General features: G+C 35.5%; 2 protein-coding genes and 1 pseudogene across 4 annotated transcripts in view; 2 read left to right on the top strand and 1 right to left on the bottom strand.

Moving 5' to 3' along the window:
* Positions 1 to 3,522: 3,522 nt before the first annotated feature.
* On the bottom strand, positions 3,523 to 14,208 carry LOC125652099 (RNA-binding protein lark-like). 3 transcript variants are annotated; one of them, XR_008802791.1, is made up of 11 exons: positions 14,119 to 14,195; positions 11,075 to 11,215; positions 9,043 to 9,126; positions 8,856 to 8,935; positions 8,283 to 8,306; positions 7,766 to 8,029; positions 7,603 to 7,641; positions 6,564 to 6,664; positions 5,539 to 5,637; positions 4,002 to 4,072; positions 3,523 to 3,675 (listed from the first exon to the last, which is right to left on the bottom strand). XR_008802791.1 is itself a non-coding variant. In XM_048881073.2 (8 exons), the coding sequence occupies exons 2-8, from the start codon at positions 11,207 to 11,209 to the stop codon at positions 7,374 to 7,376; spliced, it is 699 nt and encodes a 232-aa protein (XP_048737030.1). In that variant the 5' UTR covers positions 11,210 to 11,215; positions 14,119 to 14,208; the 3' UTR covers positions 7,042 to 7,373. The 3 variants fall into 3 exon arrangements, 1 of the variants encoding a protein (XP_048737030.1); XR_007361475.2 differs by lacking the exon at positions 5,539 to 5,637; XM_048881073.2 differs by lacking the exons at positions 3,523 to 3,675; positions 4,002 to 4,072; positions 5,539 to 5,637; positions 6,564 to 6,664 and adding an exon at positions 7,042 to 7,446 and having other exon boundaries at positions 14,119 to 14,208.
* Positions 14,209 to 18,353: 4,145 nt separating this feature from the next.
* LOC125651268 (uncharacterized) lies at positions 18,354 to 39,087 on the top strand (annotated as a pseudogene).
* Positions 39,088 to 71,297: 32,210 nt separating this feature from the next.
* LOC130054919 (steroid 17-alpha-hydroxylase/17,20 lyase-like) overlaps positions 71,298 to 72,089 on the top strand; it is an 11,940-nt gene continuing 11,148 nt past the window's right edge. The window contains exons 1-2 of the mRNA XM_056166021.1: positions 71,298 to 71,645; positions 71,779 to 71,988. Coding sequence (XP_056021996.1) covers positions 71,298 to 71,645; positions 71,779 to 71,988 — 558 coding nt within the window. The remainder of the gene's footprint in view (positions 71,646 to 71,778; positions 71,989 to 72,089) is intronic.

Below are 72,089 nucleotides of genomic sequence, written 5' to 3'. Positions count from 1 at the left end.
GCACTTTGAAATTGATGACAATATCTGTGTAGTCTTGGTTCCACGATCACAGACTGAGAATAGAATTCAGTCAGAAATGAGATTTTGCATATACCCTGGGCCCTTTACTGATATTTTAAAATGTGATGTCAATACAGTATCAATATTATATGGATTAGATCTATTTCACTTAATTCAGTGTATATATAGTATTCGTTTATGGTCATGGAGCCCGTTTTCCAACCATCTGTTGAAATTCCCATCGCAACTGTACCACACCTTTTGCTTACCTGTTATATATACCTGCATTATAATTAGGAATTAAATGTATCACGAGATTGATTACGTCGGTATTTGTTTGCATGCTTCATCTACCGGGGAAGCCAGGACTTTAGATTTGAATTGTTCGTCCGTCTGCAAAATCAGTTTCCGCAATTTTTCGTTGATATTTGGTACATTGCTTTACCATGACAAGTTACAGGTCAAGTTCAAATTTTGTTCCGGTCCATAGATTATTTATCAAGTCATGTCCATTGGACTTTACCGCACTTTTCTCCGTCATGCTTGCAGATATTCATTTTACATTTGGTACATTGCTTAATCACAAGTTACAGATCAAGTTTGAATTTTGTTCCGATCAATTGATTTAATACGCCAGTCAAAGACGGGACGGTGTCGTCCGTCTGTCTGGATCTTGTAGGCAAAATAAACCGCAAGATCTAAGATCTTACATTTTAATTATCGCAATTCACCTTTGAATTAGAACGCTTTGGCCGATATAGTATTGCGTTGTGTGTGACGACACAATTGAATCCGTTTGTAATACAATTGCGAAATGCAACAGAAACTCTCATTGGTCCATATGTATAAGTCCGCCCAAATTCCCTTATACGGGAGTAGTCAGCATTTGAAAACATGACGGCCAGATGCTAGATGGAAAAAAAAACTTCAAAGGAAGAAAGAGAAAAAGTTGTATTCTTGTGTTGTCTCATAAATTTAATATAAAAAAATTCCTAACATATTTTCCTACTATACTTGTGTCCAAACATACCTTCAAATATTTATTAAAGCCCCATACGACCCAAAAACTCGATCACAGCTTTTGATGATTTCGTTCGTAGACGTAGCCATGTTAGGTAGCCAGTCAATTCGAATCCCGGTTCATTTCAATATTGGCACAATAGCGTCTAGATGTGTACTAATTCCCCACAAATATTTTAGCTAAATTGTTTAAATAATATACCACCCCAGTCCTATTAAATGATAATTATTCAAAAATCTAAACTCACGGCAGTGCGGCTTTCATTAGTCATGAGCGGCCGCGCTGGCCGATCTCCATCTAATGGGCTTATGTAGCATTTTCGTTCATCTAGAGCTTACTTTACCTAATTACAAAAACTGGTACAAAAATGTTTTAATTTCTATTAATTATTCGTGTTGATAATAAATGAAGAGCGAATACATAACTTACAACCGATTTTATGAATAGATACCAATAGCAAGAGTTCGAATTGACCGGCTACCTAACATGGCTACGTCAACAAACGAAATCATTTGAAGCTGCGAGTTTTCGGGTGGTGTGTGGCTTTAATGAATATTTGAAGGTATGTTTGGACGCAAGTATATAGTAGGAAAATATGTATTGAGTTTATGAGACAGCAACACAAGAATATACCGATTTCAGGCCTCAACCGTCCGCAGCTTTTTGTTACCCGTAAATCGAAGGTTTTTATAAGAGGTGGATCTTTTCAGAGAGCTATGTACAGTTCTCCAGCTACGCTGAATCCGCTCGAGAAAGTGGGAGGGCTGTAATCGGCCAATGAGAACTCTTGTTGTATTACATCAGACATGTCATTCAAATTGTTCAATCGTCTCATTCAATTGTGTCGTCACACAACGCAATATTATATCGGGTAAAGCGTTCTAATTCAAAGGTGAATTGCGATAATGCAGAAGACTCAGTTTGTGGCCAGCATAAAACACGCATTACATTTATAATCAGGTATGATAAATGTGAATATAAAAGTTAATCATGTTTAAAATATCACGAAATTTATTCCCAAAATCTGATTTTGGAAAATTTTGTTGTTAAAAAAATCTTACATTTTCAGGAAGAGATATCACCGACCACAACTACATTTCTTCTGTGAATGATATACATGTATATTGTGAATAAAACTGGTCGATGTGTACAGGAAATAAACTTTCTAAAAGCTTATGAAATAAATATCATCTGGTTAATCAAACTGAATAGGCAAAAGATCATTTCCCTAATGTTTGAGAAAGAGTAGGCTCAATGGGGGCCATCAGGGAAACTCAAAACACTCACAACCAAACAATTCAATTAGTTCACAGCCGTAAAATGGCTGAAATATTGCCAAAACTTCACTGCCCTCAAAAGTGCATACACCGATGAAAGGCTTTATATAATAGGTGTATTAACATTAAAAAATCGAAAGATATGACTAATTTGGACTCCCTAAAGTCATAACCCTGGGTTGTGAAATTCACCATTTTGTACATCCTTTTCTTCTATTCCCAAGTATGCATTTAGATTTTATATAGTATCAGCAAACTTACACATTTATACGATATACTAAGTTTGGCCTCACTCAAAACCCTTACTCTGGGGAAAATCAAATTTACAATTTTGGCAAGACTACTTGTTCTATCCATTTAGTATCAATAGCACTAAAGATGTTTTTTAAGTGTTTTACACAAAAACACTATATAACAAGTTTGGTCCCACCCTGGGGTCAGAACCCCTACCCTGGGGATCATGAAATTTACAATTTTGGTAGAAGCCTTCCTGCTCTACATCACTATGCATTTAGTTTTTCTTACATGTGTGTGGTTCTTGAGAAGGAGATTTTTGAAAATTGGTCATTTTTTTGCCCTGCCCCTAAAATTCTGAAATTTACAATTTTATGTTTCCCTTGTTCCAAAAATGTTTCATACCAAATTTGAAAAGAATTGGAATGATAGTTATCAAGAAGTTAGAAATGTCTATTTTTCACACATTTAATAACTGACCATTTTGGCCCCACCCCAATACCAAAACCCCTACCCCTGGGATCACCAATTTAACAATTTTGGTAAAGGACTACCTGTTCTTTCTAAATATCTATTTACTTTCAATTTAGTATCAATAGCACTAAGGAAGATGTAATTTAAGTGTTTTACACATAAACACTATATAACAAGTTTGGCCCCACCCTGGGGTCAGAACCCCTACCCCGGGGATCAAGAAATTTACAAATTTGGTAGAGGCCTTCCTGCTCTACATCACTATGCATTTAGTTTTTCTTACAAGCGTGTGGTTCTTGAGAAGAAGATTTATGAAAATTGGTCAATTTTTGCTCCGCCCCTAGGGGTGCTGGAGTCCTGAAATTTAAAATTTATGTCCCTCTTGCCCCAATGATGCTTCATACCAAATTTGAAATGAATTGGACTGGTAGTTATTAAGAAGTTAAAAATGGACGAAAATCAATTGCAATAGGTCACCCGAGTAAACTCGGCAGCCTAAAAAAAGAAAAGAAGGCATTTTGAAAAGCGTGAATCTATTGAACATGTGGTTCTAATAAACCAAATAATGTTCCTATATCATGTAAAAGCAAGAGATGTACATGTAAATGATTCAAATTTTAATGTTTACATCTTCTGTAACATCACCACTCTTCTTCTTTGTTCTCTCGTCTAGAAATAGAAACACATGTACAATGCACACGATTCTTACACTAAAACAATTTCAAACTTTTCCCCAACATTCAATTGTCACTGCTCTTACCCTTCCCTATACTGAATTCTGTAGGTCCCTGATCGTATGTATTGGGACATCTCAAAGGATTTGACGTCCCAATATTTATGACCGGAGAGCTGCAGAACTGCATGCAGCCATGAATTACATGTATGTTGAGCACTTTTATTTCTGTACAACTGTAGCATTAAAACATATGATATAGAAGCATTCATTTAAAAGAAATTTCTATTAGTAAACCTAACACGGTATGTAAGGGTACTACCTGCTACAAATCTTCCTTCCAAAAAGATGGGATTCTGGCTATTCTGTATCAATTGTGGATACCACATAAACCTTCAAAAAGAAATGGCATCATTTGTACAGGAAAACATGCAAAAAGAAAAGAAACAAACCAAATACCCATTCACTTGAACCTATTATATTGCAATATAACCTTTACATTTGAGTGTAGCTCTCTTAATTTATAATCAAGCAATTAGGGTAATGTATCAGGCATAATGAATTAACCAACCTGAGCAAGTCTAAAATTTTATAGTTTAATGTACTATTGTACAAGATGTGTTTCTGAAACACAAATGCCCCCGATAATGGTCAATTCAAAGATGGCCAAGGTCACAAGGAAAAATATCTTGGTACCAGTAGAAAGATCTTGTCACAAGAAATGCTCATGTACAATATGAAAGCTCTAATATTTAACATTTAGAAGTTATGACCAATGTAAAAATAAAATAAAAAGTAGGTCAAATGTCAAGGTCAAAAGGTTTAGTATCAACGGAAAGGTCTTGTCACAAGGAATACTTATGTGAAATATCAAATCTCTATCACTTACTATTCAAAAGTTATAAGCAATGTTAAAATTTTTAAAAAGCAGGTCAAACTCCAAGGTCACTGGGTCAAAAATGTTGGCACCCACGGAAAGGTCTTGTCAAAAGGAATACTCATGTGAAATATCAAAGCTCTATCACTTACTGTTCAAAAGTTATTAGCAAGGTTAAAGTTTCAGACAGAATTACAGAATGACAGACAGGTCAAAAACAATATGCCTCCCGATCTTCGATCTCAGGGGCATAAAAAATAAGTACATTAATTTTTGGTTTCATTACTCGGCTCTATGAAAACATATGCAAAACAATGAATGAAAATGAGTAAATCGCATGATTTGTCTATTTCATCCATTAAAAGGAAGAGGTATTTTAAACCATAGGGCAACAGGCCTACTTGAAAGTAGGGCTGCAATGGATACCAGAAATAACTGAAAACCACAGGTTGTGTTGTTCGGGTCGGGTTCAGTTCCATTTTTCCACATTTTGATTCAGGTCTGGTTTTTAGAATAGAATCATTATTAGAAATCCGTTTAAACGAAATGTCATCAAAGTCAAAATCCTCAAAGGCGGCTGTAATTTGATCAATGTTAAATGATGGCATTGTGGACAAAACTGTTAACAGGATTCAAGATAAGTCAGACACATTTAAAATAGGCCACAGGATCAACATCGTCAGTGACAAAACAATGAAAGCATGGAATGGAAACGGGTAGAAGTGACAATGCTGTTTCTAGTACCATGGATGTCGAGCCTAAACCACAGTCCACGTCCCTGTGTAATTATTGTAACATTATACAATTAAGGTTTTTGATTTTAACTGTATATTAGATTTTTGAAATAGTTATATAGACCAGAACCAAAATACCTGAACCAGAAGTAAATTTTTTAGAACCGAATCGACTTGAAATTTTTTTTGCAACCGCGACAGCCCTACTTGAAAGCATGATCAATTTCACAAATACAAAATTTTCTTGCCTTGCAAAATGGTGCGACCAATACCCGGCAGAGTTTATGAATTTAGGGCTCCCTTATCAAAATTTTACTATGCTCTGTTTGTATCTTCCATGTCTAGTACTGGAAAAATAAAAAGATTTCCATTTTGACTATATGATCCACATAGCCTCTAAATCATGTAAGAGCCACTGCCCCATGCCCAAATCACTATGTATACTGGGGTTAAAATAAAATAATTAATGCGTTATTGTATGCCATAGCCAGAACCCTGCTCTAGCATTTACGTAAAAACTTCCTTGCTCATAATAAGAAATTTATTCAGTTTGTTTTACATGCAAGTCCAGGATTTAAGAAGATACATTGGAAAAGATACCTTGCATTCTATACTTTACTTTCTTCCCCAAGGGCCATGGAATTCACAATTTGGTTGGGAGTACTCGCTTTAACAGGTAAACCAATTTTTAAAAAAAAACGTGTTTGTATAGCAGCAAAGTAGTTCTGGTACCCAAAGAAAGGTCTTGTAATAAGGAATATATATATGAAATCCCCATCATAAGCCATTCAAAAATTATGACCTAGGTTAAAGTTTTTCAAACCATAAGATGTCAACAATTTTGCTACCTAAAGAAAGGTCTTGTCACAAGGGATACACATGTGAAATAAGAAAGCCCTGTCACTGTCCATTCAAAAGTTATGGCCAAGGTTAAAGTTCTCAAAAGTAGATCAAACATGATTCTGGTACCAAAAGAAGTCTTGTCACAAGGAATACACATGTGAAACATTAAAGCCCTATCACCATACCTTCAAAAGTTGTGGCAAATTTTTGCAAACAGACAGACAGTTTAACCAAAAACCATGTGTTTTACTAAAAATGACAACCTAGTGACCAAGAATTTCACAACTTTTTAGATGCAACATACTAAAACATGAAGTAACTTGATGCAGTAGAATCCAATTTAAACATTGAAATGTTAATGCACAATATCAACCAAAATAGGTCGCATTTGGTCATCCAAGTGACAAAAGGTACCCCAAAAATACAATACCTTGCATTTTCTTTACAGGTAACCCATTGTCTTGCCAGTGGACTGCACAAGTTATGGCCTTTTGCAGGATGAAAAACCCACCAATTCATCCAAGCTCAATACTGTTCAAAACAACAGGAACATTATTTTACAAACGTCTAATCAACTGTGTGAAGTTCTAGTGCTTAATCGTACATGAATGTCAACTTTCCAAATATAGCAGGATCTCCATTTTCAATTATCTAACAATGAATTTTTGTTTACAACAATTAACAAGTATAAAAAAAACACTGATGAAAATCATAAGCACGAGGCTGCACCAATTACAGTGTAAGCAAACGAAACAGTAGCGCACTGTCTAGCGCGATTCGTCTCGTAATAATTCTTACCAAAACTGATGATTGCAATATTATTTCATCCACGTAATTCTAGGGCAATCACTCCGAGAATAACAGCTGAAATTGCTTCATTCAAATTCGATAGAAAAACATTTCTGTAATTTCTTTTCAAAATCCTTTTATTGAATTTGCATACTTATGGACAATGAGAATATTTACAAATGACACGTACAAATACACGATGTAAAAAAAAAAAAAAAACGTCTGAAACATAATTGGATTTAATCACGATCAATTAAACAAATACTCGTCCTTGATGAGTCGTACTGTCGTAATAAGAAAGAAAAGTCCAGTTCTCCAAACTCTCTCAGTGTTGATAGTATCTATTAAAAGCTTCTTTACATATTTAAATATAAAATTCACAAGTCCGTTTGATAAAATCAAAGCGTTTTTCTGCGTTCCATCTTTGGCCTCCGACGCGGGTCTGCGATGTTCAATATGGTGCCGGGACGCGGCTGCGAGGTGGCGACAAGCGATTTGTTCCCGGGGGTGGTGGCATGGGGTAGCTGTTCACAATAAACAACAATGTTGTGAAGAATTTAACATTAAAAATTAACAAACTTATTTTTACCAAAATATGAACAAAATCTTACAAGTGGATTTTTTAATTCATACATTTCATCTGTACAATTTATGGTTAAAAACTGGTTAATAATTCTCACCTGCTTCTTCTTGGATAGTATGAATCATAATATGGATCTCTGTTAAAAAAAAAAAAAAAAAACCCAAAGGATGTACAGGTGTTATTAGCTTTATGTAAATACAATTTTTATACATCATTAAAAACATGTTTGCTAAATTCGGTTACATTCCACTCCTACTTACTCTCTTGGTCTTATTGGAGGGGGAGGGGGTGATCGACGTCCATAATACTCTGGGGGTGGTCTACTATATGGGTCCCTCTCTCTGTAGTATGGGTCTCTTGGTGGTGGAGGGGGGAGTGGCCTTCTGTCGTAGGGTTCTGGGTAAGGCCTGTATCTGTCATGTGGTGGTGGAGGAGGCAAGTACCTCTCCCTGTAGTAAGGATCATAGGGATCTCTGTAGGGGTCCCTGTATGGGGGCTCAGGTCCTCGGGGCTTTCCACGGGATCTACAATAGATACTGATCGCATAACACGTTTTCATCTTTGCAAAGTAGATAGTGCATATATCATGTTTGGAATTTAGCATTGAACTGGTTTGTGTAATACAAGTTTATACAACCAAAAGTAATGCAAAAAGATGTATACTTTAAAACAATTATTAACTTCACAAGAATATTATTTATCAAACAGACAAACATTCCATATCATTTGCATTTAGATTTTTAAAATCTGAATATGCTGAAGAGTAGATTTACTCACGGTCCCTTTGGGCAATCCTTTGACCTGCAAATATATTAAACACATTTAAATGCCAGATATAAAACATTACTAAAAAACAGCAACATGCATGCACAAAACACCTAAACTATGCAGCGAGTTATACATCAAAATAATAACAACCAAATTATCTACTAGTACTCAGATACATGAATATTGTAGGAGTGCAATATTGTAATCTAATAATAAAGTTCCGAACTAAGGTGCAATACCTCCTTTCTACTCAGGAACAAAATTAAGAAGAAACACTTGCTAAGTGTGACCAAAAGATGTAGTGTTACATGTGTTTTGTATCCGGTGATCCATAATTGGTGTTTTCAGTTCCAACTTTTTAAATCTTATAAATCATAACACTGAATTCAATACAAGAGCTGATTCAAAACAATAGAGTTATCAGTGACTTATCAAATCATTGCACAAGAATATGACCAATGTAAGAGTGAATTAATAGCATATACATGACCCCCCCCCCCCCCCAAAAAAAACCTGGACAAAATTACTACCCAAATGGCAGTACCCAAACAGATTCAGGAACTGTCAGTACTGTAGACTTACCAATGTCCTTCCTTTCCACATCTGTAACACTCCCCTTTCCCTCCCATTCCAGGCTTTTGTCTTACTTTGCTGTGAGACATCTAAAATAAACAATGTAAAAATTATTCCAGGAAATGAGAGCATTTCCCAGGATATATCCAACTGTGTGTGTCCTGAACCTTCATTTTTAATGTACAATCAAATTTACCTCCACTTTTAATTTAATCCCCTCAAATTCCACACCATCTAGATTTGCTTGAGCCATTTTTGCTTCATCTGGATTTTCAAAGTGCTAAAAAGTAATTTAAGCAACATCAAAGATTCATATATATATTAAAAGTGCACCTGTAATACATTTGCAAACCAATAACTATGCTATAACATTTTACTCCATGTGAAAACAAGAATATCACTAAAACTGATGGATGTTACCCAAACTGCATCTAACCAATGAACTACTTCACATGACCAATAACGGTTGAAATGAAATTTTTTGGTAATAACTATATATAGTGACCTTTACAAAGTGACCTTACATGACCTTTGCCTATTACTTATTTGTGTGATATATGATTCAATTTTATGGAATCAGTTGCCCGAGTCTGTCAGAAGCTGTGGTTCTATTACATCTTTTAAATCAGCATATTTGCAGCATTATTTCTCAAATAAGTGATATATAGATATGATGTATATGTTTATTTTTTCCCCCAGTGATATTGTGTGTGTATTTTATGTATATATTTTATATTATGTTATCTATTTTTCTATTCTCTCATTTATCTGTCTGTGAATATGTTTTATACAGGACCACAATGTAAACTAGTCATTTGTACTAATTGTGCTATCCTGTCTAAATAAAAGAATCTATTATTATTATCATTATAATACCTGTTCAAAAACTTATAATAACTACTTCTAGAGGAACTTTTTCCTCATGAAAGGGATACTGTGACCTTGACCTTTCCAAAAATAACCTTGGTCCAAATGACAGCAGAAACAGGGCTCGAAATACTCGCAAAATGCAAGTACGTTTGAAAAATAGCGAGTAAAAATAGTGGACACTCGAAAATCTTAGCAAGTGGTGATTTACAACCTATGATCGTATCGTATCCGTTTTAAATGGCTATTCACTTTTCTTAAACTTGCACTCTGAATCATACGAACGCTTACATGAACGAACGATTTCAACAACCGTTTCTATCCAGATTTTTCTTGTATGATATTTTAAGAAACTCGGAGTCTAACAAATGCTTTAGAGGTCGGATATCGCATTATGTTGAAAAATATAGACATGTGCCACAAGTCCTGTCCACCTATAGGGGTGATTAAATTGAATTCCAAGTATGAGGTTTTTGTTATTCATTTATCTAAAAAAAAAATCGGAGTCTATGTTTTACCAAGTCTTCCGGTAGTTATTTTTATCAGAATCATGAGAATGTCCTCTCTAAATTAATTTATTGTTATATTGAGGTCAGGTTGTGGTGATGACACCAGTGCACACTGCTCACCGCTTAGACGATTATCAAAAAAGTTTATGGGGCTTGTGATCATGCTGCTTATAAAACCATGAGTCTGGGATTTGCTTTGAAAAATCAATAGTGACAACCGTGATGTGGCATGAAATTGGAAGACTGGATCTAGACCTGCGGTAAACAGGTTGTAGATTAGAGATGCGATGGTCAAGAGACCTATACATTGCATCATATGACTTACGTAACTTAGTGTCTTGTCAAAACGATGCCCACTAGGCTCAGTAATGATGGGGAAAATCATTGATTTAAAAAAATGATATGAAAAAAAAAACACTGTCTCATCGTTTTTATTTCAGCTTGTAGGTTTTCATTTTAGCCTGTGGATTTTTTACCCACAGGATAAAATTAGCCTGTGGTAGAAAAAGTTCATTTCGACCCCTGAGAGATGGGAATATTTATATTAAAAAACTGAAATAAAGAACATTTATACGTTCTGAGTGACCTTGGTCCACAAGTCCTTGTCTAAAGGAATATATATATTATATAAATTTTTGATGAAAGGTTTAGGAAATATGAGCTCAGATGGATAAAAGATGGACAGACACAACAGCAACTATTATGTTCCCCATAAATTTTTCGGGGAGCGAGCATAAAGTTAACTTTTTGTGCATATTCCAGAGATGAAAATTCACACTCATTTTAAAATCTAATGAGTATCAACTGACAGAACATTCAGTTCTGATCTATTCCAGATTCAATATGACTTACAATAAAACAGTAATTCCTGACAATGTCACATTCTACAACTGATCCATATGCCTCAAACATCTTCTGTAGGTCAGCCTTTCTGCATGTTTCAGGTAGATTCCCAATGTACAGCTTTGTAGATATTGGTGGTGGCATTCTGATCTAAAAATATACAACGTACTGGAATGATTGAAACTATGTTTAACAAGTTCAAGTCTCCCTCATGAGAGATTTTTCTTGTTCATTCAATAACATCAACCGGACAGCACTAAGCAAGAGTTTAGAATTGTGTTTTAAAGCCAGACAAATACTACTAGAAACCAACTTGTCCAATTTCCAAATACATACTTGCACAATATATGCCTAGTGATAGACAATCAGACCTAAAACCTGAATTGATTAATGGGAATAATCAGACACATGCAATCAAGGCCACATATAAAAATATGTTTGTTTCCCCTCTCCCGACCCTAAATTTCAGAGGAAGGTCGGTAGGTAGGTAAAAAGTTTTTTTTTTTAGCTAGCAGAATTTTATTTATTATGAAATTCCCATAACCATTAACAATGCCCGATACCAAACGTCGTGAAGCACATCATCCATGTTTCTTCATCAAACTCGTATAGTCAGTTCTCGCGTAAATTCTGCTTTGATTGCCACGTTTTGCAATTATGAAAGGTGTCGATATTTCGGACAGTACTTCATGTATTTTGGAAATGCTCATTATCTAACCACTAAACTTAGGCATTGGACTACATGTATACATATTGATTGATTCGACGAACATTGGGTTTCATCAGAATTTTCTCTGCTATTTATACCACATACTAACACTTAAATAAAGTTAGGGAGAATGTTGCAACTATGGACAATGGTGTTAGTTTTGGACACATGGTGTTATAAAATTGGTAAACTCGGTTGCTGTCTTTTATTTATGGTTCACTGACATTTTATGCTTTTGTTTTTTGCACATTATCTTAATTTATATATGATAGTGATTTTCATTATATTTTTAAATGATATCGGTAGATCTAGTTTACCAGAAAACGTTTCAACGGGACTTGATTTTGCCGATCAAACAAAATGGATGCTGACATCAACCAATCAGAGCTGAGTTACACATGTGCATATAATTAGGTGTTTTCCAGTTTGTAAATATAGCATTAGTTCAGAAATAAGTTAAATTGAGAATGCTTCTGATTGACTGTCAAAAAGATCGCATCCGTCCGAAATATCAACACTTTCCCCTACTGAAGAACACAACTTGCACACTGGATCAGGATGCCCCGAATTCTCTTGTTTCCTCGCTCCTCGTATAGACAACATTTCTCCATCTCGATCTTGCAGATCACTAGTCCGAATTGCGAGCCGAATTCAATGTTAAACTCACTTGTAACTAATCAATAAAACAATCATGATTCTTGTACTTATTAATATCGATTAAAAGAAAATATCAATCCAAAATTCGATATTAAACAGAAGCCAACAATTGTAGTCAACCGAATTTTCACTGGCATTTGAGCAAACGAGTCTCGTGACTCAAAACAAAGCTCGACAGTTTGATAAAATGTTTTCAAGAGACTGTTTATGTGATGAAAGAACCCATAAAATCAATATTAGTAAGTACAAGAAGAATCGTTTTATTGATTAGTTATGTGCTTAAAATTAAATTCGGCTTGTAAGTATTTGAAATCAGCCAGAGAATGTCGCCTCCAGCTGGAGGCGGCGAAATTTCTAGATTTCGGACCAGAACACCTCCTGTATTCGTATTATTATTTTTTAATTTTGGATTGAAACAAAAGAAGATATAGAAAATTTTTGTCATTATAAAATACTGATCTGCACCAGAAACGACCTTGAATTTTTCTTAAAAAAAAAAAAACTTCACCAGAATGGCGTAATAAAAACTTATGGGTCGGTGTGAATTTTCAGACTCGGTCGGGCGAGGGGAAACAAACAATATTTTTATTTTGGCCCAATTTGTTTTAAATGATCCCAATTCATAAAAGCTCTTGAATTTATTCAATTAAAAAAGCAGATTCAACAGTTTAGTCCATTTGATAATTACATTTAAAACCATGCACGTAAAGAGGTTATAGTTAAAAGTTGATCATTTACATATTACCAGTCCTTCGGACCAATAATTATTCGGACCAGTAATTGTACAAAAAAATCACAAGACTTCAGATGATTCCTGATGTCCGTTTTTCTTCATATTTGCCAATACATTGGTAGAAAATTCTCAATTTGTTCGATTTTGACGCTATTTTCCCCGATTTAATGGGTACCGGTACCAGTGGGTATAAGGAAAAAAAACCGCTACTACACAGGGTCAACAAAGTGAACAGCTATTTCCTCTTGTACAATTTGAAATTACATGTTGGAAGGCTATTTTTTGAATTTATTTTCTTACACAGTTTATATTTAACCTATACACCAAGACATAATATCTAGTCATAGAGTATCTTGTATGATATTCTGTGCATATTCCCAAAGTCAAGACAAAAAGCCATCAGAGTTATCGTTCCTATGAACGCACACGGCCTGATACAACATAGCGAGTTGCACAATAACGCTACAATAGAATTATATTTCAATTTTTGTTTTTTTTACATACTGTGTGTATCTAAGCCATAGTTCTTAAAATTAAAATTGTGACACTACGCTTAGCCTTAAAGTTAATGTAATGTAATGCCTCTACTAGTACTAGCCTAAACTGCTAAAATAGTCAGCCATTTTTAAATTTTTTTTTTTTTTTGGTTCATCCTAGACAACATAGACAGGAGGAGAGATTCATGCTTCATTTTTTACTTCACTAGTAGACAGTAGCATCATCTTGGTCAAACTAGACACAGTTCAATGATTCTTCATAGTTCGAATTTTTAGTCCAATATTAAAAACGGGGCACGGTAACTGGTCGATGAGCTCTCGGCTGATCATATTAGATAATAGTGACATCTACATACATATTCAATATGCACTTATACTTCGTATGCATAAATATCAATCAAATACATCTAAATAAATACGCTTAGGATGTAATAATATTATATAAGATCAGAAGTACCTTTATTCTGAAACCCGCTTCTTGCAAACAAAATCACGTGTCCACGGGTATGAAATCGAGGCAATTCACGGTAAGCGGTAAATGTAGTACGGCCGAAACCCGAAAGTCTCTCTTAATGCTTCATGTGATAACACAAAATTTGCAGAGGTTACTGTTTGTAACCTAGGTACATAAAATATAAACTTTTTATGAGAATTCTTCTACAAACGTACCAAACCAGAGTTTTCAACTGCTAAAAAGCGGTAAATCTAGGAGACCAGAGATCTGTCCACTTATATACCTCAATCTAGTACGTTTTATAAATATCGGAACCCAAACACGGTCGAAGACACTGACCGATTTCCACAGCCCCTTTGTAAATACTGGGTTTTAAGTAATCCAATTCAGGCAAAAATATTAATTAAAAGTACATTTCATGTTTTAGGATTATTTCCACAACAAAGAATAATAAAAACTGCTGTTTTAATCGGAACAAGTAGGTCCCTTAGTTTGGTAAACATGTAAAACGATAGATGAGGATGTCTGTTGGTAATTATAGTAATAATTAAAATCAATAATTGATTCCGTTGCTCTGGCCACGCAAAGGTTCACTATGTGGATCCGACACTTTTAGATATCGGGTGTTGTTGGATTTTAGTGTTCTATTCTTGTTAACAATGAAGATTATTAAAACAATACTAGGTCTCATTTTTGGTGGGGGGTTTTTAAAAGCAAAATTGTGATTCACTATTTCAATGACAGAAAAAATAAGGTTTATAAACTTTTGTTATTAATATTTGTATTAGAAAACCTATCCAGAGGTTTTAAATGAAGTAAAATTACATTATTGTCTTAAATTCCCGTACAAAATTGAGTTCTATACAATGCTATATATTCAATAGAACTGGAATCTTTATTTTGATATAATTTTAAACTCAATTTCAAGCTGATTGTAAAATCGTGTAAAGCATTGTATATGAACATGTGTGCAATTATTTTCATAACGAAGATTTATGTTATTGTAACCAAGCAGATTGTTTATTCACCAGGCCACTCTAGATTGTATGAATTATTAGGAACATATATCATAACATTGTTCAAAATACTGATGATCGACGGTAAATTATGATGTATATTATTTTGTTATCTCTCTAAAACTCTAGATAACGTATGACGTGATGGTGTTCTTTATAAATTACTAACTTATGGTGTATCTAGTAATGTTCTAGCGTATACTCGTAAGTACATGGTTATTTACGTGATAGACCACGAAATATTTATGCATATAAATTTGTTATCGTCAAACCTTAATATATATGCAGGTGTACCCCAAGGCTCGGTTTTAGGAGCTGTTTTGTTTATGATATATGTTAATGCTGCTGTAGATAATGTGTAGATTGTTTGCTGATGACCGTTCTCTACAGCATGTCTCACATAATGTATTATATCGAATAAGGAATAAATTCTTCATGTATTAGAGAAATGATCGAAGAAATGGCTCTTCCAATTCAATCCACCCAAAACAAGGATTGTATCTTTCTGTTAAAAGAAATCTATTTTTCCTAAATTATTTTTTCAAGGTGATTATGTATCAGTTTATCATCAATTGGGCCTTGTATTGCCACAAAACCTCCGTTGGCCTCAATATGTATTGTAAGCGGTGTAAGTTTTACGTGAAACTAGGCGTTCTGGAAAAGCTTAAAATCTACGATTGGTAGGGTTGGTTGTTTGGTCGTTCGTTCGTTTTATGTCCCTTCGAATTTTTTTTCACTCACATTGAGACGTCACCAACTGTAGGTCAAGTACCACTTTAGACACATGCATAGAGAGCAGCTAGGGCCGTAGCAGTGAGGGTCTTTCACCTGCCGCGACGATCTGTGATTGTCACGTCTAAATGCAGAGCGTTTGGCGAAGGAGCAATCACTACTTTTGTTTACGTCTTAGATTTAAAGCGGCCATGGCACGAAAGGGGGTCGAACTCACGAACTCCCGGTTAGACACCACAGAATTTTCCACATCTAATTCTTATTAAACATTAGATGCTAGCAGGAACCTAACATCTCAATTTCATGACAAACAGGATGATTTCAGTTTCTTCATCGTCAATTTCCCATATTTATGTAGCAATATTCTAATATCACCTGTATATGGTGTTTATGTCTCTCACATGATTCGATACGCGAGAGCTTGTTCTGCGTATGATCGATGACAGTTTCAAAATCGAGACAGGTTACTGACAAACAAGTTGATGTTACAGGGGTTTCAACAGTTCCGTTTAAAGTCAGCAGTTTGCAAATTCTATGGTCGTTTTAACGATCTGGTTTGCCAATACAACCTGTCATTTGGTCAAATGCTGCCTGGCGTGTTTCATACCAATTGTTAGATCGTTCTTTACACATTGATTTTGACTACGGATAACTCTGTTTACCTAATCAAGATAGATAGGACTCACGGCGGATGTGACCGGTCAGCAGGGGATGCTTAATCCTCCTAGACACCCGATCCTACCAATGATGTATCCAGGGGTCCGTGCTTGTCCAACTCTCTATTTTGTATTCCTTATAGGAGTTATGAGATTGCTCACTGTCTGTTATATTCATCTTATATTTCATCTCGGTTTGTATATCCATTTTCCAGTACAGCTATATGCGGTTTATGTCAGGGAGCAAGAGGGGTACGTATTGTGAGAGAACGTCCTCCTACGAATCGAACATACCCTTTTTAGTCTGGATCCACAGCAGAGCTATGAGCTCGACTATCAGGATCGCTGATCTGTGTGTATCAATCTCAATGGGATCTGAATCACCGCCAAAATTGATTTTACGATTTCATTATCAAGATATTTGTATTGTAATATCAAAAAGCAATTTTCTTTATGCATGCATGTATCTTAGATTTTGAAAAATACATTCAAAGATGTTTTACAATTTATAAAAACCAGAAAGGATATTCTTTTTAAGATTTACCAAAGAACTATTTTCTCCCTCAGTTTGACAGGTTTGCCCGATGACCGACCTAATCACATTTGTCCTCCTTCTCCTCGCTGCACCTCATAAAATGGTTCTCTTGATATTGCACTATTCATCCAAATGTCAAATTGAATGTTTTTGTGCATTTGTAAGCATATGTAAATTTGATTTATAAGTAAATGAATAATATCATTGGGTATTTACATGTAAACAAATCTTCAACGAATATATTTTGTACGCGGAAGGTTTCGACATTCCAAAATCGATGTAATATAGATATTACAAGTTGTAATCTCGGAGTCAGAGCAGTAAAAGTTTAAAAAGCCAAATCTAGAGAAGTTCGAAAGCGACCACGGGAACTATTTTAGAAAAATTCTACTAGAAAATTAGTCTTATATGATTGCCATCTTTGTGGGTTCTACTTCTAGAGTATTTTGCAGGCCTTCATTCTCATTGCTCACAAGTTTTATTATACGAATGTATCTTGTTTAACGTCTCTCTCGAGAATTGTTCACTCATATGGAGACTCAAATAGGTATACGTTTTTAATAATTGCTTGTGGAATATCATTAGCATTTTATCAACATGGATCCCGGCTACCTATACATTCAGTACTTTGATTACCTTATTTTCCCGATTATACTTCAACAGGCAAACATAACATAACGTCTAGGCTATCTCGCTCTTACGTGTTTGTCAAGTTATCGAAGGTTATTGTACATTTAAACCAATCGATTAAAATGCTTACTATATCATTTGTTGTTTGTCAAAGGCATCTTTACTTGTAAGCACGTAGCACCGTTTTACAAAGTGTGTGGGGGTTGGGGGAAGAACTGTTAATTGTCTGAAAAATTCTTTGCAAGCAATAAAATATATACTACCAAAATAAAAGAACGCAAAATGTGAATACTTCTACTCACGCCTCAAATTCCTGAAAAAAAATCGTTAAGATGGTGGGGGAGGTGGGGGAAGAGGCAAGAATGATCCTTCACTAATTCACTAATCGGGTTCAGTTCATCGGGTTAAGTAAGTCGAACATTGTATTAGAATAAAACAGAATGTAAAAAGAAATCAGAAAAAAAAGAAAGTAAGTAAAGGTATAAGTACGTTGTCAAAAAAAAAAAAAAAATTACACGCCTCCAGATAAAAAATTACACGCCTCCAGATAAAAAATACACGCCTCCAGATAAAAAATTACACGCCTCCAGATATCTTGCTACGCGACTGGCATAATATTTTATTGCACTCTTATCTAAGCAACTGCTTTAAGTTTTGTCACACTGACCTCGTCACCTCCTGACTGCATAAAGGCAGACACCACGTGTTAACGGAAGACTACATGCTATTAGGAAATGTACACCATTTATATGATTACCATTTCTATCATCACCATCTTGACACTTGTGGTTTGGAAGAGATGGCGAAACCAGAAACATTTTCCGAGTCCTAAGGGTAAACCCATTGTCGGCGTGCTATTTGATTTGGATTTGACAACTTTCCACTTAAAGTTTTATGAATGGAGTCAACAACATGGAGATATATACGAGTTTACAGTCATGGGACAAAGGTTTATTGTTCTGAATTCTGCGGATGCTGCTCGTGAAATCTTTCTTAAGGAGCCTAACGCGACTATCACAGCTGCCCGACCGAATACGTTTATAGGAGAGTATGTACATTTTAATTATAGTGATGTCTTCTATGCATCACCCGATCCAAAGTGGACCAAAAGGAGAAAGTTAGTTTATCAGCTTCTTCATGCGTATGGCGAGGGTCTAGTGAACATAGAGCATCAGATCACACGAAACCTGAATACACTAAATAAGGAAATTCGGACTTTGGAGGACCAATGCATTAATCCCAGAATTATTGTAGAAGAGTTTATCTTGAACACTATTGAAGTTCTGGTGAGATATTATTACATTCAAAAAGTCCTATGAGATCGAAGTTTGGGGTATGCCATCCATCTGTCTTTAACATTGTCATTAGTACTTGCTAAAGTGAAAGGTTGAGGTTATGTTACTAATAAGGGTTAAAATCACTCATTAAAAGTTAAACTTCGCCAAAGATAAACGTGGTTGCTCTCAAGAGGATAGTGTTTCCAAAATACTTCTTGTTTAATCTGTATCGTTAAGGTGAACTCTTATAATGGAACTGGTCTACTCTGTCATCATGAAAATAGTTAAAATTTCTGCATTCTCTAATTTCAGCAGTTTTCATTCAAAATTTACAAATAATTTAAGAGAGATTAAAAACATCCTAAGGGTACCGTGGGTGTAATGCGTTTTATTCAGCATTATTCAAACTTTGAAGGATGTTTATGTACACATTTTAGATGAACAAACGTTTTTTATCTTTATAGAATTTGAAATTCTTAAAGATTTTATCTCTGTTGTAGTTTGTTGTTTTTGATACGGTATGATGTAACGAGTATGAACTGAATCGTCAGCGTCTTTACACAACTTTATTGATTTGAGAATGAATACGTCACTTTTAAAGGGACTGGTTCACGTTTTTTTTGAAGAAATATGTTAAAAATTAAAAATATACCGGTAACTCATTTAATGTTGACAACCAAAATTTGGACCGTCTGAATGCAAGGATAAGAACAATATCTTAGCTTTTATTCTGTGTTATGTAAACAAAGATTCGAGTCTTTTTATGTAAACAAACAAACCAGTGAAACGTTAATTTTGTCATTTAAAGCATCTTCATTTTGTACAATCATACATTCGAGCTTTTAAATGACACATTTTACCTAAAGTATACTTGATATGTGATATATACATTTTTGTATAATAAACTTGGATAGATATCCATTTATTTTGAAAACTTCATAAACAAAAAACACCTCAATTTTTGCAAATAATAAACTTTCCATAATGAGCTTCTGTCATAATGAATAACCTTATTTTTTGTGAAACCTTCTAAACAGATTAGACTGTTAGTAGATTTTGATCATTTAAAGTGAAAAACAAAATTTGGGGGAAAATCGTGAATCAGTCCCTTTAATTAAGATATGTTGAAACTTTAATGAATACTTTCCCCAATTTTCTGTGTATCGAACTTCCTCATGTTTGGTCTTTTTGTTACGGCGTGGGCTGGAGTGTAAATGAATGTGTACACCTAATCTTAAACGTGAAGTAATGATGCCACATATAGTGTGACGAGTGTCATTGTTGATTGAGATGTAAAATTATCTCATTTATCGTCAAAACCCAAATGCTCTCAAATTCGACATTTTGTTTAATTCACAAATTGTTTATGTAAATTCCTTGAGGTAATGACAGTCACTCCTCCAGGTTGATAAGATGTATACTATTCTGTATTCTAGATGTACTCTACTTTTATGAGAAAAGGTGAAGATAATGAAGTGATCAATCTCATAACTCCTATAAGCAATACAAAATAGAGAGTTGAGCAAACATGGACTCTTGGACACACCAGAGGTGGGATCAGGTGCATTGGAACAGTAAACATTCCCTGTAGACCGATCACAGCCACCGTGAGCCCTATATCTCGATTAGGTAAACGGAGTAATCCATAATCAGAATCAGTATGCCAACAACGGCCTAACATTGTTTTGAAACACGTCAGATAGCATTTGACCCAATGAAAGGATTGAAATAAATTGATTGACATCAAGTATGAACCACTAGTATTTTTTTAAGACAAGATTGAAAGAAAAAGCCTCATCAGCTATTCCAGGCATAGATCTTAAGTCAATGAATCTAATTTTGTGAAATGCGTACACTCAAGATTTATCAAACCTATTGCACAGTGATCGTTGACGGATTAGAATATATGCTCTTCCCATTTTAGAAATAAATCACGCGATATTTAAAATATGTAGTCGGTGGTCTGCCTAGCTGCAGAACTGCAGCTCTTTGAGAAAATATTGTGACGGAACATCACAATATCATTTCGGAGAACTAGTTCTGCAGCTATGTTCTGCCATGATGACACAGATCTATACCCTAATTTAGGTCATATCATCTTTTACAGAGGTTCCTCTTGTGTTTTGTATTCTACAAGGAAGTAACATCTTCAAGGTATTAATCAAAATTTAATTTCCATAACCAGTTGATAGGAAAAAGTACAGGCAGAGGTGGTGAACTGCACCATATCATCAAGAAGTTTGACCACCTTACCAATGACATCTCAAATGTAGGAAATGACATGCTGTATACTTTGTTTCCAATCCTGAGATATTTGCCTCTTTCCAATTCAATAAAAATTAAAGAATGGTTTGAATTAAAACAAGGATTGTTGAAGACTCTTGAGAAATTAGCGGTAGGTTTTAACAAATTACGTTTTGATCGATTTGTCTTACAAGGAATTGGATTGAGAGGGTGCTGTATGATAGAATTATGTAAGAACATTGATAGAATTAAATCTACAAAATTCCCTCATTGCTGTAATCAAAACTGATAATTAATATTCGTAATTTATACTCATGAAAATGATCTTTTTCTCCCACTTTCTCAATCGTCTGCAACATATAAAAACGAGATTTCCTTTTTCAAAATCAGAATTCTGAACTGTTACAGGGAAGGGATGCTGAGAATGAAGGGATTTTTCATTCCCTAAAACGAATTACACAAGAAAGAAACATAGATGGTCAGCAATGGTTTAACGAGATCAATTTCGGCTGTCTTGTCGTAAACGTCATCGCAGCAGGTGAGTAAATTGCAGTGAATTTGAACTGATTACTGTACTCAGTAGTCAAGTAGAAAAACTACGTACGGATTGTGTTAACAATTCAATGCATTTGTAAATAAAGATAAGTTAACGATCACTTAAATTCTTGAATTCTGCTCCTTTTACAACGTTTGTTGGCCTGGTAACATGTTTAGCAGTTATCCTAAGCATCTACATTGTATATTAGTGTTTGCCTTAAGTTTTAGGATTATATTATGAACAAGTGAAGGTAACGAAGAGTGATCGATGCCACAAACACCATGATGCTGGTGATATATATATTGACGGTATTTTATCGATTATCAATACCATTTTCATTCGTATGTCGATTCGATATATCCCAGTGAACTCGAATTAAGATATATCACCGAGTCTTCCACATCTGCTTCATATTTGTATCTTTTATTGAAGATAGGTGTTAACAGCAAACTAATTAACATCACAACTTAATGACAAACAAGATGACATCTGCTCCTCCATCGTCAACTTCCCTTATACTCTGTATCAATATTTCATTATCACCTGCATATAGAGTTTATGTCTTTCAACCGATTAGATATGCGATAATTTGTTCTGCCTATGATAATTTTTTTTAAAACGAGGCAGACTACTGACAAATACGTTGATGTTACAGGGGATTTAACACTCATGTTTTAAAAAGACATTTTATAAATTCTATGGTAATCAGAATGATCCTGTTTGCAAATAAAGCCTGTCATTAAGTTGAATGCTGTCTGATGTGGTTCATATCAATTGTTAGGCCATTATTTACACTGATTTTGACTAATTTGGACTACAGATTACTCCATTTAATTGGTCAAGATAGAGGGCTCACGGCGGGTGTAATCGATTAACATGGAATTCTCAATTCGCCTAGACACCTGATATCACCTTTGGTGTGTCTGTGTTTGCCCTACTCGTAATTTGTATTCTTTATGGGACTGATGGGATTGATCACTGTTCGTAGTCTTCACTTTTCCTGTAATTACATTTAGAACATTTTTCGTTTGCCCTGAGGAAAGAACGGGTTGTCCCAAATGTTTGACGATATATTCTGGTTTAGAGCATTCACAGTGATTTTGTGTTGATGGTAATTCTATTGCGGTATAAAAACAGCAAGAAATCTTGCAAGCATATCTTTTTCTAATAGCTTATCTAACCACAAGAGGAACACTTTTATCCCTTATCCAAATTCTGGCAAAAGGACCGGAACTTCAGAAGTCACTACAAAATGAAATAGACAACGTGATTGGTACAACCCGAGAGCCAGCGTTGGAAGACAAACAAGTGTCCTCTGGTAGAGGCTGTAACGTTAGAGACCCTTCGATATATATCCCATGTACCAGTATTCTTCCATTGTACTGCAAAGACAACAGAAATTTCAGGTGTTCCGGTCGACAAAAACACCCCGGTATCAATATCTTTTTCTCTCTTTCTGTGTGTGTTAATGTGTGTGATACTGGCAACGAACTCTGTTGAGATAGCCTATAATGATACACATGTATAAAATAATTAATCTAATGTTGTCATGAAAATATACGGCATTTATGCCCACCTACCCCCAGTAATGGACAATCAATTTCCGTATTTGATGATCAGATGTATGTTACTGGTAAATATATCTCCTGACAGATCCTTGTTAACTTCTGGACGATGCATCACAGCGCAAAAGAGTGGCAGGAACCGTTCTCGTTCATACCCGAACGATTTTTAGATAAAGACGGCAGTCTATTGTCCTCAACTGATCCTGTCAGGAAAAGGTTAATGAAATTTAGAATATTATTTTAGAAAAGAGACGAATAATACTAATTCATCTACCTTTATTTGTTATAATAAATTACTTTCGATAAAAAAATGAAAATTCAAGATTTCAATCCATTACCGTACTTTATAATTACCAACTTTGCCGTCCCTTATGATGGAGTTAAATGTATATTGTTTTCAAATATTAGGTTGCTTGTATTTGGAATTGGGAAGCGCAGCTGTGTAGGAGAAATATTTGCAAAATCCCGGATTTTTCTGTTCTTGGCTACGGTTCTCCGGAATTTCACCATTATGGAACCTGACGACGGTGGGCTCCCAGACCTTTTGCCAAGAGAGATGGAGAGTGTGGGGGTTATTTTACAACCCAAACCGTATGAAGTTCGATTTGTATTGAGAAGAAAGTAAAAGGAAAATATATCTACGTTTTCCTATCTTCAATGCACTACTTAACAATCGGTAGCCTTTCATTAGATACTAATGTTAGTGTAATTCGGTATTATTCATGTCTCGGTTTCCGGAGAGTACCATGTGTGTAATCCGTTTTATTCGGCATTATTCTTTAAAGGATGATTATAAACACATATTTAAAGATGTACAATGGTTTTTATGTCTACAAAATTAAAAATTCTTAAAGATCTTCTTCATGTTGCACTTTGTTGTTTTTGATACGGTATGATGTAGCAAGTACAGTCCACTCCAATTATATCGAAGTCGGTTAAATTGAATTATCTGTTATATTGAAGTTAAAATATATCCCCCAGTAGCAATATTTGTGCAGTTCAGCATTGGATGCATTGAACTTTGGATATAATGAACAATTCAGGTCGGTCCCCTGAATTTCAATATATCCGGAATAGACTGTATCTAGAATGTATGAACTGGATCGTCAAAATTTCAACCTTTTCCAATCTCATTGAAATTTGGTAAGTGGGTGTAGTTGAAAATGGAATATATAATGGTAAGCTAAAATATCAAAGTGGCTCAAATTTTCAAATTAGCTGCGGAAAACGCGTCAGTTTTTCTATGTTTTGATTTCAACAAAACTTGGTATGTAGTGCTAGTTGAGAATAGCAAATAAAATGGTCAACTTGAAATTTTGGAAAAGACCCCAAAACCCGTGAATGAAAATATAGTGCCCAATTCCCCCCCCCCCCCCCCCCAAGCTGTTTCTGAAATTGTTTTAAAGGAATTCCCAGGATGTTACACATGTCCTATTGGATACAATGAAAATTATTTGAAATTCATTTAGGTAAATGTATAGAATTTTAAAGCTTTAATAGGGTGCAATTTTCTCGTGTTGATACGAGTTAGAATAAGCCCTCAGTACCCCTTGCTTGCCATAAGGGGCGATTAACACGCAATTTCCGAGTTGCCCAATAGTTCTTTCCCTTTGTGGAACGCGTACGCACGGTGAGACGCAAAACGTACTATCGTCCACACGCGGTGGGTACCAATGCTTATCGCTGCCTTCATGTATTGCCTAAAGGCCGATTATCAGACAATATGCAACCTGCACTCAAACTGCAGGGGCACACAATATTAGTAAGTTTATTAGTATTTGATAATAAAATAGCTCAAACAAAAATTGATAATAACCATTTTTCTTTGATTAAAATATCACTCGTGCAGAGGAGGAAATAAAAAATAATTTCATATTTAATTTGATGGCCTAATTTAAACAAATATTGCACTTGATATGGTCAGTTTAATGTATACCAATGGCTGATATAAATAAAATTTACACTTTCATTACTTTTATCCGTATTTACATAGCTAGTCTATAGTATGTAAGGTGAAGATAACGAACAGTGATCAATCTCATAACTCCTACAAGCAATACAAAATAGATAGTTGGGCAAACACGGACCCCAGTATATGTATACATCTTGTACCCACCCAAGCGTTCAACAGAACACTGAACTTACCTCTATTACAGAAGAGCTGATATATCGGAAGTTGCGTATTGGGGCGGCCATTCGGATTAGACCTCAAAAACCGATGCCCCGTGTCATAACAGGTGTGGCACGACAAAGATCCCTCTCTCATAATGGCCATATGCGCCGAGCATAGGCCTAAATTTTGCAGCCCTTTACAGGCAGTGGTGACATCTCCATATGAGTGAAATATAGGAGAACGCTAAACATCAATCAATCATATTAGATATTTGGATTCCATATTTTGCGGTTGGTTTAACATGTTTAGTATCTAAAATATAATGCCTCTAGCAAATTACAGTGAACTACTAATAGTGCAATTAAAGCTTTATTACACATGTTACATTAGTGCTGACAGGGTTTCCCTTTATTTTCAGGGATCCTATGGCAATTCATTTTCAAGGTTTTGCAAGTGGTGTTTATTCGAGGTTTTTGTAGCAGCATTCTGTTATAATTATAACTTCTTGCTAAAACGTGGAGTTAAATCAATCACCCCGCTTGATAAAATGGATGATAAGAGAATGGTTTATTAGTTTATTCACTTTTGCTCTCCATATGATAAAAAGATAAGAGAATGGTTTATTAGTTTATGCAATTTTGCTCTAAGGCTAAAGAAAGTAGAATTTTGTTTGTATTACTATTTCTATGATTGTTATTCACTGCGGGATAATTCGTTTAGATAAGTAACACCTGTGCTACAATAAATCGTTATTAGCATGCTGAAATTTAGTTTTAACTTAGCTGCAGCAGTAAGCACCACATAACACCAAAATTGCTTAACTGCGCTACCACAGGATTTTTAAGTAGGTCAAGTTCGGTATATAAATTGAAGTGTTGTCGGCAAATTGCGCAAGATAAACGAGTTCATTCGTATCTGATTACGCTTCCTTGTCTGAACGGCGTATATAACGAAATGTGTACTGTTTATATAATTTCAATTTTCATTATTACCATTTTGACATTTTGGCTGTTGAAAAGATGGCGAAACCAGAAGAGTTTTCCTGGTCCGGTTGGCAAACCTATTATCGGGGTGCTATGTGATTTGGATGTGACAACTTTACACTTAAAATTATACGAATGGGGTAAACAACATGGCAGTATTTTCGAGTTTACAGCTATGGGACAAAGATATATTGTCCTGAATTCTACTGATGTTGCTCGTGAAGTCCTTCTCAAGGAGCCTAACGCAACTATCACAGCTGCCCGACCGAGTACGTTCTTTGGAAAATATTTACTTGAAAATTATAGTGATGTTGTATATGCATCTCCTAATTCAAAGTGGACCAAAAGGAGAAAATTAGTACACCAGCTTCTTCATGCCTATGGTGAGGGTTTAGTAAACATCCAGTATCAAATCAAACGAAATCTGATTGTTTTGACCAAGGAAATTCGGACTTTGGATGGCCAATGTATCGATCCTAGCAGCACTGTAGAAGAATTCATCTTAAATACAATTGAGAATCTGGTGAATTCTTATTCTACTTACTTTTTTCAGCGATATTTTAGCTCTCTGTGTAAAATAGTAAAAAAAAAAGAAATCAAGGTCATGAACGGTTTTATTTAGATGTTCTTATCCGATGTCTTTTAAACTCTAATTTTATTTACAGATGATTGGGAAGAGCACAGGTAAAGATAGTGAGATGCACAGAATTCTCCAGCAGTTTGATCATCTCACTAATGATCTCGCTAACGTGGGAATGGATCTGCTGTATTCCTTACTCCCTTTCCTGAGATTTTTGCCCCTTCGCAGTTCAATGAAAATCAAAGAGTGGTTTAGATTGAAACAACAAATTACAGAGACCTTCGAGAAGCAGACGGTATGTCCTAGGAGTTTTCATTTAAATTGAACTGCTTTACTTAGAATTTTAGTCTGCATTGTACTCGAGTTTGATTAACAAAGCTGAATTAGATATGTCGTTCTCACTCACTAGAAAACGGATCAATGCAAGTATTTTTAATACAAGTATTTAACAATTTTACAGGAAAATGATGCCGAGAACAACGGGATTTTTTATTCTCTGAAGAAAGTGTCGCAAGAAAGAGACAGCCATGGCCAGCAGTGGTTTAATGAAGTCAATATTGGTTGTCTCCTTGTGAATTTGATCTCAGGAGGTATGTATCTGCAAGAGAAGTGCAACTCTATAATGAAAGTCCTAATATATCTTCTTAAAGCTTGTCTTCTCGTCAATTTAATCACAGAAGGTATGTACATGAATATTACAAATTCAAGTATGTCTTCTCAAGACGAGGCTTTTCGATCTTCTAGATATCTCCACATTCTTTAGAGAAGTCGAGGCTAGCGAACTGAAAATGTTTGACTGTACCACAACAAATATTCTATTGTATGGAATGCCAATTTACATATGATCAAAACTCTCATAATCTGATGATGATTTCTTGAAAATGATTAGGAATATTTGAATTGCATTAAAACTATACCCCATGTATATGTTTTGAATTGATTTGTTCTAACCCAGACGTTAACAGTGAATAAAAACTCAAAATAGATATTAACGGTAAACAAACAACTCAACTTTATGATAAACAGGATAATTTCAGCTTCTCCATATTTATGTACAGTAGCATTTTTCCATTATCACTTGCATATGGTGTTTATATCTCTCAACTGGGGGTCCGTGTTGGCCTAACTCTCTATTTTGTATTGCTTATAGGAAAGGTGAATATAACAAACAGAGATTAATCTTATAACTCCTATGAGCAATAGAAAATAGAGAACAGGGCAAACACATACCCATGGTTATACCAGGGGTGGAACCAGGCGCCCAGGAGGAGCAAGCATCCCCGTCAACCGGTCACACCCGCCGTGAGCCCAATATCATGATTAGATAAACGGAGTTATCCGTTGTCAAAATAAGTGCACCAGGAACGACCTTACAATCGGTTTGAAACATGTCAGACAGCATTTGGCCCAATTATAAGTTGTAATGGCAAACAAAATTGTTATAACGACCATAGAATTTGCAAAATGCTGACTTTAAACGAGAATGTGGAAACCCCTGCACCATCAACTTGTTTGTCACTAGCCTGTCTCGATTTTAAAACTGATCATATGCCGAACAAGCTCTTCGTATCCAATGAGTTGAGAGATATAAACACCATATGCAGGTGATAATGAAATATTGCTACATAATTATGGGCAGTTGACGATGGAGAAGCTGAAATAATCCCGTTTGTCATAATGCTGAGTTGTTAGTTTGCCGTTAATAGCTATTTTTAATAAAATATCTAAATATGAAGCAGAAGTGGACCACTCTATGGTGTCGTTTATTTCGAGTTCACAGGGATATATTGAATCGACATATAAATGAAAATTAGACTTGGTAATAATAAAATATATCTAAATGTCGCATTAAAGGCCACAGCAAGAGATTTTTTCTTGTCACTTAGAAATTTTTTAATAAACTCTGCTTAATATAAATATAAAAACAGGTCAGCTAACAAAGAATCACAATTCGTGCTCACGGGAATGCCAACAGACTGTTGGAAGACCTGATCACCAAAGATCACGAAGATATTGTCAATGAGAAACTCTAGCATATCTTTTATTTCAACTTCAAAGTACCTGTGCGTGGAATCAGAGTGGCGTTTAACAAAGTAATTTTTTGGATGACTGATCACTAGATATAAATATCTTTGGTTTTTCTCCATTATTTTTCTTCAAAGTTTCTAATTTTATTTATTTCAAGTTTCATATAAACAAATAACTATCAATGTAAAATATGAACCTGTAGCATGGAAATATATCTATCAATGTAAAATATTACATATATCTGGTAAGCAGTTATATGTTTTCCATTTTTGTTGAAGAAGCAACTGTCTATGATGTCGAAAAGTCTAGTCTTTAATTCATCGTGAGGAATGGTCGTGTAAAGAGTTGAAAAGTCACAGGTTTTGATGTTAATGATTTGGGAAATGTTTTGCGATTCCAAGTTTACTAAAAGTTCTTTAGAATTGTTTAGAATCCACATTTGATTAACACCACTTCTGGCATTTGTAGTCTCACAGTAAGTTTGAAGTTTCTCCTTCACAAAGGATAATATTTACGTGAGGAGCAAAGATATAAAAGCATTGTATTGGCCATAGAATTGTGAAATTCTGACATTAAACGAGAATGTTAAAACCATTGTAACATCAGCGTTTTTTCAGTAGCCTCCCTTGTTTTAAGACTTGAAGATACGCATGACATGCTCATCCTAATGCAAGGTGAAGATAACGAACAGTGATCAATCTCATAACTCCTACAAGCAATACAAATTAGATAGTTGGGCAAACACGGACCCCTGGACACACCAGAGGTGGGATCAGGTGCCTAGGAGGAGTAAGCATCCCCTGTTGACCGGTCACACCCGCCGTGAGCCCCATATCCTGATCAGGTAAACGGAGTTATCCGCAGTCAAAATCAGTGTGCCAAGAACGGCTTAACAATCGGTATGAAACACGTCAGACAGCATTTGACCCAATGCGAGGTTGTATTGACGAACTAGATCGTTATAACGACCATAGAATTTGCGAAATGCTGACTTCAATCGAGACTGTTGTAATCCCTGTACCATCAACTTGTTTGTCAGTAGCTTACCTCGATTTAAAAACTGACTATACCCAGAACAAGCTCTTGCATATCGAATCAGTTGAGATATATAAACACCAAATGCAGGTGATAATGGAATATTGCTACATAAATGTGGGAAGTTGACGATGGAGAAGCTGAAATCATCCCGTTTGTCATACAGTTGAGTTGTTAGTTTGTCGTTAATGTCTACTTTCAATAAAATATCTAAGTATGAAGCAGAAGTGGACGACTCTGTGGTGTCCTTTATTTCGAGCTCACAGGGATATATCAAATCGACATATGAATGGAAGCTATCATTGTTAATAGACAAAACGTCATCGATATATCTAAAAGTCGAACCGAAGGTCACAGCGAGAGATTTTTTCTTCTCACGTAGAAGTTTTTGAATAAATTCTGCTCTAATTCTATCGTCCTAAAAATATACCATTAGTACATCGAAACATATTTTCTTATAGCTTTTCTGACCACCAGAGGAACAGTTTTATCCATGATCCAAATTCTTGCAAAGCGACCAGAACTTCAGACGTTGATGCAAAATGAAATTGACAGCGTGATTGGTTCAACACGACAACCAACTTTGGCAGACAAACAAAAGTGCCCTCTGGTAGAGGCTGTTACATTAGAGACCCTTCGATATATATCCCATGCACCTGTCTCTCTTCACTGCGCATCCCAGGCTACGGAAATATTTGGTGTTCCGGTCGACAGAAATACTCAGGCATGTCTTCTTATTCCCAAACTCTGTCTGATTCCTATATTTGCAAATGTTCCGATACTGCAATACATCTTATGAAATTATATTATCAAACTAACTATTTGTGCTACTAGATTATCGTCAATTTCTGGGCAATACATCATAATGAAAAAGAATGGATGGAACCTTTCTCATTCAGACCAGAGCGGTTTTTAGATAAAGATGGCAGCCTATTACCATCAACTGATCCTGTCAGGAAAAGGTTACTAGTATTAAAAATACATATCTTGACGATAGAAAAGTTAGTTTCCACTAATTATGATTTAAAGTACGGACGATGGTAACACCAGAAAGCATTCCCTGTTGACCGATTGTATCCTCAATAACCTTAATATTTTGATCAGGTAAACGGAATAGTCAAAATCATTATCTAAAGTACGACCTAATAATGACATGCAATATTGATTGTTTTACGTCTTGTAATTTTTCATTCAGATTGAGACGTCGCCAACTGTAGGTGAAACACCACAAATTTAGACTTAGATGATTAGCGTGCAGGGCCGTAATAGTGAGGATTCTTTATCGTGTCAATACCTGCCGTGGCACGGGGTCCCCGTATCTAAGGTCATATCCGAAAGAACCGTGATTCTCGCTTCGAAATGCCGAGCGTTTGGCGAAGGAACAGTCACTAGTCTTTTAACGTCTTAGGTTGGATGCGGCCATGATACGAGCGGGGCTCGAACTTACAACCTTCCGGTTACGAAGCGAACGCGTTACCACAGAGCTACCACGACAAGTTAACATGCGGTATGAAACACGTCAAACAGCATTCAATTTAAAGGCAAATCTATTTCCAAATTACTATCATACTAAGGGCCATACAAATTGCGAAATGCTTATTTTAAACAAGACTGTTGAACCCAGCAACATCCGTTCATTATTCAGTAGACTGTCTCGGTTTGAAACTTTATAATACGCAGAACATGCTGTCGCGTATTGAATCAGTTCACCGATATAAACACCATATAGAGGTGACATCGGAATATGGAGATATCCCGAACTGTTGCGAAGTAGGAATGACTACCTATGTTTGACGCGGTCATAGCACGAGTGGGGCTCGAACTTACGTCCTACCGGTGACGAAGCGAATGTTCGACCACTCAGCTTTGGAATCCAGTATAGGTACCCTGCAACTCAAACTCATATATCCCATTGACTGCAATATTAACTGTGTTTACAAATGAAATGTGATCTTGAAGACAGCTGTAATAAGAGCCTTACAAACAAAAACGATGTTGTTACAAGCTTTGTCAGCTGGAACTTGTACATATTCCTCAAGTAGCATATCTAACTCTTTCACTAAACACCAAAGGATAGATGTTTTATTGAAAATTGATATTAACGGTAAACTAAAAACTCAACTTTATGACAAACGGGAAGATTTCAGCTTCTCCATCGTCAACTTCACATATTTATGTAGCAATATTCCATTATTACCTGCATATGGTGTGTATATATCTCACTGATTCGATACGCAAAAGGTTGTTCTGTGTATGACCAGTTTTTAAATCGAGTCAAGCTAGTGCCAAACAAGTTGATGGTGCAGGGGTTTCCAGAGTCTCGACTAAAGTCAGCATTTTGCAAATTCTATGCTCGTTATAACAATCTAATTTGCCATTACAACCTATCATTGGGTCAAATGCTGTCTGTCACGTTTCATAGCGATTGTTAGGTCGTTTTTTGCACACTGATTTTGACTACGGATAACTCCGTTTACCTTATCAAGATATAGGGCTCACAGCGGATATGACCGGTCAACATGGGATGCTTACTCCTCCTAGACACCTGATCCCACCTCTGGTATATCCAGGGGTTCATGTTTGCCTGACTCTATTTTACATTCCTGATCAGAGTTATGAGATTGATCACTGTTCGTTTTCGTCATCTTTCATGTACACAATTTTGTTTTAACAAGTCTCATAAGAGATTTCAATATTCATCTTATATTCTTTATTCATTTTGACAAAGTTTCAACTTCTTCAACTTTACATTTAACTGACCGTCTGGTAAAATCTTTCACATAATTCATGATACAGACGAAGGTCTATCGTCAATTCAAAGATCCTGGCTCCTTGAAGTCCTAACCTTTTAAAATATCAGGTCGTCGTTTTCAATTATATTTACATCACTAGTAATAACATGTCCATCTGGCCTTTAGTTATAAAAAAAAAACCAAGGATATGTTGAGGGATTTTGTTAAAATTTAGGCACTGTAAAGTTTGTTTGTAATTAAAAAGTTTATATACAATAGTAGAATCACGTTTGTAGAAATACACGGTGCAGACTTGAATTCGAAACATGATGGAATACAAGGATGAACTTTTTAATGACCAAGAATTGTGTTTGTATGCCTTTGTTCGTGAATTTAAGTTCAAGGACCGACTTATATCATCCATAACCCGCGATGGTTTAAAGAGCCTGTGGTGGGCAACATCCATAATCACAGAATTCAGTTTGTATTTTCGGTTTAAAAAATCCAAGTATGGGCTTCCTTTGGCTTCTTCAAATAACCTATTAAAAATTTCAAAGGAACAGAGTGACGTATTGAGTGAATATGAAGTTAACATTAGGTAAAAGTAAATCAAATAAGGTATTGGGTATATTTGTTTCTTTTTATATGCACGATGTCCATAACTGCACTTACGTTTGTGTATTGTAAAAAGGTTTTGAACATCACATTCACATCTATTCCAATACGGACATGTAATACTTCCCACATTGCACTAATGCAAGGTGAAGATAACGAACAGTGATCAATCTCATAACTCCTACAAGCAATACAAAATAGATAGTTGGGCAAACACGGACCCCTGGACACACTAATATGGAACGATAGAGCTTATTGTCAATAATAGTAATTTAGAGATGTTCTCGTTGGGTGTTAGTATGGTGCTGCTGTTTTCCTAAAAATATTGATTCTCATAGAGAAGAGGTTATGAGACAAAAAATATTGAAATGTTTATAAAAAAATCGACAGACACTGTAAGAGATATAATAGTAAATGAATTTTACATGTTAAAAGTTCCAATGACTTGAATAGTTTTATTACGAAAAACATTGCTAATATTAGGCAATTTGGGTTGTCTTACATGTGCATGAAAAAGTCCGCCCATTGCTTGATTAGGGACGTCATTATATCAGTCATGCTTTTAGGGGAATAGTCAAACAAATATATATATATATATATGGGTCAAATGCTGTCTGACGTGTTTCATACCGATTGTTAAGCCGTTCTTGGCACACTGATTTGACTGCGGATAACTCCGTTTACCTGATCAGGATATGGGGCTCACGGCTGGTGTGACCGGTCAACAGGGGATGCTTACTCCTCCTAGGCACCTGATCCCACCTCTGATGTGTCCAGGGGTCCGTATATGCCCAACTATCTATTTTGTATTGCTTGTAGGAGTTATGAGATTTATCACTGTTCGTTATCTTCACCTTGCATATATAGTTTGTAAAAAGAATTCAGTATTTGATACAGTAAATACATCCAATGATATAAGTCAAGAAACACAAAACTCGAATAATATTTCACTGTTAGTGCTTTCGGCTTTAATACATCTTCAGACAGTTATGTTTAACGTCTGAAGAGGCATTAAAGCCGAAAGCGCTAACAGTGAAATGTTATTCGAGTTTTGAGTTTCTTGACTTTTATTATTAGCAGGGACCTATATACTAACTAATATTGGTCCCTGATATATATATATATATATATATATATATATATATATATATATATAATGAGTATTAGTGGAGATATTGGTCCGGCCTATAGACGTTGTTTACGTTAGGGACGAGATGGTTTCGATATAATGTAATCATTCATCGTTGATTCACTACCCCAGTGGTTCTCAGAGTTGGTGATGTGAAATTCAGCTACAAATGCAAATTTAGGGTGACATTGGGTAGTTTTCCTTGTTGTATATCTGCTAAATTGGCAAAAAATCAAGCAAAGGTGGCTAAAATTTTAATGACATGCTAATAAATTTATCAATTTGATTTTAAAGCGATTAAACACAAACATTTACATAATACCTGTAATTATTCTCATATTGTAGCATGGGTTATTATGATAAGGTATCGATATGTTTATTTATCATATGAATTTAATTACTCATTATTTGGACTTTGTCTTCGATGCCTTCTATCTCAACACGCTTGGACCCCTCGCCAGCCATTATCCAGGGGGATGCTGGTACACTATGAAAGCCTGTCTGGTCCCAGTTGATTTCCACCTCTTGTGGAATTTTGAGTTAATAAATATTAGTCTTTTGTTTCAATTCTTGTAAGAAATTTTGACTGTTCATTTTCAAAATTTACTATGATGCATTTTTTTCACCTCGGTTCCTTTTCTTTTCACCAAGCCCATTCTGTTCATTAATGAATGTGCTTAGTATTTCGATAATTGAATGTGGCCTCCATTTCCAAATAGAAGATTTCGGTCGCCTGAACGATGACATAATTTACCACAGCGCCAGCCGTTATCATCTGTTGAACTTTATCAAAATTTGCCAAGTAATATTTTTCTCTCTCTCTCTCTTTCGGAATAAGCTCCTGTAAATTCGTTTCGCCGTCGTCGTCATTTTCAAAACCTCTTCCCCCTTGAATTTAGATTTTCTGGTACTGGCTCTTGAAATTTCGGACTGAGCTTTTCCCCCACAAAACTTTGTCATTTTTATAGTAACAATTCTTACTATGAGTTCTCCTGCGTTCTCCATAAGTCGTCCAACCTTTCAGTTTCGTACCTAGGAAGCAGTTGTTAGAGCGAACGCAATGCCCTCTGGTGTATTAATGATACTTAAAATGACGAATGCAATAAAACATAATAGGATTAGCAAGGATTGATTGATTGTATATTGTTTAAGGTCCCGATTGAGAATTTTTCACTCATATGGAGACGTCACCATTGCCGGTGAAGAGCTGCAAAATTTAGGCCTATGCTCGGTGCTTACCTCCGGGAGGGATCTTTATCGTGCCACATCTTCTGTGACACAGGACCTCGATATGTGTGGTCTCATCCGAAGGACCGCCCAATTTAGTCGTCTCTTACGACAAGCAAGAGGTACCAGGACCTATTCAACCCCACGGGTAGATTATCAAGAAAAAACGGAACTACAGATTGAATATCGATGAATTCAGAATGTAAGGTTGTAAATTCTAAGGTAGAATTTAAAATGTAATGATTGCATTAAAGTGAGATTTAATTAAGTATATCACATACTGTATAATCATTTAAATTCGTGGGGGGGGGGGCAATTTTCGTGGATTATTGAATTTTTACGGGTTCGTGGGGACGTAATTTCGTGGATTTATATATTTATTAGAAAGATAACTCTGGAATGATTGCTTTCGTTGAGGATGTAAATTCGTGGGTGAGGGGTACCCACGAATTCCATGTAAATTGAGCCACCACGAATTCTAATGATTCCACAGTACCTGGTATATTATAATCAAGATGTAAAAATGAAGCAAGATGAAAGCAAATAGAAATATGATAATGTGATATAGAAGTAAGGATGCCATGTAGTAAAATATATAAAATTTAGAAATAAGAATGGAAATTGAAGTGTTACAAGGTAACATGGAATTATAATGCCATAGAGTAAAATCAAAGTTAGAATTAAGAATACAAGAAAGATGCATAGAATTATGGAAATAACTCCCTTCCATAACGAGCCTTTTGACATACCATATAATTCTAATTATATGTTCATCAATCCTTTATCAAAACCAGGACTTGTATTTACTCAGTACTCCTTTTTATATGATTGATATTTTATATGACTAATTTGCTCTCTTTATGGACAACAGCTGGATTTGACATCAGACGAATAGATAAAGTATCAGATATGGAAAATGTTGAACCTTTGGGCTTTAAATAATAGAAATTTGTAGTGTGAATATACAGTATTTTTGTTAATTTTCGTCCGATCACTTTCGGGCATATAAACGTCATATCCTATATAATATGATCAGTCATTCAAATAATTGTCTTGTTAAACACCATTCTGATTCCATTCTGAACTTGATATCAAAAAGATACTGGAGCTACTTACATGTAATGACAATGTATTGTAATTTGGAGATCAGATCTTCCAGCAGTCTGTTGCAATCTCCATGGGCACATATTGTGTTCCTTTATTAGCTAACCCGTTTTCATATTTTTACGAGAGAGATTTTATTCAAGGGTTTCTGCATGGGAAAAGGGATTCTCTTACTATTGCATTTAGCTCAGCAATTGAGTGCGTCGACGGTGTTTTGTCTCTTGCAGATCTTCATTCTCGTATGTCGATTCGATGTGTTCTAGTGGGCTCAAGAAGGACGTTAACGGCAAACTAGCAACTCAGTTTAATGGCGGGAAATGGCTTCGATTTCTTTATCTATATTTTTGTCAATGTTGTTGTCTTCATGTGATATACATGTCTCTCATCTAGTTCAATAAACGAGATGGTGTTCTGCGTATGGTCGATTTTCAACCATTGCGGGATGCTGACGGGTTGGTTAATGTTGCAGGGTTTTATCCGTCTAGTTTGTAGTCAGCATACCGCGAATTGTATTACCATTGTTGTGATCATTTTACAAATGCAACCTCTGATTAGGTCGGGTTTTGTCTGGCTAGATACATGCCAGTTCTTGGGCCATAATTTTCATAAGGATTTTGACTACGAAAGTTAAAGATGACGAACAGTGATCTATCTCATAACTCCTATAAGGAATACAAAATAGAGAATTGAGCAAACATGGAACCCTGGATATACCAGAGGTGAGGTGAGGTGCCTAGGAGGAGTAAGCATCTCCTGTTGAACGGTCACATCCGCCGTGAGCCCTTTATCTTGACCAGGTAAACGGAGTAATTCGTAGTTAAAATCAGTGTGCTAAGAACGGCATAACAATCGGTATGACACACGTCAGACAGTATTTAACCCAACGATACGTCGTATTCGCAAACTATATACTTATAACGACCATAGAATTTGGGAAATACTGACGTTAAAAGAGACTGTTGAAACCCCTGTAACATCAACTTCTTTGTCAGTGGCCTGCCTCGATTGAAAAACTGATCATATGCAGAACAAAGAAGGAAGTGGCCTGTTTACCTGATCAAAATCATGAACTCGCGGTGGGTTTGACCGGTCGGCGGAGGATGCTTGCTCATCCTGGGCTTCTGGTCCCACCTGTTTTTTCCACGGGTCTATGTTTGGGCACTACTAAATTTCATATTCTTTACACATGATTTATGAGATTGATCACTGGTCATTATCTTCACTTTATCATGATTAAGTATCTTATAATTATTTGTCATTTCATTATATTATTTTCAGAATACTTGCCTTTGGATTAGGGAAGCGCAACTGTTTAGGAGAAGTCTTCGCCAGAACCCGGATTTTTTTGTTTGTGGCTACGGTTCTTCAGAGTTTTACCCTTATGGAACCAGAAGACAGTGAGCTTCCAGATCTTTTGCCAAGAGAGATGGAGAGTGGGATTAGTTTACAACCTAAACCATATAGAGTTCGATTCGTATCGAGAGAAAAGTAAAACTCAAACAACAAACAATGTTGAGATATATATCTAGATTTCTTTGCTGTGTGCTTGGCCATAGCAGGGTCATATTATAACCTAAAGGAATTATATATTCTGTCAATAAATTCAATACAACTGTATCTACAACTCACGGATAATGGATGACTAATGCATATTTCCGGACGGAGTAGACGTAAACTTTTTAATTTGGACAAAATTCAACCGATAATTTGAATATGTTGGCAATGGGTTTGAAGCAGGTCCATGTTCTAGTTTGGATTATGTCATCATTATATAAGATGATTACGTTTTGCATTAGCCAAGAATTGATGAGATTGAGCACTGTTCGTTATTTTCACTAGTTCATATAACCAGTCGATATAAAACTTGCAGGTAGATATAGGGAGATGCACCTTTTTAAGACTTTTAAGACTAATGATTGTTCGTTATTTTCACCTTTTCACAGTAATATTAGGTGTGATCATTTTGTTTGATGAGGAATTCAATTTGGAAAGTGGATGACACTGTGTGGAAACATCAAATTAATATTATCATTTATATTGATACTACTATTATTATCATTGTATTAGTACTAATACCATATCTCTCTTTCTAAAACAGTGGACAATTCCAATACAGGTAACTGGTCTCATTTTCTTTACGCGTGCAACAGTTTCCCATCAATAAGTTACCATAAAACAACGCAATTCTTCTCAGTCTTCTAACTTCTAAATATAAATATATGTCTTCTAGATCCGTGGGATTTATTTTTTATTATTGTCAAGCGATAAGGAATATGTGCATCACATTTTGAAAAGTATATTCAAATGCATATGTATATATTTCGAAAATCTGTTGACATACCACGAGACTTTGTCGTGGATTTGCATATACGGCAGTTGTTATTTCATCATACTCAAGTAGACACAAATTGTGGACATTTGACCAACTTAAGATTGAATTATACATGAAGCTACTGACAAACAAGTTGATGGTACAGGGATTTCAACAGTCTCGATTGAAGCCAGCATTTCGCAAATTCTATGGTCGTTATAACGATCTAGTTCGTCAATACAACCTCGCATTGGGTCAAATGCTGTCTGACGTGTTTCATACCGATTGTTAAGCCGTTCTTGGCATACTGATTTTGACTGCGGATAACTCCGTTTACCTGATCAGGATATAGGGCTCACGGCGGGTATGAACGGTCAACAGGGGGTGCTTACTCCTCCTAGGCACCTGATCCCACCTCTGGTGTGTCCAGGGGTCCGTGTTTGCCCAACTATCTATTTTGTATTGCTTGTAGGAGTTATGATATTGATCACTGTTTGTTATCTTCACCTTGCATCATCACTACATTAGTGTTGATTTAATTGATCCTTACTCAGCAAACACAGAGCTGCGGTGAAATTGTGCAGCATGAAGAAGCTTAAATATTATTTCGAAAATATATTGACTTGCCAGAAAACTATTCTACTGAATCTATTGTTTTAATGTCTACGACTCTTTGTTTTCACAAATTTTAGTATTGATTAATTAGCAATTAAAGAGACAGCAAAATTGTTATTGAGATTATACCATATACGTAGACCAAATGTACATTAGTGGGCTCTGATATTAGTTTATTTTGTTATTTTTCTTTCTCCTTCCTCTTCAAAACTCAAATTCAGTGTGGGCAATGATAAATGTTTTGTAAGTATCTGTTAGTCGGACTTTGATGAAGGTGACGGTAAACATCTATCATTTCTTCCTGCTGGTGATATTTATGTATGAGAGAAAATAAGTTCATGAGCGAGTTTCACAAGTTATAGAATGTCCAGTCCATCGTAAACTGGATCGCCCTGACCAATTATCAATACTTTAGTAATGTTCGTAACAAACTTCCCAGTTTCAATGCATATAACCCTGAGCGTTTTCGTTTCTCGTATACATGAAACATCATATAGCAAAAGACTACATTAAATTGCCGAATAGCAGTAAAATGACAATCGATGTCTGCAATAGGTAGTTTGAGTTATACTTAAATTTTCTCATAATGGTCAATTGAGTTTTATATTTCCATTAGTAACCAGGCATGATTTAAATCAAAATGGAAGTTCTAAAGTGGTTCGGTAATGCCCAGCAAATTCACAAAATATGCACGGAAACCATTGCCATTGTATAAAGGGATCATTTCATATTTTTTTTACTTATACATATTCACAATGCATGTAGTTTTCTCAATATCCTTGTATAACTAATAAAATATTACAGTTCTATCCGCTTTCACAGAAACACAAGCAACATCATATTGATATCGGTAGAATATGTAAAACTTATACGGTACCAATTTTGATGCACCAGATGCGCATTTCGACAAATAATGTCTCTTCAGTGATGTTCAACCGAAATGTTTGAAATCCGAAATAACTATGAAGTTTTGGAGCTAAATATAGCCAAAAACAGCGTGCCAAAAAAGTGGAACCAAATTCGTCCAAGGATAAGAGCTATGCATGAGGGAGATAATCCTTAATTTTGAAATGAATTTCTAAATTTATAACAGCAATTAAATATACATCCGTATTTTCAAACTAGTAACGAAGTACTTAGCTACTGGGCTGTAGAGACCCTCGGGGACTAACAGTCCACCAGCAGAGGCCTCGACCCAGGGGTCATAATGTAAAACTTATACGGTACCAATTTTGATGCACCAGATGCACATTTCGAAAAAATGCGACAAATAATGTCTCTTCATTTACGTAAATGTTTTTTTTAGATCATGCCGTGTTGGTCAGAAGAAAAATTGAACACATAACATTCCGTTCCATGTTTTATACCGCGTTTCAACAACACCCGGTAGGTTGCTACTTTCGTTTTCGACAAGTCCGAACAAAGAAGATAAACATCTCTTTTTATTAATCTTTTAATATATTTATTTTGGATTTAACTTATGCAATAACTCTGCATAGTATGTCCCTGTCAAACGTTCACAAAACATGAATGCTAGCTTGCATAAGTAGGCCGACATGTACAAAATCTCGCTACACTATGCAGTACTGCACTCAATTCTTTATGGATAGAAATTTTTGCATAGATTTATTTAAGCTGTTGATGACTTTGTATTATTTTTAAGAATTCTGCATTGAAAATTCTAAAAAGGCAATATAATCATTTTTATTGCATAACAAAGTAAAGAACACAGTCGTTGGCTTGTCACAAAACGATTGTAGTGGGTTTGTATATACCTATTTCATCATACACAAGTAGATACAAATTGTGAACATTTGACCAACTTAAGATTGAATTATACATGATAAACATTTGTTATCAAACATCTTATTTTGTGAAATATTGACATAACGACCAAATAAAGATAAATATTATCATCTGCAGTAACCTTTCCCGAAATATGGGTGTTGTTATTCTTATCGTCTGTATACCAGTTCACCTAAATATAGGTCGTCTATATACGGGTTCACGTGTATATAGGTTTCGTTTCCTTTATATTTTATTTTTCTATTAATTGTTTGACCCATATCCATGACTCTGCAGACGTCATTATGCATTGTGAAATTCGCATTAACATTATTATTGTGCTGACTATGGAAATACATTGTAAGAGTAATTCTTGCAGTTTTTATTCCCTTCATAGAACAAAATGAAAAGGATTGGGGTATTCAACCAGCTATCAAGAACTTTTAAGATCTGATCTAAGATTCAACAACGTTACGGTTTTCTAGTCACGAAACATCAAGACATTAGTGGTAATACATATAGCTTACAGTTGAATCACAAATTCTGTATCACATAGTTTGATATAATTCTACCATAGTAAAATTCTCCATTCAGAAAAGATAAAGTTTTATCATTGCCATATTTCTAAGATCAATCAGATTAAATCACTTCATTATGCCATTCTCTTTGTCTTTTTTATTTTCTCTCTCTCAAAAGTAGTGGACAATTCCAAAAAGGTAACTGGTCTCATTCTCGTTACAGCTTGTTCTGCGCATATTCAGTTTTTAAATCGAAGCAAGCTACTGACAAACAAGTTGATGGTACAGGGGTTTGAACAGTCTCGATTGAACAGCATTTCGCAAATTCTATGGTTGTTATAACGATCTAGTTCGTCAATACAACCTCGCATTGGGTCAAATGCTGTCTGACGTGTTTCATACCGATTGTTAAGCCGTTCTTGGCATACTGATTTTGACTGCGGATAACTCCGTTTACCTGATCAGGATATAGGGCTCACGGCGGGTATGAACGGTCAACAGGGGGTGCTTACTCCTCCTAGGCACCTGATCCCACCTCTGGTGTGTCCAGGGGTCCGTGTTTGCCCAACTATCTATTTTGTATTGCTTATAGGAGTTATGAGATTGATCAATGTTCGTTATCTTCACCTTGCATGTACAACAGTTTCTCATCAATAAGTTACCACAAAACAGAATGCAATTCTTCTCAGTCCTCTACCCTCTTAATGTAAATATATACCTTCTAGATGCGTGGGATTCATTTTTAATAATGTCTAGAGATACGGAATGTGTATCACATTTTAAAAAGAATATAACTGCGTAATTATAAATCATTTCAAAAATATGTTGGCTTGCTCCAAAACTATTCTAACGGATTTGCATGTATCTATTTCATCATACTCAAGTAGACACAAATTGTGGACATTTGATGAACTTAAGATTGAATTATTCATGATAAACATTTGTTATCAATGTAAAACTTCTACGATACCAATTTTGATGCACCAGATGCGCATTTCGACAAATAATGTCTCTTCAGTGATGCTCAAGCCGAAATTGTGGAAATTCGAAATGACAAAAAACTTGTAAGAGTTAAAAGGAAAATTTCAAACATCTTATTTGTGTGGAATATTGACATAACGACCCAAATAAAGATAAATATTATCGTATGCAGTAAGTTTCCCCGATTTATGGGTGTTGTTATTCTTATCGTCTGTACACCAGTTCATGTAAATATAGGTTGTCTGTATACGAGTTCACGCGTGTGTAGGCCTCGTTTCCTTTATATATATATATATATTTTAAAATTATTTGTTTGACTGGTATCCATGACTCTGTATACGTGTTCATCCCTATTAACATATCATGTATCGGTAACTAAGTTTCAATCAAATTTTTGCATGCAATCTGAAGCTTAACTTCACTTGATTGGCAAGGGTTGATAGACCAGGTAAATTTGAAGGCGGTGCTTATTTTGTCGGATTGCAAGTAGAACGTAAAATCATGGACTTTCGAGTAAATGTAATCTCGCTGCTCCCGATAATTTAAAGTGAGCTACCTGAGGCCTGGCGAAATTTCTACCGGAAATTGATATGCGTTAGGGAATTTCAGTTTAATGTAAATATTAATTAGAAATTATGGTGCTTTGTGCTTTTTTCTGTTTATACATTACCTAATAAAGCTTAAATAAGTTAAAAAAGAAAGACAAAGTTATCCTCCTTATATTTGGACTAGTTCCCAACTTTGAGAAAATTCTGATTATCGTTAAAAAGAGATAAAGGCAATTTCTCTGTTTCAAATTGTCATCTTTACATTTTAATGTTGCATAAGGATCATGTTAAATTTATCAAAAACTGAAATATTACAATATAATTAACAATTTAAAAAGTTTTACATGAATTAAAATGGGAAACTCTTTTTAAAATTACCGCAGGTCCAAGAATACTGATATCAATTTACCCAGGTAGTGCAGTTGGAAGTTTATTAAAATAATGGTCCATGGGCGTAGGATGGGCCCGTAATTAGGGATCAAAGTTTTGAAAGGGGTTATATAGGATAAATCTTTGACAATCTTCTTCTCAAGAACAGTTGGGCCTTAATTAATCATTTAAATGAAAGGTAAAGATAACTAACAGTGATCAATCTCATAACCCCCATAAGTAATACAAAACAGAGAGCTTGACAAACATGGACCTCTGGATACGCCAGAGGTGGGATCATATGCAAGAAGTATGCATCCCCCTATCGACCGGTCACACCCGCCGTGATATGTAAGCATTCCCAAGTAGTGTAGATTCAAATTTGTTCAAATTGTGGTTCCAGAGGCACGGTGGGGGTAATGATTGGACATCAAAGATTTACATGGGATTATAGGTAACATCTTCTCCCAACAGTAGAGCCATGAATAGTCATATTACATTATGCAAGCATCTCGTAGTGCAGATTGAAGTTTGTTGAAATCATGACCCCAGGGATAGGATGGGGCCACAATAGGGGATCAAAATTTTATGTGGGAATATATAGGATAACTCTTTAAAAATCTTCTTCTCAAGAACAGCTTGGCCATGATTACTTGTATCAATATGCAAGCATTCCCAGGTAGTGCATATTCAAATTTGTTTAAGTTGTGGTCCCCAAGGGTCGAGTGATGCCACTTCGGGGGATCAAACTTTCACATGGGAATATATCGGAAAACTCTTCTCAATAACAACAGGATCATGAATACTCATATTAATGTGCAATATTCTCAAGAAAAACAGGGCAATTATATAATCATATTTGAAATATGCAAGGATCTTTCGGTAGTCCCAGAAAATGACCAATTTTCAAACATCTTCTCTGTAACCCAATATCTGTAAGAAAAACTAAATGTATAGTGATGGGGGTAGGAAAGCCTCTTCCTAAAATGTAAATTCTATGATACTTGGGGTAGAGGCTACGTGTTTATGACTCCAGGGTGGGGACAAACTTGGTATATACATGTATGGTGTATATGTGTAAAACATTTAAGTAATATATTATTTAATGCTTTTAATTTGATATTAAATTGAACCTACATGTAAATAAATATTTAGAAGGAGTACATGTAGGTAGTTCTTTATTAAAATTGAAAATTTCATGATCCCAAGGGTAGGGATTTTGGTTCAAAGGTCATGATTGTCCTCATCATTTGAAAGACGTCTTTAAGTTTGCTGATACGGTATAAAAAATCAGTGCATATTTAGGAAAAGCAGAAAATGATGTATCTTGTGAATTTCACAACCCTAGGGTTTTGACTCTAGTATGGGTCCAAATTAGTCATGTTGTGTTAATTTTGCATATATTATATATTACACACCTTAAATAAGTAAACCCATAAGCTTTTTACAAATGTTGGCATGAAATATATTCAAAATAATGAAAAAAGAGCTGAATTTACTGTGTATAACTTTCAGTCTCAGTAAAATAATCAGTTAAGGGTAGAGTTCAAAATATGCGAAATAACAATGGACATCAATATTTTGGCATAGTCTGTTAAATTGAGTCTTATAAAAGTACTCATCAAATACATAATAATACATGTATGTAATAGTAATTAGTTTGAAACTATTTCAAGATAAGGTTTGCATAATATCTCTTTTTAGAGGATTCAAAAATCCAGCAAGTATGTTGATAAAAAATAAGAATCTATGAAGTTAAAAGCCTAACGTCATCTAGTGTCATCTAGAGTTCTGTATTTTGCGTCGAAAGATCTGTATCTATGATGTATTCCATTTTTTTAATGTGTACAAGAAACTTTTTTGATGAGTGTGTACTTATTTATGGTGGGCAGTATTTAATATACTGCCCACCATAACTAAGTACACACTATGTAAAATATTTCATCAGTATAGGCATTTTTGGATACATTCAAGTTTTGAGAACACATCTTGTTTTATACTTTAGCTGAACATTAGAACTTTGCATGGGAGTGCAGAGCAGATTTTTTTTCTCTAGATTTCATAGCTCTTGGGGCTAGAGATACTTTAAACTAATACTCAGGTGACCGGTAAGGTCTGTAGGGTTCTTGTTTTTGAACTGAAGAATTAGTTGAACTCTAGCATCTCGAATACCATGGACATGTGGAAATGATTTGGAAGTACAACTACATTTTCTTGATGTATTTTATCCTAAATGTCTCGAACCCTCAAATATCTCAAAGTTCTTTGGTCCCATCGAGTTAGAGATAATGAAGTTTGACTGTAATTGATTAGTCGCTATGACCCAATACATAATACAAGGGGTGATATATACTTTATTGGTAAATAGAATTATATTCTATACTGGAAAATAAAATTTAGATAGCTGATAACAATAATCATGTTTTTTCCCAGATATTCACTTTGAGGAAATAGCTTGTATGCATACAGTGCACATTCCTAGATAAATTCACCAGTTTGCATTAAGGATTTACCTTCACAGCTTGTAATATGATGTCTGGGATACTCTGAAGTGCATGTCAAAGACAAGTTTTAAATAAAAAGAATTTTGAAGAACTCGTTTAACTTTCAATATATATATGCATGCATGCATACTGATATTGAAATATTTTGAAAAAAAAATGTCAGCATCTGCTTACGGTATATATATATATATATATATATATATATATATATATATATATTTCAGCATCTGCTTACGGTATATTATATATATATATATATATATATATAGGTAGGTAGGTAGGTAGGTGGGTGGCTGGGTGGGTGGGTGCTTCCTCGTGCACTCTTGCCGTCTTTTATCAAACATTGATGATGGAAATGCCTGTTATCCGCAAAATCCAAGTTTTCTAAAACTGTTATAAATTTCTACCCGATTCCTGGTCTCTTGTTACTGACAACTCTTCTTATCACATAGTCTATGGAAGCCTGATATGACACATCCCTGCTGAACTCAGGTCTTAATTTGGAACCTCTTGATGTCTCCCTTTTCAATCACCGTGCAATTATACTCATCCTATAACTCTCCATTCATCTTGAACATCTTCTCTGGGACCTTGTACGATTCTAATATTTTTCACAAGCGAAATGCAAATACAGCAATAATAATCAATGAAATTTGTTATTATTGCTATAAAGAGGTACATGTTTAGTTACATAAAACAAAAAAGTTGCAAAAAGAAACAAATATGTGCTGTTAAATTGTTATAGTTTAATGAAATAGATATGGGGCTCACGGCGAATGTGACCGGTCAACAGGGGATGCTTACTCCTCCTAGACACCTGATCCCACCTCTGGTGTGTCTAGGGGTCCGTGTTTGCCCAACTATCTATTTTGTATTGCTTGTAGGAGTTATGAGATTGATCATTGTTCGTTATTTTCACCTTGCATTTAACCATCGAGTTTGTATCTCTGCTGGTGGACAGTCTGTCCCCGAGGATACTTGTCGCTCGATATATGTTCCTTCATGAATATACATAATAACGAAACAATACTGACTGACACGTCGCCCAGCATAAAAAGGTGTCACTCTGTGGAGTCTATATGGGACACAGGCTCCTACAGATCTTTTCGTGTCCCTCGGATTATCCTTCGAGATATCAAAGATTTGTGGTATGTACAATCGTCAGATTGTCAGCTTTGGTACAGAAACCAAAATTCTTATACCTAAATTAAAGACTGTTATGTACCTTCAAGAGATATATTTGATAATTCCTTTTCAGACCTCATGTGTTCAACCTCAAAATGTTCTGCAAAAAATTGCAAAACTTGTGATATACTGATCACTAAAAATTCATTTAATAGTAATTTAACTGGACGTATTTTCTGTACCAAAACGTTTGATAATCTGACTTGTAAATCTTCTAACATTGTCTACGCCATTGAGTGTAACCTGTGTGGCTTAATTTATGTGGGAGAAACCAAGGGTTCACTTAGTAAAAGAATATCGGGGCACAGATTTCAAATTAATAATGGTGGTAACCAACTTCTTTACAAGCATTGTAATGCACCGGACCACTCCATCTTGTCCATGAGGGTAAGGATTTTAGAAAAAAATTATCATCACACAAACAATCCTACATTAAGCACCCCTTTTCGTAGACAACGATAAGATCACTGGATCAGGACCCTAGGCACTGCATTTCCATATGGATGCAATGATAATGTATATGATTTGGGACTCTTTCCCAATACCCAAAGACGAAAACGCAGTCAGGGACATCGTTCATATAAAAGACCAAGTATAAATGATGGCACGTTTGATTCACTTTTGCCTCACGTCAACAGACAATTGGGTCCACATCATATTCGTACAAAACTTTACTCTATTCCATTGAGGGTTTTACATACGTTATTTGAAGAAGCTATGGCTAGTCTATACTTGGATTTTTCAACACCTGAATATAGACTGAACTCTATGATTATGGATGTTGCCTACCACAGGCTCTATAAACCAGCACGGACTATGGATGATATTCCTTCCAAATCATGCCGTCAGTTCCTTAAGCTCAAATTTACAAACAAAGGAATAGATGCCGTTAACATAAGCAACATTCTTCGTCATAAAAGGGTTCAGTCGTGTATTCCAACTTATTTCAAGTTCAAGTCTACACCCTGTATTTCCTACAGCTATACTTCTACTATTGCATCCAAACTTTTTAATTATGAACAAACTTTGCAGTGCATAGATATAGACCATCTTATACGTAATCCACCAACATGTTCTTCTTCTTCATCTTCTTTCAAGTACAGTCCAGCTGAACATGTCATTACTGGTGATGTTGATATAGTTGAAAATGAGGACCTCAAATCACTTATTCTTAAACTTCCTAAATACAGAGAACCTCGGTCTTTTAATTGGCGACAGAACTTCATTTCTATTATGAGTTTTGTCGAAGATTATGCCAAACAATGGGCTAAATATGAAAAAGAAGAACTTGATACATTTTCAGAATGGGTTAAAAGCATCAGAGAGATATCAAAATCCCGCATTAGACACATGAAAACAAAAGTACGTACCATCTATCCTTCTGTGTTTAGTAAACCAGAAGTGATAAAAGAATTAGATAGGTTACATGAGGAATATGTTTTGGTTCCAGCTGACAAAGCTAGTAACAACATTGTCTTTGTCTGTAAGGCTCATTATTACAACTGTATTTTAAACGAACTTGGCATTAATTCCACTTTTGGTAATCATACTTATACTCCAACTGCCCTTTCAAAAGACGAAATTCTTCAAAACCATGCTTCAGTTTTAGACACATTTAATATTCCAGTCAATGGGTCGAATGAATATGAGTTATCATACCTATACTGGATTCCTAAACTACATAAAAACCCTTGCAAACAAAGATACATTGCTGGATCCAGTAAGTGCTCTACCAAGCCCCTATCTTTGCTCCTCACGAAAATGTTAACAGCTGTGAAGGAGAAACTTCAAACTTACTGTACGACTACATATGCCAGAAGTAGTGTTAATCAAATGTGGATTCTAAACAATTCTAAAGAACTTTTAGTAAACTTGAAATCACAGAATTTTCCCCAAATCAATAGCATTAAAACCTATGACTTTTCAACACTATACACGACCATTCCTCACGATAAATTAAAGACTAGACTTTTTGACATCATAGACAGTTGCTTCTTCAACAAAAACGGAATACGGAAATATTCATATCTAGTGATCAGTCATTCAAAAACTTACTTTGTTCAACACCACTCTGATTCCACGCACAAGTACTCTGAAGTTGAAATGAAAAATATGCTAGAGTTCCTCATTGACAATATCTTCGTGGTCTTTGGTGATAAGGCCTTCCAACAGTCTGTTGGAATTCCCATGGGCACGAATTGTGCTCCTTTGTTAGCTGACCTGTTTTTATATTCATATGAAGCAGAATTTATTCAAAAACTTCTACGTGAGAAGAAAAAATCTCTCGCTGTGACCTTCAATTCGACTTTTAGATATATCGATGACGTTTTATCTATTAACAATGATAGCTTTCATTCATATGTCGATTTGATATATCCCTGTGAGCTCGAAATAAAGGACACCACAGAGTCGTCCACTTCTGCTTCATACTTAGATATTTTATTGAAAGTAGACATTAACGGCAAACTGACAACTCAACTGTATGACAAACGGGATGATTTCAGCTTTTCCATCCTCAACTTCCCACATTTATGTAGCAATATTCCATTATCACCTGCATATGGTGTTTATATATCTCAACTGATTCGATATGCAAGAGCTTGTTCTGGGTATAGTCAGTTTTTAAATCGAGGTAAGCTACTGACAAACAAGTTGATGGTACAGGGATTTGAACAGTCTCGATTGAAGTCAGCATTTCGCAAATTCTATGGTCGTTATAACGATCTAGTTCGTCAATACAACCTCGCATTGGGTCAAATGCTGTCTGACCTGTTTCATACCGATTGTTAAGCCGTTCTTGGCACACTGATTTGACTGCGGATAACTCCGTTTACCTGATCAGGATATGGGACTCACGGCGGGTGTGACCGGTCAACAGGGGATGCTTACTCCTCCTAGGCACCTGATCCCACCTCTGGTGTGTCCAGGGGTCCGTGTTTGCCCAACTATCTATTTTGTATTGCTTGTAGGAGTTATGAGATTGATCACTGTTCGTTATCTTCACCTTGTATATGCGCTCATTAATATTACGATATTCATAAAATAAAGGAATTTTTTGACAATATTCAAAGATATCAGCTATTATTCTTGCGTTTAATCCTATAAATCTACCTTTAATATATGCAGACTGGTCATTTGATATTAAATTATTAATTACTTTTTGTAATCGTCTTGCAAAGGTAAATGCGATGATTTTGTAGTCAGTGTTAGTCAAACTAATTGGTCTGTAATTTTCTAGCAAATTTTTATCTCCTTTTTTGTATATAATGGATAAAACTGACAATCTCTGAGAAAGTGATAATTTATTATCATCAAAAGATTTTTGAATGGTAGAAAAGAAATGTTTTTTTAAGTTTAGGCCAAAATATTTTATAAAACTCACTTGGTAGTCCATCAAGACCAGGACTTTTATTATTTTTCATTGCAGAAAGTTCATCTGAAAACTCTTGTAATGTTGGGAATAGTTCAAGTATTTGTCTATCATTTTCATTCAAAATATTTTCAACACTTACATTGGAAATATATTCTTATATCTTATTTTCTTCAATATCGTAAGATTTATAAAGAGTTTCATAAAAAACATTCATTTTGCGTAATATTTCAACATTATCAGTAGTTAAAGTATCATCTTCATTTCTTAGCTGTTTAATAGTATTGCATGTTTGCCTTTGATTCTCCAATCTTAAAAAGTATGAAGTATTTTTTTTCACCCTTTTCTACCTAATTTGCCCTTGATCTTATTTGCACTCCCTTTGATTTCTTATTTATGAGGTTTGATAAAGATTCCTCTAAGAAACGTTTTCTGTTCATATCAATTTCACTAGAGTGTAATATTTCAATTTCATTTAGTTCATTTTCAGCTTCTTTAATTTTTAGTTATATGATTTTCTGATTCGCTTAGAAAAGTTTATACAAAATGTTTTAATTGAGGTTTTTAATTTTTCCCAATGTGTATGTGAGTCATCATCACTATCTTGAAAGTTTTCCAAAAATGAGTTCATCGAATTTATAAATTCTTTATTTTCAAGTAGAGATGTATTAAATTTCCAATACCCTGGCCCACGTATGTTACCTTATATATCTAATGTAAGTTTTAAACACATGTGATCAGACATTCTAATACCATTTGAGTGAGAGCCTGGAACTCTCCTCACAGTTACATTATTTGGTATAAAACATAGGTTAGAAGATATGAAAATGTAGTCGATTCTAGAGGTTGGTATATTGTCACCATTGCACCATGTAAAACCTTCTTTATTATACAGTGATCTCCATACATCACTTAATTCAAAACTATTAATAAATTGTTTGAGTGTATATAAACTCTTATCTGCACTATTTTCACTGTCTAACTCACAATTAAAATCCCCTCCTATGCCAAAATTTTCTTTGTTAATTGTATATTGATTACACCATGTTGAAATTCTTTTTAAAAAAGCATTTCTTTCTTTTATCTGATTTGGTGCATAAATATTAACAAAAGTGAAAACATTTTCTTTAAATTTTAGATTAACAAGAAGTCTCTTACCATCATTCGATCTATGTACATTTAAAATTTCAACAGGTAATTGTTTTCTAAACAGTATTGATACTCCTCTGCTATATTGAGAATCTGAAAAGCTATGAATACTTTTCCCATGCCCTCTTGAGTTGTAAATATGTTTTTTTTTTCTATGAAATGTGTCTCTTGAATAAAGATTATATCAGCGTTTATATCATTTAACCATGTAAATAGTTTAACCCTTTTTTCATAAGTATTTAAACCTCTGCAGTTAATTGAACGAATTGACAAATTTTTCATTTCTAGTATGTCAGATACAAAGAGAGATAACTCTTACATCCAGTTACGATTTTTTACCACGCTGAGAAGCCGGGGCACTTGGTGTTTGGGTGCTTAGATTAGGGCCGATCTTTCTGTTCTTGATTAGGTCCATGAATATTTTGCCAAGAGTGTTTTTCCCTGGCCAATTCCTCTGTTTGGTGTGTAGAGTGCCTGCTTTGTCCAAGCCTGATCCCCAATAGTCATCATACATGGCTTCGACGATGGTGCTCTGCTTTCCGATTTTTAATAGTTGTTCTTTAAGTTCACTGCATTGATTGATTTTTTCCCCCAATTATTTCACGCATCACCACATGTTTTGTGTCTTCCCACTGGTCTGTCGTGGTCACTTGTTTTCCGATCCGTTTTGCCTCAAATGGGGTTGCAGCTTCTCTAATGCTCGTAGCTCGCAGCATGTCTCCAGACCTCATAGCCCTGGCATATTGAAATGCGTGTTCGGAAGTAGGGTGATTGAATCCAAAAATATCTATCTCACACTCATAAAAATTAGATAGAGGGTCATCTTTTCCGCCAAAAGTAATCACATCCTTCTGTCGGTTTTCATAATGTCTACAATTCTCGGACCCCGGCTTGTGTCCAGATTCATGACAAACTTTACAGTAGGATTCGTATTCGCATTGATGCCTCATATGGTCGTCTCCCCAACAGTTGGTACAACGCAAATTTCTCTCTCGTTTTGGTTGGCCACGATGAAATATAGAGCACTTTAATCCAGCACAAAGACTTGATTTTGGTAGGAATTTGCCATCAGGGAAGGATCGCATGTATGCGAAGCGGTTTCCGTTGAGTATGTCCGTCATTTTCCTAGTGGACGGATTTCGTATTTTCTCATACTTGATTTCTGACGTGAGCTTAGCGCCTAGTTTGCTTAACATGTCAGTGACACATTTGTCATCAACAGATAAAGGGACCTTTCGGATTGTCACTCGGAGTATATCCTATATTGTAATGAGGACGGAATATTATTATTTCTTGATTTTCAAAAAGCTTTTGATTCAGTGGTATGGAATTTTATGTTTAAAGCACTTAAATCCTTTAATTTCGGTATTAATTTTTTAAAGTGGCTGAATATTTTATATACAGAGCCTTTATTCAGAATGAAAAATAATGGGTGGATATCAAAAACCTGTAAAATGTCCCGGGGCATCCGTCAGGGGTGTCCCATTTCTGCTATAATATTTTTTTTGTTACTGAAATTCTTGCAATTCAGATTAGAAAAAGCAATAGCATCAAAGGTATTAACATGGTTAATAATGACAAAGATAATGAAATTAGAATTGTCCAACATGCAGATGACTGTACACTCCCTTTAAAAGATGAAGTCTCAATGAATAATGCTCTAGATATTATAAATAAATTTAGCTCCGTTTCGGGAATGATTCTTAACACATCCAAATCGGAAAGTATCTTAATGGGAAACCTAAAACATAATTATACGGATAATATTTGTGGAATAAATATAAATTCCTCTTGTGTAAAAACTTTAGGAATCTACATCGGTCATGATAAAACACTTTGTTATAAAAATAATATTTTGAATTGTATAAAAGACATGGAAAAACTTTTTGAGGCTTGGAAAACAAGAAACCTCACTCTTTTTGGAAAAACTTGTGTGATCAACACGTTAGCTCTATCTAAGATTTTATATAGAATCTCTGTTCTCTCTTTACCATGCAATGAAGAAATAAAAATAATGAATAGACTTATATTTAACTTCCTATGGAATAAAACAGATCGTATAAAACGAAATACTTTAATACGTAGCATTAATGAAGGAGGTATTGGTGTGATCGACGTTGAGACAAAATTAATGTCAATAAAAGCATCTTGGGTTGAAAAATTACTAAATTCAAAGGGAAAATTAAAGTCATATGTAGAATCCTTATGTCTGAAAAATAATATTTACTTTAAATATATTCTAATTACCAATGAAACAGATTTGAAAAATTATGGCTTAATTAAAAACTTTCCAATTTTCTATCAACAAATTTTTATATGTTACAATAAATGTAAACAGAGACAAATGCATTTATTAGCTACAGAATTCTTACAACAACCAATATGGAATAATAAATTATTCACATATAAAGGTAAGACACTATATTTCCCTGATTGGATTAAAAGTAATCTGCTCTATGTCAAAGATATATGTGACTCAAGTGGTCTAAAACCTGCTAAATGGTTTCTTGATAATTTAAAATACAAAAGTAATTGGATTTGCCAATATAAGATTTTATATTCAGTCATTAGAGAATTTATAAACAAATATGATCTTTCAATTGTTCCATTTATCACAAACTCTCCAATAATCCCTCGCTTTCAGTACGGTAACAAACTATTAGACTTAAGCAAAGGTATTTCAAAAATATTTTACAAAATTTTATGCAATAAAAAATCACGTACACCTATTTATCAGTCATTCTATGAAAGAAAATTTCATATTCAGTGTAAATCATCCTGGGTAAAAATATATAGACATTAAATTGAAAATATTTTTGATAAAAAGGTTGCGGAGTTCAACTAATCGTACCTTCTGAACAACTTGCTCAGCAATAATTTATTCTTAAGTAAATGCTGCCAAGATATAAGCAGTAAATGCAACTCATGTCCAAATGAAACAGAAAATTGTAAACATTTAATATTTGATTGTTCAAATGTCAAAGATATTTGGAATTTATTAAGTTCCTCATTAAAATTTGAAATTAGCTGGAAACATATTGTTATTGGCTTCTATCAGGAAACAAATGACAAAATATCAGTTCTTAATATTTTAATTTCTTTCATTGCTTATCGTATATACAAATTCAAAATGTTATGTAGACTCAATACCAAAAATGAAACACAAGAAAGAGTTAAACAACATATAAAACATGAATTGCTAACATATCATAAAGTACTTAAGGAGGTATGCTACACCAGAGAAATTTGATGTAGATGAAAAGTGGAGGATATGTACAACAATATTTTGAAGTTGAAAATTTTCAAATTTACTTTATTTTGTCAAAAAAGACAGTTTTAGTAGAAGGTAATCTGAAAAAAAATTAAAACTCCTGCTGGACTCGAACCTGCGACCTACATTCCAGCAGTCGGTATTCAAACCTACTGAGCTACTCGGCTAGGTATTTAAATTGAAAAGGAAAAGACAAATATTGCTGATATCGATTTTTTCATCCATGTTTTTAAAGGAAGTCATTATGACGATGTAGAGTACTACCTTAAGAAATGTAACACTCATAACTCGAATTATATAGACATTATATTAGGAATTTCGGATAAACTTTAATAAAATTAAATCAATGTGTGAGACATTATCAGTATTGTAACATACTTTTAATTAATATACATATATTTCTTACTATTCATATGTCTGTATTTATTTGTAATCGATATGTTCACGTACAACATGTATTTAATTATGTAAATGTAGTTTTACGTATGATATAAATCTACCTCTACTGGGAGAAAATGGTCTCCTGGCTAGGATGCCCTAGGGTCATCTCTGGACTCTAGTTTGTGTGTGTGTGGACCCTGAGGCAGCATGAGTGGTATTATGTTTTAAGAAAATCCCTAGCTTTATTATATTTAACATTATGGCATTGTTGTAATCTACTAACTCATTGTTACATTGATCATCATATTTCAAAATTAAGGATTATCTCCCTCATGCATAGCTCTTATCCTTGGACGAAATTGGCTCCACTTTTTTTTGGCACGCTGTTTTTGGCTATATTTAGCTCTAAAACTTCATAGTTATTTCGGATTTCAAAGATTTCGGTTGAGCATCACTGAAGAGACATTATTTGTCGAAATGCGCATCTCGTGCATCAAAATTGGTACCGTATCAGTTTTATATCATACAATATGAATACTGTATAACCTATATATTTAAATGTCAACTATGACAATATTACTCTGACATGCAATGAAATTAATGTATTCAATGAATGTACATCTAAATTAGTTAATATGTACCCTGCGAGGTACTTTAGTAAAAACTTTGTTATATATTGAGGGAGCTTAGTCAGGGCCCCATCCCTGGCAGCTGCCCTATTATATTAGTTAGTTATTTTAAAATTGTTATAGAGTAGGCTCTGGGAAATAAATGAATATATATAGATAGATAGATAGATAGATAGATAGATCGATCGATCGATATATATATATATATATATATATATATATATATATATATATATATATATATAAAGGAAGTTTTTGAGATGTTGAAGTTGGGTTTACACGCTGAAAACTTTGAATTGCGTATAGTAAATACAACATGCTTCCCAAAAGACTTTAACGATGGTCAATATCATTAGGGTTTTTCGTAAAAAGTCGACTAAAAGATATACAATTAAAATATCTAAAAAGTAAATTAGATGCACTGTGTAAATAAAACTAACCGTTTATGTAAATTCGAAATTTTAAATTAAAAAGACATTAGCTTCTTCCCAACTTCACTATTTCAGATGTTAGATACTGGTAGATAACCGCAAAGACTTGAGATGTAGGAATGAATTTTGATATACCATTACACGATTTGAATGATTTCTTTTTTTTAAAAAAACATAAGATGATGATTGTGATACACAAGACCCTGCTCAATATTTAAAAAAAAATGATAAGAAGAATTCCTGGGTCTAGATAAGCAAGAGAATTCTACTAATATAACTGGAAACGGATACATAGCTGAAATGAAAGAAGGGGGCGTAATGTTATTTAGGGGGAAATTCTATACTGGGGCGGTTTTTCCTAGGGGAAAATTTGGGCCCGGGTTAATTCTTCCTAGGGGGAAATTCTATGCCAGGCCCATCTTTCCTGGGGGAATGTCTATCTCCACTCCTCCTGTTTCATCAGCCAGCTCTTTCACTTCCCTGTCCGGATATTCTTGCCTAGACTTTCCTTCACCCTCTCTGACCTCGTCCAAACTAGATTCCTTTCTCCTCTCCAGCCTGATTTGAATGTGGGTGTCATTGGTTTCTGTGACATTTTTTACGTGAATGGGGTGTTAACCAAGACCCAACCCCCAACCTGGAGGACCAGAGGTTTTTCTGTAGGGGTCTCCTTCCTTTAGGTGTTCCCACGCTGAGCTCCATCTACCCGGTTTCGGAATTCGAGTTTTCCTTCTCTTAAGGAGATTAACGGCAACCCGGCCCAACCATTTACCCGTACATAGTCTATTTTGCTGCTTTTAAGGTGTTAGCGACTTGCCTGACGCCACAAATATCCGTCTGTGATAGCTGGGCCACGACTTGCATGTAAGAGATCGGACTATTGGATGGAAGAGATTATTCGAGACGCTGTGACTTTCGAAGCACTTCTAAGGAGTTGTGTGTGCCAGGCACAGTCCCACCGTGAGTCTCCACTACCCATTTGGTTCATATTATAACATATACATTTTTTTTTCTTTTCGACATGCAATCTCTAGATTTAACGATGATTAAAGTAAGTAGCCAGTGATGTACCATAATTTGGTTTATATCATCATTCACAGAGGTATCTCTTGCGTTTTACATTATTCGATGAAGCAATGCTTTATTTTTAATTTCAAGATACTGATAACGATTTGATTTCTATAACCAGTTGAATAGGGATAAGTGCAGGCAGATATGGCAAGATGCAAAGTATTATTAGGAATTTTGACCGTCTTACCAACGTCATCTCTAACATAAAATTATATTCATTTTTGGTTTTCAATTTTGAGTTCTATTCCAATTCCCAATTCAAAGAACATCCAGAAATAGATTAAACTGAAGCAACAAAATCAGTGTTTCAGTATCATGAAAAGCAAGTGGTTATTTCTAACAAACGAAGTTCCTGTTCTGTATAGAATTTGATTTGCAAGGAGAATTATGAAACAAACACTTTTCTAGCTTAAAATTGAATTAAGAATAGTAAACAGTTGTTATCAAACATCTCATCTGTGCAGAATATTGGTAGCATTACTAAATAAAGGTATATCAATATGTTTGCAGTAACGCAGGATATACATGTATGCGTTCCCTCGTATGTAGGTTACTCGTGTTGCCTGTATACGAGTTCATTCGTATATAGGTCTCCTTGGCCCTGATATCAGATTTTGTCTGTGCAGTGGTATCATCAAGCAAGTCTTAACAAGATGTGTACTGTTTTTATAATTTCCATATTCATTATCGCCATCTCGACATTTTGGCTTCTGAAGAAATGGCGAAACCAAAAGACTTTTCCCGGTCCGGTTGGCAAACCCATTGTTGGAGTACTATTTGATTTGGATTTGACAACTTTACACTTAAAATTATATGAGTGGAGTCAACAACATGGAGATATATACGAGTTTACAGTCATGGGACAAAGGTTTATTGTTCTGAATTCTGCGGATGCTGCTCGTGAAATATTTCTCAAGGAGCCTAACGCGACTATCACAGCTGCCCGACCGAGCACGTTCTTTGGAACATACTTGCAAGAAAATTACAAAGATGTCTTCTTTGCATCCCCCAATCCAAAATGGACCAAAAGGAGAAAGTTAGTTTATCAGCTGCTTCGTACATATGGTGAGGGTCTAGTGAACATAGAGATTCAGATCAAACGAAACCTCATTGGTCTGACCGAGGAAATTCGGACTCTGAATGGGCAATGTATTGATCCTGGGACCACTGTGGAAGAGTTCATCTTGAATACAATTGAGAATCTGGTAAATTTTTATTATATTCATTCTTTAAACGTATGTGAACCTTCTTTGTTAAATATAACTACCAAAATCAATGTCTCCAATGCTTTTTGCCGGGTTGCACAACGTGAATAGCGGGCGAGTAGGTGATTAGCAGGTTGGTATTCCTGTAATAGGGTACATACTTTGTGTAATCAACTCCTCTCACACCTTTAACATGACGTTCCGCAAACATTGTACAGTTGTCATGGATACATGAAAGATGTACATGTGTTTTGAAAGTGATCAGACATTTTTCAAAAATTTTACATGTATTTGAATTTTGTCTGTTTTTAAGCATGTCTTGAATAGACGGTACCTATTTTTGTAATCAACTTCTTTCACACCTCTGAATTGACATTCCTCAAATTTTGTACACTTGTTATGGACACATTGAAAATGTACATGTGTCTTTTTGAAAGTGATCAGACATTTTTAAAAAAAATTGCATGTAGTTGAACTTTGTCATTTTAAGCATGTCTTCAATAAACGGCACCTATTTTTGTAATCAACCTCTTACAGCATTTATTGGACATCCTTCAGATCTTGTACACCTGTTATGAAAGCATTGAAGATGTATATGACAGGTGAATATAACAAACAGTGATCAATCTCATAACTCCTATAAGCAATACAAAATAGAGAGTTGGGCAAACACGGACCCCTGGACACACCAGAGGTGGGATCAGGTGCCTAGGAGGAGTAAGCATCCCCTGTCGACCGGTCAAACTCGCCGTGAGCCCTACATGTTAAACTTATACGGTACCAATTTTGATGCACCTGATGCGCATTTCGACAAATAATGTCTCTTCAGTGTTTCGTTTTGGAAGTGATCGGACATGCTTTGAAAAACATTACATGTACATGATGTAGTTAAACTTTGTCATTTTTCAAGCATGATACCTACATTGTGTAACTAACCTCTCTCACAGTTCTTACTCAAGACATTTTTCAGACCTTGTCTATCATAGACGATACAGAAATATTGAAGATATACACGTAAAATCTTAAACATGCTTCTGGGGTTTTTTTCTATAAATTCTACATTTAATGTGTCATTTGTACTGCTGTCTCTCTGATAGATAATTATACGATTTCAAAACTACCCAGCCATTTATGTTCTTAAATCGATTTTTATTAGATTATTTTAACAAATTCATTTAACCTTAATTTTATTTACAGATGATTGGCAAAAGCACAGGCAGAGATAGCGATATGCACAGAATTCTGAAGAAGTTTGATCACCTCAGTAATGACCTTGCTCATGTGGGAATGGATCTGTTGTATTCATCTTTGCCTTTTTTGAGATTTTTGCCTTTTCGCAACTCAAGGAAAATCAAAGAGTGGTTTAAATCAAAACAACAAATGATAGAAACTTTTGAGAGACAAGGGGTAGGTCCTAGAAATTGAATTGTTTAACTGTAATGCAATACTGTATCCAGACTTTAAAACTAATTGGGATCACAATTTACTGTGCGATGTATTTGAATTTGACTTTCAAAAAAATTCTGAGGTAAATTCACATTCAATAGGAAACGGAGCAATGCCGATATTTTTAGTCCCCTACCGGTTTTGTAAAACAGAAGATACTATAGGTTTCTTCTCTGGCTGTCCGTCTGTCCCTTCATCTGTGAGTCAATTTGTCCAATTGGTTTTCCAGATTTTTTCCCCGCTATGCTTGCAAGTGTAGTTTCAGAGTGAACAAACTACAGATCAAATTCGACTTTCGTAACGTTTGATCGACAGGTGCGAAAGAAATTCATTTTTATATTGCTGCGTTTTATATTAATCGTAATTATATTCCGATGGAAAGGCTGTAAAAGTAGGACTTCTGAATAGAGGCAGTCTGCGAAATTCTGTCACTGATTGTGTGAATAAGATTTCATTAATCTAACATTTCAAGCTCATTAATCAATGAAAATATATATCAAATATAGTATTGATAATTGATATCGCGAGTATTTTTCCTGTAGTAGACAGTACTCAATTTACCGCATTCCTGCAAACCACAGCATCTGTGACACAGGACCTCGGTTTTTGCGGTCTTGTCCGAAGGACCGCCCCGTTTAGTCACCTTTTACTACAATCAAGGGATACTAAGGACCTATTCTTACCCGGATCCCCCTCTTCTTTGAAGGGGACATACATATTTCATTCCTGTAAAAAACTACATGCAACAACTATATGAACAACGAAACATTAAACGGTGTCGAGACTGGTAGACACTATGACTTGGTACCAAAATTTGCGTCACATTTCAAGGTCAAGCAACATTAAATGTACATTCTCCCGAATTACATGTGTCAATGAATACAGGTTCAGGTAGGTGCTTATGCAATACTCCCAGAATGCTTGTTAATACTAGTATTTACGACTGTTACAGGCAAATGATGCAGACAGCAAAGGGATTTATTATTCCCTGATGAAAATTACGCAAGAAAGGGACAGTCAGGGCCAGCAGTGGTTTACTGAAGTCAATGTATATTGTCTTCTCGTGAATATCATCTTAGGCGGTATGTACACTGATGAAAAGTGCAGTTTTCTATTATAAATTCTAGCATGTTCACAAAAATATTTTTTTTCTTCGGAAAACAAGGATTTCCTGTCCGCTACTCGATCTCCATACGTTGATCAGGGAGAGAAAAGCTACTTATCCCCACTAATCTAATATATATTGATTAATTGATGTTTTCCGCCACACTCAACAGTTTTTCAGTTACATGGTGGCGCCCAGTTTTTATTGGTGGAAGAGAGAACTCAAATACAATGTATCTGGGAAGAGACCACCGACCTTCCGAAAGTAAACTGGGAAACTTTCTCACTTACCAGCGCGAGTGGGGTTCGAACCCGCGCCGACAGAGGTGAGAGGCATCTAATATATAAACTTTTACACAATATGGGTCACATTTATTGGGAATTCTGTGTATGATCAGTTTTTAAATCGAGACAGGCTACTGACAAACAAGTCGATTGTGCAGGAGTTTCAGCAATCTCGTTTAAAGTCAGCATCTTGCAACTTCTATGGCTGTTACAATGATCTAGTTTGCCAATACAGCCTATCATTGGGTCCAATGCTGTCTGGCTTGTTTCATACCGATTGTTAGACCGTTCTTGGCGGACTGATTCTGACTACGCATAACTTCGTTTGCCTGATCAAGATATTGGGTTCACGGCGGGTGTGACCGATCGACAAGGGATGTTAACTCCTCCTAGGCACCACCTCTGGTATATCTAGGGGTCTGTGTTTGTCCAATTCTCTATTTTGTATTATAGGAGTTATGAGTGACGCTGTTCGTTATCTTCACTTTCATCCATCTCTCTGATAAGATCTCTCTCTCTCTCTCTCTCTCTCTCTCTCTCTCTCTCTCTCTCTCTCTCTCTCTCTCTCTCTCTCTCTATTTTCGAAATTTCCGCTCTTCGAAGATGGGGGTAGGTTCAGTATCCTATTGGACGCTTGAGTGGGAACAAATGTATACGTATATAATAGACTGTCTATATAAAAATGGATGAAAGTTATGATAACGTTGAGGTTTTTTAATATCAGCCGGTGGTATACATCAAAGTAATTCCACCTTCCTGTGTTGTCATAAGATTTTTCAAAATCATTGATTTATTTAGATTTATGCATGATAGGAACATAAATTTTCTGGGAATTTTTTCCGAAAATTATTGTAAATAATCTTGTTAAACATAAACCGTTTCAAATGTCTAAGATACATCTCAATAGTCAATGATATGTTTCAAAATATTGAATCCAAGGGCAATAACTCTTTTCTATAAAACAATTATCAAGTCTATTATGCGATAGATTTTTTTTCTCTGACATTTTGTATATCTTTTAAAGAAATAGTTTCAAGAAATTGTCAAGAATGCAATTATATCGTCATAACCAGTTTTTATGAAATTTTGATAACGCTGTGTAAGGAAAATTGCAATTTTCTGCCGTTAATATATGATTCTGTTTATGTATGTCTCGCATCTTAAAAAGTGCGATGACCTATATATTTCATGTGATAATTTATTAGTTTTCACTCTAATAAATGGAAATGGATACACTTTTTATACTTTTATCACATACAACTGCGAGTATGGAGTTACCTTATCAAGAATAATTTGTTTGAACTAGGCCATTAAATCAAATATGAAAGTGTCATTCATTTCCTCTTTGACACGATTGATACTTTCATCAGAGAAGTATCGTGATTTTCGATTTCTGTTTGAAGTATTTTATTCTCAAATATTTATACACTTACTAAATTTGTGTTTCCCTTTAATTCGGGTGATTTATTGACAGCTGGTAATCATCTCTCAGATAATATATGAACGCAGCGAAAATCATTTGAACCTACTGTGTGTGTACGAAAACACATTTTGTGTCTCACCGTACATAAGAGATAAAAAAGGGAGAAAACTATTGGGCAACTCGACAATTGTGTAACAGGTTTTATATATTGTCATTTTAACATTAATGTATCTTCTTTTTTTAAATCTTGTTACAGCTTATCTGACTACGAGGGGAACACTTTTATCCCTCATCCAAATTCTTGCAAAACGTCCCGAACTTCAAAAGTCAATGCAAAATGAAATTGACAGGGTGATTGGTTCAACCCGAGAACCAGTTTTGGCAGACAAACATCAGTGCCCTCTGGTAGAAGCTGTAACATTAGAGACCCTTCGATATATATCCCATGGTGCTGTCTCTGCTCACTGTGCATCCCAGGCTACAGAAATATTAGGTGTTCCGGTCGACAGAAATACCCCGGCATGTTAATCTTACTTTCTTTCTTTTTTAATAGATTTATATACTTGCGATTGCTTATATACTACGTATACTATACAGCGTATGAAATTATATCATGATATTTATCTTTTGAACTACTAGATTCTTGTCAATTTCTGGGCGATGCATCACAGTACAACAGTATGGCAGGAACCCTTCTCATTCAGACCAGAGCGGTTTTTAGATAAAGACGGCGGTCTATTGCCACCAACTGATCCTGTCAGGAAAAGGTAATTTTCAATATCTTCAATATAGAAACCTAGATTAATGATAATTAAACTAATTCTAAATCAAGAAATATATTTTCAAGCATATCCAAAGAAATACTGTAAACAATCAAATACATGTATTGACTTTTGCTTTGGTTATTCCAAAGATTCATTAATCTAATAAAAATTATATTGACCATTATGAAGCAAACACGAAACAAAGACGTAAAGGGTTATATTGCAAGACATAACACCGATGTTGTGTATTAACCTTTTCCTCTGGCCAACCCCGCCTCCATTTCCGGAAAACTGCTATATCAATTTCGGTATTAGAAATATCTCATAAACTGAGATAAAGAATCACCACTGTTACAGCACTGAGCATCATGCATATGTCAGAATAGGAGTTCCCAATTTACCTCGGGAACACCGTTTCCCCCCGAATTTTATACACGCCTTACAATTTGTTGTTTCCCGTTTCTTGCAAGGTTATTCTAAGAGGAAGAATTTTTTAAAACATCTAGAAGAGTTTAAATAAACTCTTCAAAAACGAGTGTTACATGTACCTCGGTTCGCAAGTTAGAATAAATATGTATTCGGTATATACATACATACAAACATACATACATAAATACCAAGGATAACCCATGAAAGCACGAAAGCTTATTTCCAATGGGGTCCTTTGATGCACGAATGTTTGCGCTAGGGCGTCATTTATATGGGAGGAAACCGGAGTACCCGTAGGAAACCCACGTGTCCGAGCTGGCGACCGCCATACCCTCTCACATACAACCACTATCGATCACGGGGATCGAACTCGGGTCGCAGCGATGAGAAGCAAGAGCGCTACCTCTGTGCTACTGGACACCCAGAACTGGTTATAGATTACATGTATATGTCCATGCAACGGGACTATTTTTCGATACACTACCAGCCGACCACCGAGGGTTGGTGATGAATTTAATATTTTCTGTATTGAAACAGGCATATTTCAAGAGTAAGTGCGTGAAACTACAGACCTATTGTGTAATTCAACTGTGATAAGAGTTTACCTTGTGGTGTTCCAGTGGGTCGTGAGCTGATGCAGCAAAATCACCCAAGCTCGCCTACATTTAGGATGGTCCCTTTTCGGTGTTGGAAAAGAAAAATAACTTCTCTCTGTCATATCATTATACCTCCGAGGGGCTTTGGAGGGTAACGTTATCTAACGTTAGGGAGGATCGGAACATAGGGAGGATTTACTTCAATATCTACGAAAATAGCAAAAGAACAGATCACATTGATTAGTTTCTTTACCAAAACTTTAAATTTGACTTATCGAGCGTTGTCTATACAGATGGACTTATTTGTGTCGGGGAAACTAAGGTGTCACTAAATAAAAGAGTACCAGGACACGGGTTTCAAATCAAATCAAAAGTGGAAGTAGGCAACCTCTCTACAAACATTTCAATTCCCCAAATCATTCAATCTTGTTCATGAGGATGGAAGGAAAGGTGAAGATAACGAAAAGCCGTCTGACGTGTTTCACACCAATTTTTAGGCCGTTCTTGGGATGCTTACTCTTCCTAGGCACATGATCCCACCTCTGGTATATCCAGGGGTCCATGTTTGCCCAACTCTCTATTTTGTATTGCTTTTAGGAGTTATGAGATTGATCACTGTTTGTTATCTTCACCACTCATTGAAACGGAAAAACATCGGTTTTTGAAATAAAATTTTGATTTTTTGAGAGATACTTTGCATGATTGAAAATGATCCTTTGCGTGTTGTTGGCATGCTGGAAGCTGGGATCTCTCGAAGCAATGTGACAAGGCACTTTTGAATTCATATTAACACTGAAGACGATATCAGCAAACTGGCACCGTTTGGGACCGCCCATGATCAGGACGACCGCGTGTGACGTCACGTCGGTAAGATACGTATGTACGGACGTCGCATTTGCGTAATTGATTCCAATGGGCTTCTTTGACCGCTTGAAACATCCCTGGGCATCAACAGATAAGACCTCGTACCGTAAGGAACAGAAACCAACATCCGTCCTCGACGTCTTGCACTTCGTTCTGTTCTGCTATGGCGTCACCGTGTTGCGAGGTTAGCTTGGTGTAGGAGGCATCGTCGTTTCAATAACAGATTGGGCGGAAGCTCTGTTTACGGATGAGTCGATATTTCATCTCAACAGCAATGACGGTCATGTTCAGGCTTACCGTCGTGTCGGAGGACGTTACATTGACGCCTGCGTTATTCAGCCTCATCAATTCGGCGGATGTGTGTGTGTTGTGTTATGGTCTGTGATGGAATTACAACACATCGAAGGACCCCTTTGTTGATCGTTGAGGGCAATTTAACCGCGGAGTACGCTACCTTGACGAGATTGTACAAAATCATGTCATTTCATTCTTAAACATGAAACAGTGTAACGTCATTCTGCAACTGGACTATGCACGATCTCACACCGCACGCGTTGTGAGTGACTATCTACGGCAGCAAAACGTTAATGTGCTATTATGTCCTGCGATGTCGCCAGATTTATCTACTATCGCGTGGGGATCCGGGTTAGAATAGGTCCTCAGTACCTCTTGCTTGTCGTAAAAGGCGACTAAATGGGGTGCTCCTTCCGATGATACCACAAAAATCGAGGTTCCGTGTCACAGCAGGTATGGGACGATAAAGATCACTCCCTCCTCAAAGGTCGTAAGCGCCGAGCATAGGCCTAAATTTTGCAGCCCTTTACCGGCAATGGTGACGTCTCCATATGAGTGAAATATTTTCGAGAGGGACGTTAAACAATATACAATTAATCAATCTACTATCAAACATGCTTGGGATGAAATGGAACGACGTTTACGTAAAGAGCCAAACATCCCTGACACGTTTGGAAAATTCCCCAGATATTTCTGCATAACCTGATTTGTTCAGTGCGTCGTAGGTGTGAAGAATGCATCGGTGCAAATGGCGGTCAGAAACACTATTACGCTTGTGAAACATTTTGCACCCACCCACCCTAATTTTCAGTGGCCATAAGGACATAATCCGTGAATCGATGTTTGAATCCAAAGACAATATATTATGTTAGTTATTGATATACATAATATTTTATAGATTTAACAACAAACACTCTCTTCAAAATTAAGGTATCGCAATGGGAACCAAAATGGCTTCATCATATGCCACACTTAAACTCGGCTATTTAGAGGAATTATTATACCAAAAATTAAAGAATCATTTGATGTAAAATTCGGTGTTTATATAATGCAAAACTGGAAAAGATACTTCGAGGATTGCTTCATTATTTAGAACAGAGACATTGTGATTTGAAAAAAGAAGAACATTTTAAATGAATGGAATGTGAATTTAAAACGTACAATGGATTACAGTACACCTTGCATACCCGTCCTAGATGTTTCTGTTATTAAAAAGGAGGATAAGATAATTACAGATATTTTTACAAACACACAGACACTCACCAGTATTTACACTTTTTGTCCTCGCATCCAAGACACACAAAACGTGCCATACCTCACAACCTCGCCAGAAGAATATGTACCATTGTTAGCGAGGAACCTACAAGATAACAACGTTTAGGGATTTAAGTAATCATTTACGAAAACAGAATTATCCAATCAAACTTATAGAAGGCGGATTTAAGAAAGCCAGAAAACTCAATAGAAAAAAAATCTTATTAATAAATTCAAAATCAATTCCTCAATAAATTCACACATTTTACCGTTTGTTACAGCACATAACCAATGGTACTCTAATGTTACACTTATGGTACGGCAGCTCAACGACCTAATGAAAACATATATCTTTTTTGTTTTTAGATTACTTGTATTCGGAATTGGGAAGCGCAGTTGTGTAGGAGAAACATTCGCAAAATCCCGAATTTTTCTGTTCGTGGCTACGGTTCTCCAGAGTTTCAACATTATGGAACCAGATGAGAATGAGCTCCCAGACCTTTTACCAAGAGAGATGGAGAGTAGCGGACTTGTTTTTCAACCCAAATTGTATAAAGTTCGATTCGTACTGAGAAACAAGTAAACATTAGTAACGATACCCCCCAGAATATCTATAGCTGTATTTGCTGTATTTAAATGACTCCTAAGTGATATCCATTGACCCATTGAAATCTATCAACAGGTGTAGATCAACAAGCAACGGGGAATTTTGATTTTGAGGTTGTGTCTTGAAAAATTATATGACATTTATAATACTACTTTTGATAATTGGAAGGGAAATGCAACCCTAACCACATAGTTGCTTTTTTTAATAAAGTATCACTTACTGATAACGTAATTGACTGTCTTTAACAACAAAAATCCTTGCTTAACAATTAAATCAATATTAATCGATCCTGCATTTTACATTACCCGCCGGTAAGAGAGTGGCCATTAAAGTTTAATTTATGACGTCACACCGTCTGTTCCAGTTTATTTCATCAGCAGCACTGTAAAAATGACAAGTCACGAACAGTTAAGTCTGGAGTCGTATAGATTTGAGCCCGTTCTTTCTCAAGAAGAAATTGAGAATAGAAGACGTTCAGTCGAGTCGCAGACAAGGCAGACGGTAAACGGTCTTCATACAAATGTCTTGAACCTCAACTTGTCATTACGCAAATGATGGATCCACAGTTTACGTAGTCTTTTCTTTTCAAATGACTTGGATGAGTCGGGAATTTCAAAAAATAACCTTTTTTCACATCTCCCCTTACATTAGTGTAATTAACTGCTTGCCAGGAAAGTATCAACCTATTTATTCGTAAGATATACCACATACACATCTTTGATGATGTCGCAGGTGCTTGGGTTCAGGACCACCCCATCCCCTTCGAATAAGTTAAAAAAAATATCGCTTCTGGTTATTATAACAGAACTTATGATAACCAATGAGGGTATCTTTTTTAAAGGGATTATTTTGGACTTTATGTGTAAGCAAGACGTTGTTGACATGAATTAGAAATATTTTCAAGAAAAAAATAATTAAATCAACTCATGTAGTTTATTCGGAGCGGGGGGCTGGGGTCCTGAACCCTAGCTTAGAACCTCATCAAAACCGAAACAGACGGTGTGACGTCAAAATTATTGATTTTTCTGGTCTTAAATACAAAAGATTTACACATCATGGCAGCCTCTATAGATCGCCGGAATTTCAATTTTCGACGTTTTCAAATTAGTACTGAAGCTTATCTAGACCATATATCAACAGAATTGTATGACAAATCTTTATCATGTAAAACGTCTCGCTGTGACCTTCAATTCGACTTTTAGATATATCGATGACGTTTTGTCATTCATATGTCGATTTGATATATCCCTGTGAGCTCGAAATAAAGGACACCACAGAGTCGTCCACTTCTGCTTCATACTTAGATATTTTATTGAAAGTAGACATTAACGGCAAACTAACAACTCAACTGTATGACAAATGGGATGATTTCAGCTTTTCCATCGTCAACTTCCCACATTTATGTAGCAATATTCCATTATCACCTGCATATGGTGTTTATATATCTCAACTGATTCGATATGCAAGAGCTTGTTCTGGGTATAGTCAGTTTTTAAATCGAGGTAAGCTACTGACAAACAAGTTGATGGTACAGGGATTTCAACAGTCTCGATTGAAGTCAGCATTTCGCAAATTCTATGGTCGTTATAACGATCTAGTTCGTCAATACAACCTCGCATTGGGTCAAATGCTGTCTGACCTGTTTCATACCTATTGTTAAGCCGTTCTTGGCACACTGATTTTGACTGCGGATAACTCCGTTTACCTGATCAGGATATGGGGCTCACGGCGGGTGTGACCGGTCAACAGGGGATGCTTACTCCTCCTAGGCACCCGATCCCACCTCTGGTGTGTCCAGGGGTCCGTGTTTGCCCAACTATCTATTTTGTATTGCTTGTAGGAGTTATGAGATTGATCACTGTTCGTTATCTTCACCTTGCATGGTACCAATTTTGATGCACCAGATGCGCATTTCGACAAATAATGTCTCTTCAGTGATGCTCAACCGAAATGTTTGAAATCCGAAATAACTATGAAGTTTTAGAGCCAAAAACAGTGGCAAAAAAGTGGAGCCAAATTCGTCCAAGGATAAGAGCTATGCATGAGGGAGATAATCCTTAATTTTGAAATGAATTTCTAAATGTTATAACAGCATGATTAATTCTATCATTTATCATGTAAAAATCTTTTGGGTTGCTTTTACCTTTAACACGAATTATTAAACGTCACAAAGGTGGCAACACACGACAAACTGTTTTACAGACTTATTATTCATTGAAAGAGGATGAGACATGGTGCGTTCAGCGATGAGATGTTTGTGGAAAGAATTAGCAATTTAATGGGTTATTGGGATATCAAAAGACTTATTGTATTAATATAATATTTACATATGTATTTAATAATGAATGAAAATCAAACACATTTATTACAGTAATCAAGACTTATTTCTATATAATTTCAAAAGTTTTTATTAAGGCCTTTTATGTATGTTATCGATAAGGAATTATTCTAATGAAACAATAAACAATTATGATTTCTCATTTCCTCATGCGCACTAACACAACCATAAATAGATCTACCGCTCGTACGACCGATAAAAATATGGTTGCAGTAACGCAGGTAGACTTGCTCTAATCCCTATGTTGTTTTTATGACTTTATCATATCGTCCAAATTTTACTGTATTTCAGAAATCTAAATATCTGCTCTCTACCATACATATGTTTGGCATTATTAAAAAGTATTAAAGATAGCACTGATTATCAAATATAGAGGCATGAGTAGGTCTATAACGCAGGATGCATGCGTTCCCGTGAATGTAGGTTACTCATATCGTTTGTATACGAGTTCATTCGTATATAGGTCTTCTCCTTGCCCTTTGCCTGTGCAGTGGTATCATAAAGCAAGTCTTAAGAAAATGTGGACCGTTTATGTCATTTTCATTATCACCATCTCGACATATTGGCTTTTGAAGAGATGGCGAAAGCAAAAGACTTTTCCCGGTCCGGTTGGCAAACCCATCGTGGGAGTACTATTTGATTTGGATTTGACAACTTTACACTTAAAATTATATGAGTGGAGTCAACAACATGGAGATATATACGAGTTTACAGTCATGGGACAAAGGTTTATTGTTCTGAATTCTGCGGATGCTGCTCGTGAAATATTTCTCAAGGAGCCTAACGCGACTATCACAGCTGCCCGACCGAGCACGTTCTTTGGAACATACTTGCAAGACAATTACAAGGATGTCTTCTTTGCATCCCCCAATCCAAAATGGACCAAAAGGAGAAAGTTAGTTTATCAGCTGCTTCGTACATATGGTGAGGGTCTAGTAAACATAGAGATTCAGATCAAACGAAACCTCATTGGTCTGACCAAGGAAATTCGGACTCTGAATGGGCAATGTATTGATCCTGGAACCACTGTGGAAGAGTTCATCTTGAATACAATTGAGAATCTGGTGAATTCCTTTTTATTCATTCTCTACAGATATTTCGACGTTCTTTGTAAAAATATAACAATAGAAATTAATGTCTCCAGTGATTTTATGCGTTTGTTTTCACAAGGTCATTTAACTTTAAGTTTATTTACAGGTGATTGGCAAAAGCACAGGCAGAGATAGCGATATGCACAGAATTCTGAAGAAGTTTGATCACCTCAGTAATGACCTTGCTCATGTGGGAATGGATCTGTTGTATTCATCTTTGCCTTTTTTGAGATTTTTGCCTTTTCGCAACTCAAAGAAAATCAAAGAGTGGTTTAAATCAAAACAACAAATGATAGAAACCTTTGAGAGACAAGGGGTATGTCCTAGAATTTTTTAAATGAATTGAGATATAACACTGTATCGAGGCTTGATAGTAACCAGGGATAAGAATTTACTATGTGATGTAGTTGACTTTCG

The sequence above is a fragment of the Ostrea edulis genome, chromosome 5, assembly GCF_947568905.1.
Source record: "Ostrea edulis chromosome 5, xbOstEdul1.1, whole genome shotgun sequence".
Lineage (NCBI taxonomy): Eukaryota > Metazoa > Mollusca > Bivalvia > Ostreida > Ostreidae > Ostrea > Ostrea edulis.
Note: the sequence above shows the minus strand (reverse complement) of the source record. Positions and strands in the feature narration are given on the sequence as shown.

Coding starts and splice junctions, on each gene's coding strand:
- LOC125652099 (XM_048881073.2), bottom strand. CDS start 11,209: ATGCCACCACCAATATCTACAAAGCTGTACATTGGGAATCTACCTGAA. Junction 9,127..11,074: donor TCAGGAATTACTGTTTTATT/GTAAGTCATATT, acceptor ATTACTTTTTAG/CACTTTGAAAATCCAGATGA. Junction 8,307..8,855: donor TGTGGAAAGGAAGGACATTG/GTAAGTCTACAG, acceptor ATATATTTGCAG/GTCAAAGGATTGCCCAAAGG.